The following is a 71,885-nucleotide window of genomic DNA, read 5'->3' on the forward strand; positions in this document are numbered from 1 at the left end:
CTCATAGCCAATCCCAGTGTGGCTACACAAGGCATGGATGATGCGCCTTGACTTCTATTGTGATGCACCTCTTGTTCCGTGGCAGTTAAGGCTTCAGCAGGGAAAGGCAGTTAGCAGCCAAGCAAGAAGGACCAGGAATGGGGCAGCTAATGCTGGAACATTTCATGACTTTGTATTGGATTGGTTTTTTTCCAAGTTTCCTTCTAGGAAAGAAGAGAGGGTGGTTGTGGGATTTTGTGGAATTTTCTGCCTTGGGTGCCCAAATGCTTCAATAGTTTGGGTGCCTTCAGTTCAAGGAGTGGCATTTGATGTTTCGCTTCAGGCAGCAACATCTCTTGGGTCAGCCCTGGCAAGGTCTCTGGTACTAGGGTCCTGGACTTACTCTTTCCCATTCGGCAAAACCAAGCTGCATGAATACGCTCAGGTATGTATGCTGCTGAGATGCCCCACTGTAACAGCGAGAGAAGAATATCTTTGCTGCCACACAGGTGAGAATCCTTAATATTCAAAGGCTTTTGGCTCTCAAAGGAATCATCTGCCAGGTGAGTATTCTTCTGGCCCACTGTTTTAAACGCCTTTCTCCAATTTCTTTACCATCTTGTGAATGATGCTCTACCATCTTTGCCAAAGGTGAGTGATGTCAATAGGCTTTGTCAGTCCAATTTCAAAGCAATCTGGGAACATCTGAACAAGCCGCTTCCAACCCAAGCATTTTCTCTTTGTGGATTGTAAGTATTGTGCACAAAGGTTTTTTTTCTAATGAATTTATTATTGAGAAGAAGGAGAAAGACATGGGTTAAACTGATCCAGAAGCCCATCCAAGGGACTGTCCTCAGGTAAGAGATTTGCAGGAATGAGCTTCCAGAACATTTAAAAATCCTTTGCACTTATACCTGGAGGAGTATGAGTAACCGCTTGCATTGCATTTTTAGCAGAGAGGAGACATCAAGAAGGCAACCAGGAGAAGACTCAACTGGATGAAAGTCTTTGAGGTATTCTGACCTGTCTCTCTTTCTACTTCACTCCCCTTCTAATTCTGATTTTTTATATTGCAAGGTTGAGGTGAACTTTCATTTCTTTCTTTTGCAGGAATTTTTTTTAGGTGTTTGATCTTCAGAATGGTAGGAAATGTAAAGGTACTGCTCAGCCAATTTCCAACTGTAGCCTTCTGGGAACATGGACCACGTCTGTGATGAACTTAGGGCCAGTACAGACGGGTGCTTTGCGCCGGCCTGGGCCCAAAATTAGGGCTAGGTAGGGCTAGGCATCCACATGTGCCCAGCCCTACTATTGGCACCCATGTGCCATCACGGTGCACCCCCTTTTACACAGGGAACGCCATGTTGACGCACGCACGTCAGAGCGCCCAAACGGTGCTTACCAGAAGAGGTGTCATCATGGCACAAGAGCGCCATAATGACACTCTTAAAAAGAAGCTGCCTAGAGTGGCTTCTTTTTAGGGAGTGCATCAGTTCTGCGCCATGCGGCTGCTGTGGAACCAACCAGAGTCAAAGATGGGTGGCTTTTTGCCATCTGTCTGTATAGCCCCATCGATTGCCAATGGAGAAACAAGAGGAGGCTAAGTACTTCTGTCAGGTCTGAGGCCCCATTCACACTACGAAAATAATCCAGGATGAATCCTCGTTGAATCCTTCTTGTGCGCAGACATCCTGAATGCACTCGATGCACTTTTGGGAGCATGGCGTTGGCAAACCCTCCACTTAACCTGGGATATTTGATACTCCCCCCCCCCCGAAAACATAAGATCTGCAGCGTCGGCAGTGTGAACAAGCTTTCGAATCAATTCGGATCAGTCTGTATCGTTTCTTCCCAAAAAGAAAGGGAGAGGTTTTGTAAGCAGGGGCAGCACATTCGAAATGGCGGCTCCATTTTTAACCTGAAAGAACAGCATGCGTGAAGAACACAGGGTTAAACTGAGTCAAAGAGATTCGCAAAACCAAAATGAAAAGGAAACGCTGAAAGCCAATATGCATTGCCATGGCGATGCGGATCTCGTAGAGCAGAAAACCAAGCATTTGAATGGCTCCTGAGTCTCCTCTGAGTATCATGGAAGGAGAGATGTTGGACTTCGTTGCTGGTCTCCACAATGAAGAGAGTGGCTCTTGTTGGCTGCTGGACTCCTTCACCTGGTTCTAGTCCTAAAAAGAAGGTGGACTTTGCTCAGGTAGATAGGATGACTCCCTTAAAGCCACTCTGCAAGGAATTCCCTTCATAAGAGGTAAATGGGAAGAGGGAAGTGATCAGTGGTGTCCGACTTCATCAGATTGTTGTGGTTTCACAGCTGCGTCATTCTTTTTTCAATTATCAAATAATTGATTTATCTTTGTAAAATTTCAGATTCTTCCAGGTGAGTCATTTCATAAGTCCTTATAAATAACACTGCGATGCCTTCAGTTTTCACTGAGAAAATGCATCAGCAAGATGTCTAGGAGAAGACAGGACCAGCCGAGCCTGAAAGACGTTAAAGAGCCTTTCAAAAACCCACGGAGGTATTCTTACATCTCCTCCACCTCTTCCTTAACTTTATCTCCTTCTCTTTCTCTTGTGGTCCCTTTTGCTTGTAAGCCTGAGCTAAATGCCATTGCCCTTCTTTGCTTTGCAGCATCCAGTCAGATCTTCAGAAGAATTCAAAGGATGAAGACATCCCTAAGCACCGCTGCAGCCGAGGAAGGAAGACTTGAAGGAAACAGCCAGCCAGAGAAAGCAGCCCCATCATCCCAACCCAGGCCTCTTACGTTTCCATCTGGAGCAAGGAACACGGCTGTAGCCCACGTCTTTTGCTGCTGGAGAAAAAGAAAAGAAAAGAAAAGAAAAGGAAGGAAGGAAGGAAGGAAGGAAGGAAGGAAGGAAGGAAGGAAGGAAGGAGCGAGCTCTGGCCAAGTCTCTGAGCCCCAGGGCCAGGAAAGGAAGCCTCTTCCTCTCAGCTCTTCTCCAAGCAATGGCCCAACAACAATCAATTTTCAAGAAGTCTGCTCCAACCGATGAGACTTGGAGAAAGTCCATTAAAACCCAGGTGAGTATTCCTCCCACCTAAAGCCCCCTTCGTTGGATCAATCCCATGCGATAGCTGTGCCTGATTTCTCATTCACAAGGTCATCGTGAAAACGCAGTGAATTCATGGAAACACCTGGACAGACGCCGCCTTCAAAGGACACTATCACAACATGATAGAAATGAACCCTGCGGATGCAAAACATTAAAGAATGAATGACAACATCTCAGAGGAAAGGTAAAACCTATGGGCCAACACATGGAGGAATATGGCAACAGCCTGTTTCCATAGATGAAATGCATCCGCAAGATGTCTAGAGGAAGAAAGAAGCAGTCAGGCCTCAAAAGGCATTGAAGAGCCTTTTAAAAACCCATTTGAGGTATCCTTACCCCTCCTCCTTCCTGACGGTTTCTCCATCTCTTTCCCTTGGAGTCACTTTTACTTGTAAGACTGAAGAAACTTCATCGTCTCTCCTTTCTTTGCTTTGCAGCATCCATTGCGATCTTCAAAAGGATGCAGAGGATAAAGGCATTCCTAAGTAAAGTTGCAGCTGAAGAAGGAAGATTTGAAGCCAGCCAGGAAAAGAAATCCTCCTCAACTCAGGCCTCCGATGTTTCCATCTGGCCTGAGGTCCACATCCAGAGCCCACTTATTGAAGAAAGGAAAGAAAGAGTTCTGGTCAATTCTGCATCATCTCTGAGCACCAAGGCTAGGAAGGGAAGCCTTTGGAGCATCTCTTCCTCTAGCTCTTTCCCATGCAATCGCCTCCCAACAGGTAAGGTTCAAGGGCTATGTTTCGTTCAAAGAAACAAGGCAGTGGAAGGAAAATCCCCTTAAGACACAAGTGAGTATTCCTTCCCCAAACCTAAAGCCTCCTTCGTTGGATCGATCCCATGCGACAGCCACATGTCATTTGTCAACATTGCACATCTGGCAAACAAGGGAGATGGCACGAAGATGGCAAATTCAAGCGGACAACCATGACACATTTTCCCAAATGCTGCAACATGCGAATTCACACGAGCTCAAGCTCATTTCAGAGGAAACTATCACAAGGTAAGTGATGTCCAAGGATGAAACTGGTAAATGCAGAACGTTTAAGGATGATGGAGAACATCTCAAGGAAACTGTCACAAGGTAAGTGAAGTCCAGAAATGAACCCCATGGATGCGGAAAAGGGCTTACTCTGTGAGCCTTAAGGTAAGAAGAAACTGGGTTTGGCCTGAGCGCTATTTGGCAGGTTGGTGGTTGGTGGTCCTTACCAACATGCCCAGGGTAGCACTGGCTGCCACTTTTGGGGCCGGGAAGGAATTTTCCTCCAGGGCAGATTGGCCGGAGGTTTTTTGCCTTCCTCTGGGCATCTGGCAGCATCCACCTGTTAGGAAATATTTGGAAAATTCATGTATTTTGTTACTGTTGTTGTTAACTGCCTTTGAATCAACTTTGACTCAGGAGAAACCTATAGATGGAACAACTCTCTTCACTATCCATCTCCCACATTTCTACAGGACAATGGGAAATGCAATGGTATGGAAGATTCTTACTTTAGTGTTCAGTGTTATAGCTTTGCATTTGATGCTTTGTCTAGTTCTTTCATAGCTGCCCTTCCCAGTCCTAGGCTTCTTCGGATTCCTTGATGGATCCAGGCGATGAGAAGTCTTTGCCTTTTCCAATGTCATCGATTTCAAGACTGAATTTATGCAAGACCTCCGAGAGATCATTATTGTTGTAAAAATCTGCCAAGCTGAACTGGGCAGAGAAGGCAAGCTTCTGAAAGAAAATTAATAAAAAATATTCGTAGGGAATTTTTCAAACGTGAAGCCCATTTGCAAAAGAAGAAATGCTACAAGGTCTTCAGAGATCCACACAAGAAAACTCTTAGGAAGATGTCAAGTATTGCTCACTGCAAAATGATGCTCCAGTAAGAATTTGCTGGTCCATTTTTTAAAAAATCCTGCTTGCTAAAACATCATTGGCAGCGCTGTTCACTAAATTTAAAATAAAATTCAGAAGAAAGATCTCACTGTCCAGACAGAATGGGTTTCCCTGGATGATGAAGATGGACCTTGGAGGATGCCAGCATGTTTTCTAGTTGGAGAGATGGAAGGAGGGAGCCCCATCGTTTTCTTGCAAAAGGAAGGCCTTTGCCGACATGCCCAGGGTAGCACTGGCTGCCACTTTTGGGGCCGGGAAGGAATTTTCCTCCAGGGCAGATTGGCCGGAGACCCTGGAGGTTTTTCACCTTCCTCTGGGCATCTGGCAGCGTCCGCCTATTAGGAAATATTTGGAAAAGTCATGTATTTTGTTACTGTTGTTAGCTGCACACAAGTTGACTTTGACTCGCCCCATGGATGAAACACTCTCCAAGCCCCTCCATCCTCAACCACTCTCCATACTGCCAAGCTGAAGTTGGCAGAGAATGACAAGCCTCTGGAAGAATATTAATAAAAGATATTCATAGGGAATTTTTGAAATATGAGGCCAATTTTGAAGGGAGAAATGCTCCAAGGTCTTCAGAGATCCACATAAGAAAACTCTTACCATACGGAAATGGAAGACAGCAAGACGTCCAACATTGCTCCCTTCAAAATGATGCTCCAGTATGAATTTGCTGGTCCATTTTTTTAAAAAAATCCTGTTTGCTAAAATATGGTTAGCAGCACTGTTTACTAAATTTAAATAAAATTCAGAAGAAAGATCTCACTGTCCAGACAGGATGGCTTTTCTTGGATGGTGAAGACGGACCCTGAAAGATGCCAGCATGTCTTCAGTATAGAGAGATGCAAGGAGGGAGCCCCACCATTTTCTTGCGAAAGGAAGGCCCTTGCCAACATGCCCAGGGTAGCACTGGCCGCCACTTTTGGGGCCGGGAAGGAATTTTCCTCCAGGGCAGATTGGCCAGAGGTCCTGGAGGTTTTTCGCCTTCCTCTGGGCATCCGGCAGTGGCCACCTCTTAGGCTTTGGGAAGATTCATAGGCATCAAATTAAAATTAGAATTTTAAAATTTGCCAAACCAAACTTGGCAAATAGACATAACAACCTATGCAAAATTAATAAAAATCAGAACCTTAGAAATATTTCTGTTTCTTTCTCTTTTGTGTCTTCATTTTTGTGTTTAAAAAATACAGTACTCTCCTTGAGTTCAGTTCAGTCAGAACCACATTTGCCCTCCATTTAGGTGAAATTTTGTGTCACTTTGGAAAACATAGGGCTCTCAGACCAATGTCCCTCTCACTTGCTCTCTCCTGGAAAACAAAAGTATTCAGGAAGAGAGGAGTTTGGAAAGGCTTCAATTCTACCAAACAAACTAGATTTGACACTACTTTAACTGCCATGGCTCCATCCTACGAAATCCTGGGATTTGTTGCAGCACCAGTGCTTTCTGCCAGAGAAGCCTAAACAGTGCACAAAACTACAAATCCCCAAATCCCATAGCATTGAGCCATGGTAGTTAAAGCAGTGTCAAACTGCATTAATTCTGCAGTGTAGGTGTAGCTCAGGGGGAAGTTTGGGATTCCACATACATTCTAATCTAGAACTCTCTGGCAAGGAATTTTAAGTCCTTCACCAAACTACAAATTCCAGGATTTCATAGGTTGTAGCCACAACAGTGACACTGATATCAGACTGCTATTGGTGTGCAATATGCATTTGCCCACATTCAAAATAGCAGACTGCATAAAGCAGGACACATGCTTGAGAAATATCCCGGTATGGTTCACCTTTTTCCTATAACATAGAAGTTTATCATGCAGAGCTTTTTGGAGCTTTTTGCAGCTCAGATCCAGGGTGACTGTGGGTCCAACGATGTGGATTCACTCATAATGTGAATGTGTTATCAGATGAGATTCTTTTCTATGGTTGCTCCTTCTGTGGCACTTCTGCAGTGATTCCAAAGTGACCCCTCATTTTGGAGAAATCGTAAAAAAATTGAAGTCACAGAATATGCTTTCAAGCTCACTTCGATTTCACTTTGAATTGGTCTGGTGTGGAAGATCATTCCAATGTCACCTCCCTTGGCCCCTTGCGTCCTGCTCCTTCATCCCACTCCTCCTCCTTCATGCCATATTGTCCTCTCTTCCACACTGCTACCTATCCCATCATCCCGACTGTTCCTTCATCCCAATCCTGTCCCCAGTGACTCCCTGTCACCCATCCCATCATCCCCTGTCAGCTCCTGCATCCTGATTCTGGCCCCAGTGGCCCCCTGCTACCTATCCCATCATCCCCTGACTGCTACTTCATCCCTATCCTGGCCCCAGTGACCCCCTGCGACCTATCCTATCACCCCATGACTGCTCCTTCATCTCGATCCTGGCCCCAGTGACCCCCTGCCACCCATCTCATCATCTCCTGACTGATCTTTCAGCTTGATCCTGGTCCCAGTGCCCCCCTGTGACCTATCCCATCATCCCCTGACTGCTCCTTCAGCCCGATGAAGGATGACAGCTAAGGAGGGAGCAGGGAAGAAGGACAGCATCCAAAGCCCCACTGAGCATGCACAAGGGTCCCAACTTGAGTAGTTGAATCCCACTGGTGTGGTAATACAATTTGCACTCGCTCCGCTTTGCATGAATCTGCATCGCATGACTTGCCTTGGATTCAATTTCCCCTCGATTTGGAAGGGCAACAGAAGGGCAACCAGGTGTGATAAAACATTCATGTTACAACGTGACTTTGCATAGCTGAACCAGGAGTCATCCCGGATCTGAGCTGCAAAAAACTCCGTGTGATAAACACCACAGTCTCCTTCTTGTTGTGGGTGAAAGGAATGAGTGGATTTATTTTGGGGGGGGGTTAATTTTTTTTGGCATTAGTACTCTCTAAATAAATAATTAAAAATACATTTGCACTGTAGATATAATGCAGTTTGACCCCCCCTTAATGTGCTGTAGCTCCATCCTGTGGAATCCTGGGATTTGTAGCCTTACAATGTCTCTAGCCTTCACTGGCCAAGAGTGCTGCTGCCTCAGAAAACTACAAATCTCAGGATTCTGTAGGATGGAGCCATGGCAGTTAAAGTGGTGCCATCTACAGTGTCGATGCACCCTATAGGTACATGACTTGAACTTGCTATTTCCAGTCTTCATGCTACAGCTGCAAAGGTTCTTCAGGAAAAGCTGATGAGACCTAGGAGAAAAACTATTTTGGTGGACAGTTTGCAGAAGAGATTATTCAGGAGAAGAACACCTTGCCATAGCCGTTTATACAGGGTGAGCAGATGTCCTCCTTCCCAGGACATGTCCTACATTTCAACTTTCTATCCAGGAGGAATTCCAAAATGCCCTCCATTTTGAGCATGACTAGAAAGCACATTGAGCAGCACCACGTTTCCATGATTGTTCTGTTTCCTTTCGAGACATTTGTTTACTTGGCCGCCTCTCGTCACTGCAAATAGGGGATAGGATGGATCCTTCTAAAGTTCTTTTTTCCTAGGAGGAGCAGCAGACAAGACCTGCCCCCAGAGCTCAGGGCATGTTTGTTTCTTGGAAGGGAAAGGACAGCAAATGTGTTAGGCAACAGTCTGTTTGAAGACATAATGCAATTATTGAAAGGGGTTTTTCCTTAATTTCAGCACAGTGGACAAATAAAAGGAATAATTTATAATGTAGATTCAGTCAAAGGTTTGTTGCTAATAATGTACAATTTTAAGCATTTGTCTTGCTCAGAGTCCTGTAAGCACATTGCAAGCCAGCAAGGTGTTTTAACGAAACTCTGGCGCGTTACAGACGCACACAAAGTACGCGCTCCGCACGTCCTAGGGTTAGAAAGGGGCGTGCTAGGGTTAGGAAGGGTCTCACCTTCCTAACCGGCCCCGTTCCTAGGACGCGTGGAGCGCGTAGTAAATGGCGGCCCCCGTCCACATGGGGGCTGCCATTTTGACGTCTCGGACGCACAGCGCTGGACGTGGCGCGGTGAAAGTGACGCTGCGAGTGTGCGCCTTGCGCCTCATGGCGCCACTTCCAGGGGCCAAAAAGCCTCATGGTCTGGCCGCTGGGGCTTCTCGGCGCAGCTAATGACGGCGGTGGCAGACTGCCTGCTTTAGGGCGGTCTGTAACGCGCCTTTGTTCATCAGAAAAGCATGGGTGAGTACATAATAGAATACAGTATACATAATATAGCTGTAAATAAACCATATGAAATGAATTTATATTTATATTAGTGTTTTTAGCTTTTTTCTCATAATGGCCTATGTTTTCCTGAATGTCCAGCATTTTGTGCTGCCTTGTCCTCCTTTGTGGTTATGACATCTGGCTGCCCGGCATTTATAACTAAAAAACAGATGCTCTCTCAGAAGTCTTCTCCAGGGTTTTCTCACAGCCTGATTCAGCTACTGTCATGTAACCTCCCACCTCGAAAATTCTTGCTCTCTAAGATCAAAGATGCTGGCAGATGATTTACTGAGGGGTGTTATACACATCTGACCACCCATAATCTGGCACCCAAACAACAAAGCTTCACTGGCCTTCAGATGAGCAAGAAGCTCTGAGATCAAAGATAAAACAAAGGCAACTGTTTTTAAAAAGAACCTTTCAGATGCTCATTCATCAAGGTTACTTCCCCATAGGATTTTAAAAGTTGCAGCTGGTATTGTGGCACACACAACCTCTTGACATGTTTTTGGGGTCTTTTTGGAGGATTGCAGTGCTTTTTCTGCAAGATCATCTACACTTTATGTGCTGGCCTTGGAGTCCAGGGAGTGAACACATAATGTGATACTGCTCAGAGATCAAAGGTAAAATGAAGACAATTTTTAAAAAGGAAAAACCTTTCACTGAAACAGGCATGTTTTTAATCTGTTTTAGCTGAAGAGTGAAGTTTTTTGACTTACAGTATGCTTGACGTTTTTTTAAAACCTATGTTTGTCAATCTGTATTCTAGCTAGAGTTTTGTAGAGTTGATCATTCTGGTCATCGGTGTTCTCAGGGTTGTATTGAAAGGGGTAGTGTTTAGTAGGTAGATTAGCAGTAGTGTTTAGTAGGTAGATCAATGCCAGCATTTTAAAAAAGATGATCTTAAGCTTTGGACTTCAAGGAAATTTGCATTATAGGAAAATAAACATGTGACTGTATAGTTATTTAAATATATTTATTATGTAAAACAATCAGCTTATATAGTTATGAATTTTTGTGGGAGGACACAATATCACATAGACATTTTTAGTCCAGGGCTTTTTGAAAATAAACAGTAGTAGAATAAACATTTATCTTTTTATAAGGAATATTGTTTTATAGGGTTCATGACACTTGCAATATATTTACAGCAGTAGAGAATTATCTTCTTATACAACCTCTTTGTATATTTATTTTATGAGACATTATATATCTCACATTTTATTTGTTAAATTATTATGTATCTCATGCAAAATGTTTACATATTTTTAAAAACTTGGTAGGGTCGCTATTGACTCAAGGGCAGTTAAATACAACAACAAAGTATTGTGGCATTTTCAACATATTGTATTAATTTAGAATAGGAAAAATCGTTATGTTAGAGAGCATTTTCCATTGTGTCTGTGAACTGTCATTTTAATTTGATTATGGTGAATTTAAAGTGTGATTGCAATGCATTTTATACAAAATAGTCTATGCTGCATGTGCTGGCTGTGGCATAATGCAAGCCAGCACATAATCTGACATGGCTGTTGGCAAGTAAGACATAGGAAGATGGAAAAACTTTGCATCCCGGCCTACAGAATAGCGTGTATGAGGGTAGCGAGATGTCAAGGCATGTTCTATGGCGTTGGTAACCAGGCAGTTGTTGTTGTTGGCTCTCTTTGTGCGATCCTGGAGTAATTTGCAGCCTGTATGTGAAAAAGAGGAAGGAAAGTAATAGTTTAAGATTAGGTTTGACGTGGATTAGGTCCAGATTGGATCAGTCTGAAGTAATTTTGAGTAACGTGATGCAGCAACAAAAATTAGTTTGAAAAAAAAAAGAGCCAGATGATGTGTCTCCTAAACATTTAAAAATAGTACCATGCAAGGAAGATGACAGAGAGGGAGGAGGTGAAAGAGGAGAAGGCGATATGTGTGTGTTGTGTGCCTTTAGGTTGTTCCCGACTTATGGTGACCCTAAGGCAAATCTATCATGGGGGTTTCTTGGGCCGAGAGTGTGTAACTTGCCCAAGATCACCCAGTGGGTTTCCATGGCTGAGCAGGGAATCAAACTCTGATCTCCAGAGTTGTAGTTCAATGCCTAAACATCTATATAGCATGGAGAGGTAGTTTTTCCTTATTCCCTAGCCTAGGTTCCAACCCGGACAATAATTTCACCAGTACTTTCTAGTCAGTGCTTCAGGGAAAGAGAAGACGGAGAAGAGATATATCAGATATGTGTAATCAGATAGTTTCTTCCTGCCTGGGTTCTTTTGCTAGTTATTTGTTAGCAGCAAGAATGTTTTAAAGGGAAGGAACTGATGAAACCACCTCTGAGACTTCCTTGTCTAAGAAACCTCTATAAAATTCATGGGGTCACCATAAGTCAACATGCGATTTGAAGGCAAATACATGCAACATACTTTGGATATGTCGAAACAAAGATTAAAGATCACTCAGACAGACTCTGCAAGGCTAAATGTCAGCAGTTAATTCCCATTCAAAGGGTACTATGTCTTCACATGTATTACAATGGTGTGAAAAAAAGAGAAAAATCTCAAGGTAGTTTGGGTTTTCCAATACCAGTCAGTGGCAGGTGCAAATATATGGATAACCAAATTTTGAGCCAAGTCTGCATCAGATTAAGTGTAGTCCAAATGAGTTTGAACTGAAATGTGGCCCAATCCAACCCATCAAGAAGGGCTCTAAGCAGCCAGATGACATTTGCATAGCTCATAAAATATCCATGATGCATCAAGAATGAAATTTTAGTGGGAGTTGCTCCTGATCTGTTTGTGTCTGGAGGAGCATGAACCCCCCCCCCACCCCCCAGAAATGACAGTTCTTGGCTCTGTTGCTTTGGGGCAGTGAACCCGTGCTGAGTTTTATCGCAGGCATTGCTAGTTTTATGGGAGCTATCCAAGGGGCTGAACTGTAACTCAAAGAGGTTCATCAACTTGGAAAGCTCACATTAAATGGAGAGTAGTTCCTGTAAAACCTAGCAGAGATTAATCTCCCCAAAGCAATGGAGCAACTGGCCACCTTTAGCATTTCTCCTTTACTCACAGGTCTCCATGTATTGCTGTCCATAGGATTCTTTGGTGTCAGAAGGCACCTGGTTCCATGCTTTCCGGTAGGCCTCTACAATATTGTTCTGAATGGGTGTAGCAAAGCCACCAGGCTCTATAATACTGACTTGAACCCCAAAGGGACGGAGCTCTCTCCTGAAAATAGAAAAAGATCGCTTCCTCCTATTTATCTGTAACAATAACAATCTATAACTATAACAATCTGGGAAGCACTTTGTATATTTACTGTGATAAAGTCCCATCACAACCCCTCAGTGGTGCTTGAGCCCTAAGAATGAATGTGTATAGGATTGAGGCCATCGCAGTCCATCACAAAGTCTCTCAAACTGCAGCCAGCACCAGGGCACAATGAGAGAGAGAGAGAGAGAGAAGGAGATCAGCATGGGGAACCATTAAGCTGACTCATTATTCATATAGGAATTTCTGAATAGGGTAATTAAAGATTTCTGCTTTGTGGCTTTTCTTATCTTACTTTTACTTTTCTTAGTACTTATGTCATCCTCCTTAGTCTACTCTAAATGGTTGTAGCCACAGTATTGTATTTTTCTTTCTCTGAGGTGTTTGTGTCATTGTTTGCAAATCATAGTATAGAATAGAATCACAGAACTGGAAGAGATACCATCAGGTCCAATTCTCTGCCATGCAGGAAAACACAATCAAAGCACCCCTAACAGATGGCCATCCAGCCTCTGTTTAAAACTCTCCAAAGAAGGAGGTTCTGCCACATTCTGAGGGAGTGTGTTCCACAGCTCTGAGTGTCAGGAAATTCTTCCAGATGTTGAGCTTGAATCTCTTTTCCTGTAGCTTGCATCCATTGTTCAGTGTCCTGTTCTATGGAGAATCAGAAAACAAGCTTGTTCCATGCTCAGCATGACATCCCTTCAAATATTTCAACAGGGCTATCATACCATCTCTTAACCTTCTCTTCTCCAGGCTAAACATACCCAGCTCCCTAAGTCTCTCCTATTAGCACATGGTTTCCAGACCTTTCACCATTTTGGTTGCCCTCTTCTGGACATGCTGTAGCTTGTCAACATCCTTTTTGAATTGTGGTGCCCAGAACTGGATGCAGTATTCCAGGTGAGGCCTGACCAAAGCAGAATAGAGTGGTAGTATGTATGACACAAAAATATTTCATCTTCAATTTTGCTTACGTACTTGTGTCCTTCCTTTTTTAATTTTACAGATCCCCCCCCACCTTATCTCTCACTCTCTTTCTCCTCCCTTTGCTAGTAGCTTCTGGTTAAATGTCTTCTTTCTCCCCTCATTTTCCATATGCTTATCTTGTCTCTTCATTCCTAGTTTGTTTCCTACCTTCCTTCCTTCCTTCCTTCCTTCCTTCCTTCCTTCCTTCCACTGTGGCTCATACTTAAACATCATCTCACACAATGATGCAGCCCCTCCCCCCCGACTTGTGTCTTCTCTCTGTTTCACCTGTCAGTCCTTTTATGCCTTGAATAGCTCAAGCCTAAAATCTCTATGGAAGCCAAGATGATCATGAGAAGGCATCACTCATTACAAAAGACAATAATGCAAGGAAAGGTTGAGGGAAATCAAAATAGAGGAAGACCACAAGCTAGATGGAGAGTTAAGGAGATTAAGGAGATCACAAGTATGACTTTGTAGGACATAAGCAAAACAGTGGAGGACACGGAGGCTTGGAGATGTCTCATCCACAGAGTCACCATGAGTTGGAGCTGACTTAGGGGTAGTTAACAACAACAGCAACAAATAAAACTTATCACTGTTAATGCATGCTCTTCTTCTTAATACAAATAAAAGGACATGGTGAGAAGAGTGAGTGTATAACAAGCTGGCCTATGTAACATAGTGGCCTAAGATTCCATGTTGGCTCCAGTCCCAACAAATATTTCAATCTCAGGAGGAGCAGTAAATGTAGTAAACAACACATGAGACCATTTACAACTTGCTGCCCTTTGAAGTCACCCATAATATGTTGCCTGAGATAGCCACCTTATTCTGACTAATGGTATGGCCAGCTCTGACCTACCTGCAAAAAGAAAAAGACTGAGGTTGAACAGCCAGGGGGCTCTTGTTTGAATTTCTGAAGGACTTCTTTCAACCACATTATATCCTGAGCTAAAAAGACTAATGTTATGAATCAGTATAATGCACCTTCCCACGTTCCTAGTATATTTTATCATTCAGTGAGCATTTTGTTACTTGAAATTTAGGGGCCATTCACATTACAATTTACCCCGGTTCTGAAATTGATTCCTGCACGTGAAGTTCATATTCACCCCGAATCCCCCACAAGCGAATCAGAGGCTTGCACACCCGTTCTGTGGCAAATGCCCCTTAGAGCAGGTTAAAAGAAATCGGCGCAAATAGCGTTTCTTTTGAGAAACCCCGGGTTCTGTGGAATATGAACTTGCGCCCAATCATGAACGGGGCAAATTGAGGAAGGGATTTAGGTCAGAGGGTGGGCAAAGGGCAGGGCATTCCCTCCCATCATCAGAAGGGAGGGAGGAGGAGGAGGAAGAGGAGGAAAGAGCCGAAAAAAGGGGAATCTGGATGCAAAGGGGTGACTTTTGGGCTGCAGAGGACTGTCAGAGAGAGATGGGGGTGGAAAAAGTGATGAAGGAGGAGGAGGAAGAGGAGGAGGAGGATGAAGGAGCTGGGAGAAAGAGTCAATGGGCATCCCCGAGGAAGGAGAGGGTCTGAAGGAAGGAGGAGGAGGAGGAGGAGGAGGATTTCCAGGGGGAATTGGGTTGTGGGGCTACGCTGGGGCATGTAGGGAAATCCAGCTGCAGCCTCTTCTATTTCTGATAATTTCCCTTTGATGTGTATTTTTTTTAATTATTTTTGGCAAAAAATGTGCATGTTCTTGGCAATATATATATATATATATATATATATATATATATATATAGATACTGAGCAGGAGCAAGGGTCATTTCAGGGCAGGTGGGGGGGGTGGGGTGACTTTTGGGCTGCAGAAGGCTGTCAAAGAGAGGTGGGGGTGGAGAAAGTGATGAAGGAGGAGGAGGAAGAGGAGGAGGAGGAGGAGAAAGGGGCTGTGGGAGGAAAGGAGCCATGGAGGGGATCCTAAAACGGAGCAGGAGGAGGAGGAGGGCATCCCCGAGGAAGGAGAGGGTCTGAAGGAAGGAGGAGGAGGACTTCCAGGGGGAATTGGGTTGCGGGGCTACGCTGGGGCATGTAGGGAAATCCAGCTGCAGCAGAAGCAGCCTCTTCTATTTCTGATAATTTCCCTTTGATGTGTATTTTTTTTTAATTATTTTTGGCAAAAAATGTGCATGTTCTTGGCAATATACTATATATATATATGATATATAGATAGATACTGAGCAGGAGCAAGGGTCATTTCAGGGCAGGTGGGGGGGGGGGGGCAGAGCATGACAAGCCTCTCCTATCCATCAGGGACCTTTTCCCTTTGATGTGTATTTTTTAAAAATTATTTTTGGCAAAAATGTGCATGTTCTTGGCAATAGATAGATAGATAGATAGATAGATAGATATAGATAGATGGTGAGCAGGAGCAAGGGTCATTTCAGGGCAGGTGGGGGGGGCAGAGCAAGACAAGCCTCTCCTATCCATCAGGGACCTTTCCCCTTTGATGTGTATTCTTTTAAAATTATTTTTCTCTGTCTATTCTATGTGCATAGTCTTTCCTTTGGAATGACAGATGGATTGCGAATGAATGTTACAAACCGAATGTAATGTTGCAATTTGGCAAATTGATACAGCTTTTGCTAGGGCAGGCTATTATTTCCTTTGGAATGACTGCTGGATGAATGTTACCAACTGAATGTAATGCTTCTCTTTCCAATTATGTAAATTGACAAATTGATATAGCTTTTGCTAGGAATTCAGGGGTAGCCTAGAGAGAGCAAAAAAATGCATCCTTTTCTGGCATTCTGAGGTGAGGAATTAATATTATTGATATTATTATTATGATTACCTGTGTATGAGGCATTCTGGGGTGGCAAGGAATGGGGGATACTGGATGCATTAACTTGCATTTGGGGGTTGAAAATGGGGCCAGGGGGAGATCATAACCTGCACCCCCCCCCCCCCCACACACAAAGAGGTTTATTTGACAAAAGGTGTACACTTTGGGGCATTGTGAATGGCTCTTTAAAAAAAAGGAGGGGGGAGGACACTTCCGATGTCCCTGCAAACATCACCTATGACGATTGCTTGATTGACAGCATGCACCCTCAAGTTAAACCCGATAAGGCTTTCGGGTTAAAATGCCCCTCAGTCGTAGTGGGCACTCGCTCATGGAGAGATTTGGGGGAGGGGCATCCAGATCTACCCAGTTCCACCCACGTTAACTGGGCCAGTGGGAATGGGGCCTTAGATGGAGAAAAACCAATCCACATAAAAAGTTACCACTCTAGTGTTTTTACCTTAGGCAGTCAGAGAAGGCTTCCACACCATACTTGGAAAGACAGTAACCTCCTCCAAAGTATGACAGTCTTCCTGCCACACTGGACATGTTGACAATCCTCCCCTTGGCTTTTCTCACCAGGGGCAGCATGTGCACTGTCACATCAATCACCCCAAACAGGTTAATATTGATCACCTTCGTGAAGTCATCCTTGGTCAGCCATTCATTAGGAGCTTGGGGTACTGCTATGCCTGCATTGTTTACTAAGCCCCAGAGTCCTGTATAAAAAGAAAATTTGCAAATTTAAGATTGTCTTTTCATTGTACCCCCTCCTATTTTTGGTAGTCTTTTCAACTCTGTCTCAGAGTTTGGCATCTTCTCAAAAAGCCTTGTGAACTTTGTGAATGGATCTTGCACTTCTAACAGCCTGCTTAATCTTTAACTTAAACTATTTTAATTGATAATGCTCTCTGAGTTAATTGTTGCCTACATTTGCCCATATTAAGAATGAGAAATTGTGAGTTAATGTCTCTTTCATGCTACACATTTATAGCAGTTTGAGACCATGGCCCTACCCTGTGGAATCCTTTTAGCTTCTTGAGGTATTTAGAATGATCTACCAGAGAGCCCTAGTGTTTCCCCAAACTATAAATCCCAGGATTCTGCATGATGCAGCCACAGCATTTAAAGTGGCATCAAATTGCTATAATTATATAGTATGGAAGAGACTTGATTGTAATTTCAAACTGAATTTAATCTTGTGATTTGTGTAATTTAATCTCTCATCTTTTGTCCTGTCCTTTTCAGCTAGCTGTTTTTGGACCACCTTGTGGCATGAAAACTATTAGTAGTCCCAACTGGAGTTGACAAATAGAATCACTTTTTGAATGGTGAATCAATACATAGATAAATCTCATTGATTCATTGGCTCTATTCAAGTTGGGACTAATAATGGATCCAGGAGACATAATACCGAGCATACCATAGATCTCTGTGCATGTGCAGCTTGTTGGTGTGAGCAGCTGGTTTTCTTCAGCTTCACTCTTCCTTTTCTAAAAGCAAGTGAAACAATCCAGGAATGTTTGAACCAGGAATTTCTGAAGCAATCTTGTGATATCTACGATTTTACTTTGTTGTTTCTGAACAAGTCAGGTTGATCAGCCAGCAACCCACCACAACAAAGTGTTGGCAAATTAGTGATATTTGAGGATTAGAGTCCTTATGAATCCTAATGAATATTTTTGCTTGTCGTCCCAAAACTCAGAACTGTATTTGTATGTTCTGTACTCTGATACATCAGATTCTATGCCCTGTAAATATTCTGTTTGATTTTGAAAGGAGAAAATATATTTTTCATAAAGGCCTTCAGTTAATTAAATTTTAATCACACAAGTCATCAATCAGTAATAAATTAGGACTAACTATGACCAAGTTAGTGACAGTCAAGATCAGACTTTGCTTACCTGGCAGCATCTCATTATTTTTAGAGAACTTAAATGATGGCTTAAAAAAAAAAAATTAACACTCAATAGAGGTCTGAAACACACTGCAGAAATAGTCTGGTTTGAGACTGCCCTAGCCCAGTGCTAGGGAATCCTGGGAATTGTAGCACCAGAGCTCCCTGACAGAGAAGGCTAAATGTTTCACAGAACTACAGTTCCCTAGCATTGAGCTAGGGCCGTTAAAGCAGTCTCAAACTGGATTATTTCTGTAGAGTGTTTTGGACCAAAAAAATAGTAAATGGTTAATGCAAATACATTACAATGATTGATTATATGATTACAATAAATAAAGACAATTGATTAAGACAGCAGGTTAGGAATAAACAATATAATATATCATCCCATAAATGAGCATGATTTTTGGATAACATGTTCATCAGTGGGTTCATTTATGTATGGAGTAAAAGGAGCCCAAACGTCATAGAATTTGTTAAGTGTCTGCATGCACTTAGTGTTTCCAGTTTGACTTATAATTTGGAAGTCAGTTTCTCTATTAGAGCCAGATGCCATACCTTGCATTTCTAGCATTTTAATGAAGGATAATGACACCTCTTCCACTTTTTGCTATTACTAATGTTCCCATCAAATGTAGAAAAATGATTAATTCTAAATATGCTATTCTATGCTTGTCCCTGGAAAGAAAGATAAGCCACTATTTTCTGGGATGGACATTATATTTCTACTTGTCACTTTCCGTAATATACAAGAAATCTCTATAGGTAGACAAAATCACCCACATATGCATAAATGATTCTTTAACAAGACACTGCCAGACACTGTTTATTATGGTAATATAGATAAGCTTTAATGGCTTCAGGTACAAATAATATATAATCTTTGGGCTGTGTTCATGTATATGTGATGAATGATTCCAGAGGAGCTTTGCTTCATGGAGATGGTCAGCAGTTTTCACCGATATGAATACCTAAATCATTTTCCCATGGCTGCTTTATTCCAACTCCAGACTGCCAAGATATATTGATTAAAAAAGAATATATTCTAGATACTAAATACTTAACAGTGGATGAGGAGTTAGAAATAAGTTCTTCAAAGCTTTTCAGTGTCTGGAGGCCTGAACTCTAATGACTACATGAGAGATTAAATGAACTGCCTGATATATTTCTCAAATATTAACAATGGCTTTGATCAGGAAAGAGTTCAATGGAGAATGGTAGTTGATAAAAACTTCTCTTTCTGTATATGATGCTAAAATGAAAGAAGGTGAGAGGGAATATATTGAAACTATATTCCCTATGTTCTTTTGGTGCCTGTTTATCGAACCATTTCCTGTATTGCTATGTACTGTATATGTATTATCCTACTTGAGAGTATGTATTTTCCCTGGAAGAAGATTAACCATCCATTATGAAGCCAAGCCCTCCCTCCAGTCCATCTACCTTGGTCCAGGCCTTGGAGGTAGAGAGGAACTGCTGGACCTCTTACCCTTTCTCTCCACCACTCCCTTCTCTTTCTGTGTCATGTCTTTTTAGATTGTAAGCCCGAGGGCAGGGAACCGTCTAACTAAAAAGATTGTATGTACAGCGCTGTGTAAATTTACAGCGCTTCATAAATAAAGGTTAATAATAATAATAATAACTAAACAGAGTTCAGAGTAACTAGTAATAAAACCAGCCTACATGTGTGAGGGTCAAAGGAAAGCAACTCTCATGTGATGGAACCTTAAAAGTGACCCATCAAAGAAGATAAATACAGCTGGCCCTCCACATTCATGGATTCAACCATCCATGGCTTTAAAATATTAAAAAATATATCAGTTCCCCAAATCAAACCTTCATTTTGCCATTTTATATAAGGGACACCATTTTACTGTGCCATTATATTTAATGGGACATGATTTTGGTATCCATGGCTTGCTGGGGTGGTGGTGGTCCTGAACCAAACCCCAGTGGATACTAAGGGTCCACTGTAAGTTGATGTTCAAGGATTCAGAGAATCATATAGAATCATAGAATTATCATAGAAACAGGCTGTCGTAGAGTTGGAAGGGGTCCTAAGGCCATTGAGTCCAATCCCCTATGCAGAAAATCTAGCTAGACCATCCCTAATAGGTAGCTGTACAGCCTCTTTTTGAAAACACCTCAGAAGGGGACACCACCACTTCTCTAGACAATTTAAAACTACTGTGAAACTGCTCCTACTATCAAGACGTTTCTTCTAATGTTCAATCAAAATCTATGTTCCTGCAACATAAAACTAGTAAGCCTGATCCTGCCCTTTAGGGTAGCAGAGAAGAGCCCTGTCCCCTTCTCTATGTGGCAGCCCTTGAAGTATTTAAAGAATGCATTCTTCTCATCCCCAAACAAACAAAAACAGCTTCATTTATATACCACTTCATACTGAACTAACAGTGTCTAAGCAGTTTACTGTAAGCTAATTGCCCCCAACAATCTGGTACTCATTTTGGTGACCTCCTTGGAAGGCTGCAAGCCTGAGTCGAGCTTTGAGCTCCTTAGGCAGCCTTTGCTGGGTCACAGCCTGGGAGCCCTGTGGTTGGTGTCCACCATAGCTCTGGCTTGCATAATCTTCTTTTCAGAAGTAAAATAAGTTTTTCAAAGGGCTTCCATTTCTAAAAACAAACAGACAAACAAACAAACACATCAAACAAAAAACCAGGAGGAAGTCCTCTACTGTACCTTTGTTCCCAACACATTCTTTCACCCACTTAGTTGCTGCTGTCACACTTTCTGTGATGGTGACATCCAAAATGGTGGTTTTCAGCCTCTTCGATGTGGACTTTTCCAGTTCATCTGCTCCTTTCTGGGTGAGACAGGCTGCCAGCACCTGGAAGCCCCGGGCATCCAACTGCCTGGCGAGTTGGTTCCCAAATCCAGAGTCACAACCAGTGATGAAGACGTATTTCTCTGTTAGTTTTTCCACAGTCTGTCTCCCCCTGTACCACCGACGGAGGAAATAAACCCCCAGCAAGGCAGCCAGATAGAGCCACATGTTTGAAACCTACAGGGAAGAAGGAATAAGAGTGGAAGCACCAGGCTGGAGTTTCTAGCAAGTGATCAGTGCAGAATCCAGTGACCCAGAGCTGAGTGCTCTAATTTACTTTAAAGAGAATTGTCCATATTTCTTAATGAAATAACATATTTTCATGTTAGATTTACTATTCTAGTCTTGCAGATAACATCATTGGTGACGTTTCCCTCCCAAGTCAGACACTGATATTATTAACATGTCAAAGCAATGGATAATAGTACATACAATACAAATGGAATCATAAAATACTAATAACACTTAAAAACAATAACTTACAAATTATAAAGGGACAATCATAATAAAAGGATATAATTAAAGTATATCATCTGTACACCAGTAATCCACCAGTGATAAAATTGGATCAGTGAAAAGCATTTGGGTAAAAAGAGAAACATAGAATCGTAGAGCTGGAAAAGGCCACAAGGGCTATCTAATCCAATCCAGTAACATTCTCACACTGGGTGCCACCCGGTGCATGCGGGGGGAACTTCTGAGACAGATCCATATGATAGAGATTTTCATGTTCCATAAGAAAAATATATAACAGATCTTTAACTTGATTTGAAATGACATCTTAAAGCAGCAACAAACTAAATACCAAAATTCAGAAATCATAGGCTACAGCCACCACTAGTGAAGTAAATTGCTCTCATAATTCTTCTTGTCCATGAAAAGAGTGAGAAAAGTTTATTACTGTTCTCCTTGCATATGAAGTGTGAGATATTTAAAATGTCTCATCCCTTACACAGGGTACAACCCAAAGCAACCAGGATGTTCCTAGCTTCCCCTAACTTGCTGTTTATCTGATCTTGAAGTTTTCTCAACAAAGTATTCAAAAAATCAAAAAGATTCAGTCCCATAGTTGAATTCAAATCCCCTTTGGAGTTATTTTTGGATATATTCATAATAATTTAATATTTTAAGGTTTTTTAGGGAGTTTTAACTGAACCAGAGATTTATAAATAGTAGTCATAGGATTTGTTTAAAACATAATTCCTTCCATCCTAAAAATCCAAACTGAATTTCCTATATTAGCAAAAATTTGTCATGCTATTGTATCATGAAACATTTGGTATCATTTGATCTGCTCATTAAAAAGATTTAATTTGATACAACATAAGTAGAATGGTGAGAGAGCCAGCACAGTACAGTGTTTTGATCTTTGGATTACAACTCTGTAGACCAGGGTTGGGATCCCTGTTCAGTCACAAAATCTTACTGGGTGACCTTGTGCAAGTCACACTCTCTCAGTAGAAGGCAAAGGCAAAACCACTCTGTTTGTGTCATCAGCAGATATAATTTTGCAATAAATTCTAGAATAGGCTTCACTATTGACTTCAGTTGAATGGAACACTCCAGTCTTTCTCCAGTACCCTTTCTAGTTTCTCGCCCAAGAATTCCTAGTGAGATTGTAATATTCTTGACAGAACCAGCAAGATTAGGAATGAAAAAGGCATGAAAAAAGATAACTTTCACCACTATGCAGCTCCAAGGACTCTGAACTCTATTGTCCCCTGATGCATTGCCACTAAATAATGACCTTGTAGTTATATTCCCACTCCTATCAAATCTGAGCAATAAAGATTCATGGAGTATGATATAGCCCATGCATGCAGCAATAAACATGGAACAAGATAAGCCTTCAAAGACTAAGGAAAAATAAATAAATAAATAGATAGAATTGGAGGACATTCTAAAAAACAATCTATCACTCTGTTAAGTGAATTTAAAGCTGGCTTTAGGGCACAGAGAAGCATGTCTGTTTTTGGGGACAGCATGAACAAAGGGTTTGGCTTCTGTCATGTTGCAAACTTCTTATAGGAAACTGTTTGGCATCTATGTGAACAGAATTTGGACTATAGGGGACTTGGTCTGATTTAGCATGGCTATTCTAAAATCAGCTGAAAGGCTGAAAAATCACATTTCTGTAAGATTCTGGAAGAACTCTCAAAACTTAACAGAAACTGGGAGAAAATAAAAAATATACAAAAATACAGAATTCAAACACATAGCTGTGTTAGTTTGAAAAATTAGTATGCAAAGGGATCTTGTAGCAACTTTGAGACTAATTGAGCCAAAGAAGTTATAGCATAAGCATAACTCAGATGCATGGAATAAACTGTTGCTCATAGTTTACTCCATGCATTTGAGGAATTAAATTCAATTCTACAAAAGCTCATGCTACCAGCTTTTTTCTTTCAGTTAGAGGTGAACCAGACTGGCATAACTTAACTCCTTAACTGTCATCTTGGCCTCAGAGGGAGCGATCAGGCAGACCCAGTAACATCAGGGACTGCCTGAAGGAAGAGGCTTCTCCCTCTTTAACTGTCATCTTGGCCTCAGAGGGAGCGATCAGGCAGACCCAGCAACATCGGGGACTGCCTGAAGGAAGGGGCCCCTCCCTCTTTTAACTGTCATCTTGGCCTCAGAGGGAGCGATCAGGCAGACCCAGTAACATCAAGGACTGCCTGAAGGAAGAGGCTCCTCCCTCTTTAACTGTCATCTTGGCCTCAGAGGGAGCGATCAGGCAGACTCAGAAACATCAAGGACTGCCTGAAGGAAGAGGCTCCTCCCTCTTTAACTGTCATCTTGGCCTCAGAGGGAGCGATCAGGCAGACCCAGCAACATCAGGGACTGCCTGAAGGAAGAGGCTCCTCCCTCTTTAACTGTCATCTTGGCCTCAGAGGGAGCGATCAGGCAGACGCAGCAACATCAGGGACTGCCTGAAGGAAGAGGCTCCTCCCTCTTTAACTGTCATCTTGGCCTCAGAGGGAGCGATCAGGCAGACCCAGTAACATCAGGGACTGCCTGAAGGAAGAGGCTCCTCCCTCTTTAACTGTCATCTTGGCCTCAGAGGGAGCGATCAGGCAGACCCAGCAACATCAGGGACTGCCTGAAGGAAGAGGCTCCTCCCTCTTTAACTGTCATCTTGGCCTCAGAGGGAGCGATCAGGCAGACCCAGCAACATCAGGGACTGCCTGAAGGAAGGGGCCCCTCCCTCTTTTAACTGTCATCTTGGCCTCAGAGGGAGCGATCAGGCAGACCCAGCAACATCAGGGACTGCCTGAAAGAAGAGGCCCCTCCCTCTTTTAACTGTCATCTTGGCCTCAGAGGGAGCGATCAGGCAGACCCAGCAACATCGGGGACTGCCTGAAAGAAGAGGCCCCTCCCTCTTTCAACTGTCATCTTGGCCTCAGAGGGAGCGATCAGGCAGACCCAGCAACATTGGGGACTGCCTGAAGGAAGAGGCCCCTCCCTCCTTAACTGTCATCTTGGCCTCAGAGGGAGCGATCAGGCAGACCCAGCAACATCAGGGACTGCCTGAAGGACGAGACTTCTCCCCCTTTAACTGTCACCTTGTATTTTGTATTGTATTACAATTTTTACTGTACACCGCTATGATCATTGTGGAATAGCGGTCTATAAATAAAACATTATTATTATTATAAAATGCTAGCATTGGAATGGAATGGGGGCCTGGTGACTGCACACTGCACGTCCAGATTCCACCCTGATTCTGGTGCCATGCTGTTCCCTCACCAGCCCAGCAGGTGGCATCACACTGTTTCTTTGGTGCAGTGTTTGGTGCAGTGGTGGGGGCAAGGGCAGCTTTTTGCCACTCTAAAAAGGAATGGCATTTTGCTGTTTCTTTTTAGAGTGGCAAAGTACCAGATCAGGCCTGCAGTGTGCAGTTGCTGATGCCCCGATCCAGGACTGAAAGAGGCGGCACGATGCCGCTCCTTTGGAGTGCTACAAGATCTCTCTACATACTGATTCTACAGACTAACAGGGTTATAGCTTTGAATTTTACCACTGTACTTCATTGTGAGCTATCACCCCAACCCTTAAAATATTGAAAGAAACAAGTTCTAAAATATATGGAGAGTGCATACAAAAATTACACAAATGACTATTTACAAAGTGATGCTACTGGTTGTAGTAAATCTTTCCTCTTCAGATGTTTCGCTGCAGATAGAGTAAAAATGGTTGCTGCAAGCTACCCCCTTATTATTTTACTCCAGGATCAGGGAAACATCTCCTAAGGTGGGGAGATGTTTCTAAAGGTCATTAAGGACAAGACAAGACAGACTACCTTTCAATGTGGTCTGGAATCCCCAATCTTGCCGTCAGAACAATTATTATAGTGCCCAAGGGCACAGTCAGTGAGAGACCAAATTCTCTTTTCCATTCAACCAGCTTTGACTATGAACACTGTTATAACTACAATGTCTATTTAAGTAGTCTTTTCTCTCTATTGATGGTACAGTTGACCCTCCATGTCCATGGATTCAACCATCCACAGCTTGAAAATATGTGGATGATATAAATTCCAAAAAGCAAACCTTGATTTTGCCATTTTATATAAGGGACATAATTTTGTTACACCACTATACTTAATAGGAATTGAGCATCCATGTATTTTGTTATCCACAGGGGGTTCTGGAACCAAACCCCAGCAGATACCAAGACCCACTCTACCATTATTCACCCAATCTTTTTTTATACTTTATCACTTGAGATACTTCTGATTGCTCATTAGAGAGCTTAGCTACACAGGGGTCTTGATGATTCAGTGCTCCGGGGGAAATGATCAGTAATATCATCATTTGAGGGGGATCAGCTCCCACTCACTGTGTCTTAGAGTGGGATTGAGCCTCCCCTTTGCCAAGAGCCCACCGTTTCTTACCTTAGTTCTGAAGGGTTAGGTGTTCTCACAATTAGTTCAGTGCTGGGAAAAAAGCATATGACTTCTTCCACCTCTGACAGCAACTTTTATCCTCCCTTAGACTCTCCACTCCTTAATGAAGGACTTTGGTCATGGAGTATTCAGAACTTTACCATCCCTTTTAATTTCATAAGGGGGCTGTACCAGTGGAGCTATTTTTGTCTGTTGGGGCATTGATAACACAAGCTCTGACAATATGCAAAGTGCCTCCTTTTTATTGCTCTTTGGGCAGCTCTTCACTTCAATAACATGGTAAAATGGCTACAAGATTCCCACTGAGGACTGGCATACATCTGCCTACTTAAAAACATTTCTTGTCTTTACATATTTCTCCATGCAGCATAGTGTTGTATATTTGCATAGGTATTGTATTTTGATTTTAAAATCTGGGTTGAGGTATCCATGAGCCAATTTAAGTCCTGTAGTTCAACTCTTATTTTTTTAAAAAAGGGAATGGCCCTCTTCTCTGGGTAGAGTGGCAAAAAGTGAAGGCTTAGTCCTTTCCAGGAATACCTAAAAGAAGCACCAACTCTTCTCCATTCTCTCTGCTATGGTGTTCTTCTGGACATTTTAAATACCTGGACAGGAAAATGGCAGTGGAAGCACCTCTTTGGCACTTCCCTTCAAAGGAGCTTCAATGGACATACACACCATAAGTGGCAAGCAGTGGTTTGGTTGCTTTGGGACAGTGATTCCATGATGGCTTTTTGTAGAAATCCTGTTGGTTTTACAGAAGCTGTCCAAGGTGATGAACCCTAATTGAAAAAGAAGTTCACCCCCTTCTCCTGCCCAGACAGCTTCCATTAAATGGAGAGTGACTCTTGTAAAACTAAACATGGATTATTTGTTGAGGCAATGAGATGATCTGAAGGAAAAAAAAGGCTGTTCCCTGTTCAGATGCAAATGCTGCTTTGAAGGCAATTCCATCAAAGAGGGATGAGAAGTTTAATGCAAATCCTACATCTTACTCAAATACATGTTTTTTTTGTGGGAAAATGGGTCATGTGAAAGTCCACTGTCCTGAAAATAGAGGCTACAGACAAAGAGGCAGAGGAATGTCTGGAATGGGAGGCAGGCAGCTAAGGGCATGCCAGAGCCACTCTGAGGCAGATTGATGAATTACATGACTGTGATTTTTATGAAAGTTTTGAACAATTAGTCCTGCAAGCCACAAGTTCAGATGGCTGTAATGATATTTTCAATGTGGATTTCAGTTTGGATTCAAAAGCCCATATGGCTGAATGTTAATCATTCTTCATAGATTTGAATGGGAATGTGAAAGAAAATGTTTATGGAATTGGTAGAAAAAGGCTTCAGAAGGCACTGGAACCATTGTTTTATTATGCAGAGCTACATCAGGCATGACAAAAATAACAGTCAGTGATATTCTGTATGTGTCAGATTTGGGATCCAATCTGATATCAGTTAAAGCACTGACGAGAAAAGGCTGTGAAGTTATTTTTTTAAAAATTAAAATTTTGAAATTTGAAATTTAAATTTTAAAAAATTCTGGGGGCCTGCCTTTTTTCTCCCACGGAGGTTCACCTCACTCCCACCATCTCTTAAAGCATTTAAAGAGATACAGGCAAATGCTACAATGTTTCTGCCAAAATACAGGTATTTGAGCAGAAGTGGTGTCACGCCTGCTTAGGATGTCATCTGGTGCAGTTTGCACCATGGCACCCCTAGTGATGCCACTGCCTCAGATGTATCCCCAACCCTGAAAGGCCATATAGGGGTTCAGTGACTGATGGTATAGATACCTATAGGCCTCATTCTCACATACAAATAAATTGGTTTGCAATCCGAATCGACGGATCGCTTCAACAGCGGAGCATGGTGCACACTACATTTGCCCTGATCACATTTTTCCCCCTGGAAAATAACCCACTTGTGGTTCACATTCATGAATGAATAGATTCGAAATGGACCCACTCCAGCCGGCCGAAGGTATTCAGGAAGACATAATTTGAATACTAAAATTATATAAAATAATTTACAACAATTATTTTCAAAGAAATCTGTTTGTTTTCATAGTGTTAATATACCCAGAGGTATATATTTTCATATGGTTTAGTAATGTAAACAGTTTGCTATGAAATTTCTCAGTGATCATAATAATCACAATATAAACAACAGTTAAGCAAATGTCACTTTTTGTCCTGGTTTGATAGTTGCTCCACTGGGCCCTTTCCTCTTTCTGTTTCAAAAATTTTCATAGAGTTTAGCAAAATGTTTTCCAGCCAACTTGACTAACAGATGGTTTTGTATTTGCAAGTGCAGTCATTAGATGAATCTGAGTAATGCTCTGGTTTCTCTTTAGATCATATAAATCTTTAGCATTTTACCAAAGAGTAATTCTCTTTGGTACCATCAGAACATGCATTATAAAACTTTGGTCAATTAGGAATCAAGTCATAGAACACACATAGCTAAGCAACATCTGGTCAAGGTGGCATAAGTTGTTAATGAAGAAGAACACAAAAGCTAGGTGAGGTTGCAGCGTTTGCTTTTGCCCGCGTCTACTGGGAAGGACAAGATTCTGCCCTCTCTTCTTATCTGCTCCCTATTGACTTTACTGAGGATAAACAACTTTAGTAGTTTGAAGCAATTTTCCAGTTTTCAACAACTGAAGTAAGCTAAGGACAAAGGAAGAAAGTGGAAGAGAGAGAAACTTTCAAAAAAGCAGCTGAACATTTTAAAAGCAGCTAAAAAGTGGGACAACAGAGGATTAATTTGACTGTCCCTGTCAAATGGGAATAGTTGGAGGGTATAGCACTACAATCCTAGAACCTTCCAATTACAGCAATATAGAGTACTAGCACAAATTACACTATTATGGCCTCCTGGAGGCTTCCGGGAGTACTATTGGCCTCTGGGTTTAAGAAAGACTAGAAAGCACTAACAGAGGCCAGTTTTTTTGGGGGGATGATGAAGCTGTGCTCCCTTCAATGAATAACACAAGGAGTCCTTGTGATCATTGCAATAGGAGTGGAGATAGATGGGCCCTCATTGCATAGATTAGTAGGAGTAATGATGTTTGACGATCCTTGTGTGTATGTGCCTTCAAGGCGCCTGTTGACTTATGATAACCCCATGGATTTCATAGGGTTTTCTTTGGCAAGGAATCCTCACAAGGTGGTTTTGTCAATTCTTTCCTCTGAAATATAACAACAACACCAACACAATTCATTTATATTCTGACTTTTTCTTGCGGAATCAAGGCGGATTACAAAGCAAAGGAATCAATATACAAAACACCCCCCATCAAATATATCACAGCAATGTAATAACAATAAAGTAATATTGTAATATAGCCTATAACACCTGGTATTTGTGGGTGGTCTTCCATTCAAGTATTAACCAGGGCTGGCCCTGATTAGCTTCCAAGATCAGAGGACATCTGGTGCCTTTTGGGTATTTAGGCAAGTCATATCCCTAGGTTAAACAATTACAGGTAATGTCTTTCACTGTAAGGTGCTATATCCATTCTCTGTGTTATAGCTGTAGAGTCTTTGGGAAAAGCTGGTGTGTTCTAGAAGAAAAATAGTGTTGCTGGAGAGGAGCAGAGCATATTATTCAGGCAAATTAAACCCTGGCATAGCCATTTCTTCTCCAAGTTTTCCTTGGACTTCTACTCTAAGTATTTCAGGTAGCCTGATTCAATTGCTGTAATGCAACCTATTTCCTTGAGTATTCTTGAGTCTCCAAAATCAAACATGTTCTCACTCCTTGGCCTGTTGGAAGGTGGATTCACTGAAGGATGTTCATGGTGTATGAGAGATTTAAGTTGACCTCACCTCAGCCAAATGACCTCAGTGGCTCTAATCTGAGCCAGTAGCTCAGAGATCAAAGGTAAGATAAGACAGTTATTAAAAATACCAAAACACCACTTTGAGACATTTTGCTGCTGAGGTTCCTCTATTCACACCACTTGTAGACTTGACTGAATGCCTGTAATGGTCTTTCTGCAAAATTATCTACACTGCCTGTGCAGGCCTTGGCTTCAAGTGAGCAAAAAGATAGTCTGACACAACTGTTGGCATGTAAGACAGAGGAATGAAGAAGAGTTTTGCATCCCAGCCTGCAGAGTAGCGAGTTCGAGGGTAGAGGGACATCAGGGCATGTTCTATGCAGTCAGTGACTAGACAGAGATTGGTGTTGGCTCCCTTTGAGAGATTTTGGTGTAACTTGCAGCCTGTATGAGAAAAATATAAAGGAAAGGTGTAGTCCAAGATTATATCTGGGTTGAGTCTAGATTACGTCAGTCTGAACCAATTTGGAGCATTGTGGTGATGCAGCAACAAAATGCAGCTGAACAAAAGCCAGATGGTATGTCTCCTAAATATTGCAAAGTAGCATCATCATAAGGAAGATGCCAGGACAGGGAGATGGGGAAAGGGAGGAATGTAAAACTGTCCCTATTGGCTGATCTTGCTTCAATCCTGGACAAGAATCTCACCAGCACTCTCCAATCATAATGCCTGGGAGAAGGTGCAGACTGTATAATCAGACATTTCCCTCTTTCTTGTGCTCTTTTGCTTGTGCTCTTTTGCGATCTTACTTAGCAGCAGGATTATTTTCAAATGTTTTGTTGGAGTTTGGGGAGAATTCCCTGTTTATTGTGCTTCCCTTGATTGTGCCAGGACCCAGTGGTACCACTGCATGGTGCAGGGGGTGCAGGCTGCAGCAAGTGACACCCCAGAGGAGGAGTGACACCCTGTGGAGTCTTCCACCCACTATGGTGGAGAGGCAAGTGCACCCTTTGTGGCCTCGTCACTGGCGTGGCTCTGTGTATGGGAAGGGAGGCAAGGCAATGGCGAAGGGTTGAATGTGCCCACCATGGCCTCATCACTGGCCTGGGAGGGAACTGATGCAGCAGTGAGGGCAGCAGTAGGGTGAGTATGTCCCTTGTGGCTTTGTTGCTGGCTCAGCTCTCCCCCTTGGGAGAGAACTGAGGCAGTGACAAGGATGGAAGGTGATCAAGGTAGCAGGAGGGGAGGGTTGGGCAGGTTGCCACTGTCTCCCCCCCCCCCCCCCCCCAGCAGCTCCAACCCTGCATTGGGTGTCACCAAGCCAGGTTACTCCACTGCCAGGACCCTGCTTTTGGACCTCTCCTTTCCTAGTCAGGTTGCCCTTATATTTGAGGTTTATTTACACGAGCCTATACAGTGGAGGTCCTAATAAAGTTCTGTTTTAGTAGGAATGTTCTTAGATAGTGGACTTCCCCACATCTCCATTTAGACGGTTCAGTTTGATTTTGATTTCAGTCAGTTTTAATTGGCCATTGTGTTTGTTATACCTTTATTTCTGGCCTGTCTGCCTGGCCTGTATATGATCAGTATGTGAGAACTACACACAAACACAAGCATTATTGAGGAAGTAGCATACACATTGCTTAAGCACTACCATTGTCTAGAATAGTAGCACACATATGAGGACAGCAAAAATAATGAAACAAAATTAGAGTCTGAACATTTAGAAGGGAATGCCACAAAAAGTCAACATAAGGTTCTGAGAAACAAGTCATGCCAGAATAATCTGATCTCTCTCTCTCTCTCTCTTTTTGATAAAATTACCAGCTTTCAAAATTACCAGAATTCAAAAAAGATGTTGACAAGCTGGAGTGTGTCCAGAGGAAGGTGACCAAAATGGTGGAGGCCTGGAAACCATGCTGTATGAGGAGAGACTTAGGGAGCTGGGGATGTTGGGGATGGACAAGAGAAAGTTAAGAGGTGATATGATAGCCCTGTTTAAGCATTTGAAGGGGTGTCTTATTTAGGATGGAGCATGCTTGTTTTCTGCTTCTCCAGAGAATAGGACCCAGATCAATGGATGCAGGCTACAGGAAAAGAGATTCCACCGAAACATTAGGAGGAACTTCCTGACAGTAAGAACTGTTCAACAGTGGAATACACTTCCTCGGAGTGTGGTGGAGTCTCCTTCTTTGGAGATTTTTAAACAGAGAATGGATGACCATCTGTCGGGGGTGCTTTGATTGTGAGTTCCTGCATGGCAGGGGGGTTGGTCTGGATGGTCCTTGTGGTTTCTTCCAACTCTCTGAGTTCTATTCTATGATTCTCCATTGCTTTATATTTCTTGAGGAATATTCATACATGTAATGTCCACAAAACAAATTCCAGAAAAATGTGTTCAAATTACTCACAGCTCTCTACATATTGCTGCCCATAGATTTCTTTGATGTCAGAAGGCACCTGGCTCCATGTTTTCCGGAAGTTCTCCTCCATGGTGTTCAAAATAGTTGTAGTGAAAGCACCGGGTTCAATAATGCTGACTTTGACCTGAAAGGGATGGAGCTCTCTCCTGAATGGAAAGAAAAAGATCACTTCATCTGTAATGATACCGTACCATTCCATGTGGCATTTTGCATACAGTATTTACTGGGATGAAAGCCTGACGCCATTAAATGGAAATCAGGAATATGTGTGTAGCACTGCAACCATCATACTGGTTCTAGCCATACTTCTTATACTTTCTGTTTCTTCCTTGAATGGGCAAGATAATTTTTTAAATATTCAATGACACTGTGTGGCTTGACACTTCTGATAGATTTGGTGAAATTCTCTCACTCTCTCTTTCTCTTTACATACATATTACTTATCCAAATTCCTAAAGTTACTCTAGAAATATTTTAAGAGGAAATGGACATACCTTGTAGCACCTGTGATCTCTGTACATTCATGCAGATCTCTCTCTCTATCGATCCGACAGACTAACATGGCTGTATCTTTGAATTCGACTACTTAATAGGAAACAGTGCAACACAAGCTAGACAGCAGTTTCATGGGTAAGAAGGGTGATGCTACCACATCTCAGAATGGTAGATAAAAACTAATTAATAAATTAATTAATCAGTTAATTAGCTGTTAATTAATTTGTAGTTCATTAATTACTTCTAAGCCTCATTTGTTGCTCTACAGCTCATTTTTTTCAAGACAACACACACAGGCAAACACCAGCTCCACAAAATCCCAAATCTTTCATGGTGGAAATCTGTCATAGAAATAATCACTGAGAGATGTCAGAAATGGTGGCATTTTTATTTGGTGGGGTGAAGGGGAGGAGTGCTGCTTCTTGTCTGTGTTGTGATTAAAGAGAAGAGAGAATACAGCCCTTGCTGTGCAAATACTACTGAGATAATGTGCTAGGAAGTAGCTATCACAGAACCTCCAGGGTGTTTTATAACCTTAAAAAGACCATGTAAATTCTTGGAACCTCTGTTTGCAGACTTACATGGAAATAAGTCCAGCTGAACCCAAGATCATTTACTTTCAAGTTTGTCTGTATAGGACTACAGCCTCTTGAGAATCTTCTTTGTGAAGAACAAGGATGTTTTAGGATGAAACACATATTTAAGAGAAGGCTGCAATTCTACAACGGGAGTATGGCTATTCTGTGCAGACATACACAGGTCTGAATGGAGTTAAGAATGTGCAAGTTATAAAAGATAAATTATAATTTTTTTAAATTATAAAAGAAAATTGAGTTCTTTGTATGATAATCCCAGATAGTTAGTTACCATAGATAGTTAGCCAGTAAAGGAAAAATTAATCCTATAATGCATTCTTGCTTCTAACACTAGATATAATACCTGTGCCTGATAGTTGCTGTGGCTGCAAAAAAAGTGCATCAGAAATACTTGGCTGAAACAGCGAGGTTTGCACCAAAGTGTTGGAAATTTTGAAGCACTGGTGCCAATCCGATTATATTGTGTGCTTTAAACAATATAATTCAGTACAAGGCGGCTTCCCATTTTCCTGTCTTTTATTATTCCTATCAACTGAGGAGCCTGATTGTCTTATTACTTTATAGTTAGTGTGAAAGAAGACCCATGCCACTTTAAGTAAGGAAAAAAAAAGTTAATAAGCTAGTATCTTACCTCAGGCTATCAGAGAAGGCTTCCACACCATACTTGGATATGGAATAGGCTCCAGAGCCCACCAGTCTTCCATTCACACTGGACACATTGACCACTCTCCCTTTGGCTTTTCTCACCAAGGGTAGCATGTGCAACGTCACATCAATCATACCAAGCAGGTTAACATTTATTAGTTTTGCAAAATCATCCTTCTTCAGCCATTCATTGGGAGCTTGAGGAACAGCTATACCTGCATTGTTTACTAAGCCCCAGAGCCCTGTATGAAGAGAGAATTGTCTGGTTCAGGACAGTTTCCATTTTCCATTTTTGTAGCCTTTTCAGTTCTGACTGAATGAACCCTGATTCTGGCATCTTGTCAACTATTTTGTGAATTTTCTGAAATATTCTTGTATTCTGAACACTGTTTAAACTTCAATTTATAACTGAGAACTAGGATGGGAATCAAGTGGCCCTTTGGATGGTGAAGTGCAACTGCATCACACACTGTATTAAGATGGAGAAAATATGAGTTTGGTTTACTCTCATTTTAAGTTACATTATATCATATAATCGTTCATCTCTGTTTTCTTATTGTATTCTTTTTAGTTATCTTTCCCCCCACTTCTAAGGGGCTGCACTATCAAATGACAACATAGTAGGATTTATGGGATATCTCCCTGTGAATGTGTGGCATGCTGATGTGTGTACTCTGTTCACACTTCCTTTTGTAAAAGCAAGTAAGGCAAATCATGAATTTCTGAATGACAAACTGTTGAACACAACTAAGAGGTTGCTATTGTCATGTTTAAACCTGGGTCCTTATTTCTTGCTTCCAAACAAGCCTGGCTGATTAGTCATTAAGAAAATAGTGTTTGTAAATTAGTGACAAGGAGGAGTAGAGTCTGCCCATCTTGTCCTATCTTATTGTTTGGAAATGTTGACCAAAGAAGGGAAATATCCTGAAGCTTAAAAGCTGGTATTTAAAGTTCCCTTTCAAGTTACCTGATATGTTTGAGATTTTGAATTGAAACAGATGCTCCCACTTAGCATGCTTTCAAAACATATTTTCATTTGTCATCACCAAAATTGTCAGATCTTATAGATCATGGCCTGTATATGTTCAGTGCGATTTTGAAAGGAATTAGGCATAGTACTACAAAGTTTTGCCATCTTTTACAATTTTGAGCTGAACATTTTTCTGCCACTGCAACATTCCTAAACTCTCAGAAACGGGCCAGCCTTCCTTGCAAGAACTCTCATATTGTAGAATTAGCTGGGCAACCTGGTGTTGTCAAAAGAGTGGGCCAAATCAGTTACTTCTTGTTGAAGGATGAATGTTTGGAATAAGGAAATTGCTGGCCTCACCTATGCACAGTGTATATATATGATAATAAAAGTAGAGAATCATTTACCTTTGTTCTCAACACATCCTTTCACCCATTTAGTTGCTGCTTCCACACTTTCTGTACTGGTGACATCCAAAAAGGTGGTTTGCAGCCTCTCAGATGTGGACTTTTCCAGTTGCTCTGTCCCTTTCTGGGTGAGACAGGCTGCCAACACCTGGAAGCCTCGGGCATCCAGCTGTCTGGCGAGTTGGTACCCAAATCCAGAGTCACAGCCAGTGATAAAGATGTATTTCTCTGTTAGTTTCTCCACAGTCTGTCTCTCCCTGTACCATCGGTGAAGGAAGTAAAGTCCTAGCAGAGCAGCCAAGTAAATCCACATGTCTAAAACCTGCAGAGAAAAACATAGGGTAGAAGTGCTAGGGCCCTGTTAATTTATGCAGCTGTTTCAGTACTAAACCAGTATCTCTTATCAGTAATGGATTGGATGGGAGCAAACATCCTGGTGCTCCTGGTAAGTCAGGTCAGGGAATAGGGATTGAGCCTGTACTGGATGGATTACTCTCTCCCTGAAGTTACAGATGTGTAGCTTGGGCGTACTCCTGGCCTTATGTCTGAGCCTGGATGCCGAGGTTTTGGTGGTAGCAAGGAGTGTATTTGCATAATTAAAACTAGTGTGCCACCTATGACCACTTCTTCTTATTTAAACAGACCATAAGGCCGTAACTGGTTGACTTTAAAGGATATACAGCAAATGTGCTGCTTCTTATATTTTAAATGTGTGTTTTAACTGTTTTAAATGTATGTTTTAATTGCATTGTTCTTTGTAAAATATATATATTAAAATACTGCAGATTGTTCAGCTATTTTGTTTTAACCTACAGTGGAAGCTGCTTTGGGTCTCTTAGTGGGATATAAAAATAAATAAATAAATAAAAATCCATCAAGTTGACATTTCTAGCAAACTGATAAAATGTTTGGCCTAGGGTCACTAAACATTGGAAACAACCTGAAGGCACACAACTGCAGAAACAACAATTCATTGGGTTGTGATTAGGTCATGTACATCCAACACTATTGCATTCTTCCAGCCCTTCAGATCAATGAGAGTATACTTTGAATGTTAACTTTATTAATTGGTCAAAGAAGTAACTTTATTAATTGGTCAAAGAAGTAAAAAGGAAAGCAAAAGCACTGATTGTATGGAGTATATTGCCTTGCAGATCATTGTTATGAACTGAACTTTGTTGAAAGTCTCTACTAGCATGGAAGTTATTTCATGTGGGCTGTGTATGGAGGCTCATTAGGAATTTTGGAATGGTCTCAAAGCCACATTTCCACAGTAGATGAGGTCAGAGTCTGTGTGGAAAATGGGTAGCAGAGTTAATGCTGTGTGAGTGGGACCAGATAGGATTTCAGTACACACTGCCCAAAAAGGGCGGTCTCCCGGCGCCTGTTTTTCCTCCGCAGGGAAGCCGCAACTGCCAAACTGTGCAGTTTCCCTGAGGAGGAAAAAGAACCCGAGAAAAGTGGGTTCCTTTTATGCTGCAGCGTTAATTGTAACAAGTGCGCCGCTGGCACACTGTGGCACACTGGTTACACAAGCGGCATGTGGCGGCGTGCATATGCCACGCGGTGCTTGCATAACAATGGCGGCACCCATGTATATAGGATGCCGCCATTGTGATGCCCTCGTCATGTGCTAGGGTTGAGGGGTGTGTGGACACTCTGTCCTGAGGCAACGCTAGCATGTGACGAGGGCGTCACAAAGGGCCGGTCTGTACCAGCCCAGAAATTTGTAGCACTACAGAAGTTGAAAGTAGTCCCAAGAGTTCTTTAGGGCCATAAAGACCATCCCTTAACAGTGCAGGAATCCACAACTAAAATCTCTCTAGTCATGTAAAATTTATTCAGCTACCCCTAGACTGTGGAATGACCTGCTGGAAGAGATTTGTCAGCTGAATACATGGTCTGAATTTAAAAGAACATTGAAGACCAGTTACTTCTGGCAGGTTTATCCAGATGCTTTTTAAATTATGCATTTATTTATTTCATTTATATGCTGCCTTTCACCACAGAGGGACCAAAGGCGGCTCACAGACAAAACATTTAAAATTTTAATAAACTTCAAAACAATTAAAAGCATCTACACCCAATATAAAATCACATAAAATACACAAAAGTTACAAGCAAATTAAAAACCTACCTACTCCATAAAAACTACCCATAATTTTAAGTTATGAATTTTAAATGTGGATTGTTTTGATATGTACACATCTTATTTGTCGTTTTAATTGATATGTTTTAACTGTTGTTTGTTTGTTAATTGTTGTCCCCCACCTCAATCCATAGGGAGAGGTTGGTAAAAATATATATATATTGTTGTTGTTGTTGTTATTGTTATTCTTATTTAAAACGTTCCACTTTCTGAAGCAGTCTGTTCCACTACTGAACAGTTCTTCCTCCTTATGTTTATTAACTGGTCCATTAAATAAAAAGCAAAAAGGATTTTCCCACCAGCCCATGAGCCTGAAATTCTGAAACTTGACACATACCCACACAGGGTATATATTTTAGCCTGAACATGTGACACCTCCAGCCAGATAGGTGACTCACATATGTCTTTGTCTTTAAGGTCAATAAAGACTTCAGTTTCATTCAGTAAAATGAAGAACAATTAATAAAAGCAAGGGATATTAAGCTGAAGAAAAGAACAAAATGTCAAAGGTGAACTGGGATACAGGAATAGTAGGATAAGGTAAAAAAGACAATGAGAAGGCCAGGCCTTCTAGAAATACCATCAGGATTTCACAAAGTGAGTGATCTGTCAAGGCCAAACAATCAAATGTGAGAAGAAACAGCCAGGGTTGTTGCTAATATGTATATCTAATTGGAAAGGTGAGAAGATTACAATTACAAACACATAACAGAATGCTTATTAGGGACAGGTTACCTCCCAAATGTGACTGTCAAGAGGGCTATTGGGGATGTTGGGAAGGGCTGGGCTCACCTGATACATCTCTACTTTCCCCGCAACATAGTAGTAATTGGGTGTTGAACTCTCACATCCAAATTGGGGGTGAAGGCCTTCCTTTGGAAAACTGGTTTCCACCTGCTGAGAGATTTCAAATCCCATGGCAAATAACAGTAAACCTGCCAGCATCTACAACAGAAACACCACTCTATGTTTATAAGACAAAAAAAAGTGTCAGAAGTAGAACTATGAATCCCTCAATGAGAAGGCCAAAGAGAAAGGGTGAAAAGAAGAAGTGAAACACTGGTGAGGAGATTAGGAAAGAAGACAAAAATATGAAATGCCCCCTCACCTTCTTTCTTGGAGGAACGGTTGGGAAGATCAGTTATAGTCTGCCCCACAAGTCATCACTTGAACTTTTACTGTGGTGTGCTCTGGCATTCAGATTAGGATTGCCAACACCCTCTTCTATGTTTATCCCCAAACTCTCCACACCCACTTCTTTATAGCCTTTTTATGGCCCTTAGGTTCTCTCTTCCCCACTTTCTCAAATACACACATTAACACAATCCACATGCCTTAAAAAAGAGACTGCAGAGCATGATGCAATTGTAAAAAAACCCAAAATAAAATAAAATAAACCCTCCAGAATGAGTCTAAAACAAATTCTCTTGCACTTCACATTAGGGCAAATCTGCCTAAGCACAGCTAGAATGCTGTTTTTCCTGTTGGTCTACAATTTAATGTCCTGCCAATCCAAGCCCTGAGGACAACACTAGTAATGACTCCTGCAATATAGGATCCACCAGCACAAATCATTATATGGAATTACCCGTCTGCCTTCCTAACCAACTGAGAAGGTGCTGCAGCAGACAGAAAGCTTATCTGTATTCTCTGGACATTGGTGAGGAAGTCCCGGATTATTGTGAGGCTTCTGCTTCTTTTCCTTTCACATATATTTTCATTGCACTTCATTGTGGTTAACTGGACCAACCAAAACTGGCTGGAGTAAAAATGCCCAACAGATTTACCAATTTTGGCTATTGGGGTATTTTAATTTTTGTCTCAGCCTGGTTTGAGTGTTGTGTAACAGAAATTTCAGGAAACTTAAAAATCTAGGATTGGCAGAGCAAGGAATTCGCAAGAGGACCTAGTAGTTGAAAATACATAAGTTTATTTCCAATTGTCGACAAAGGAAAACAATGAACTCAGTGGAATTCAAGTTCCAAAAAGCTGAGACCCCGAACAAGACAAAATGGCTCTTTTTATATTATTCAAGACAAAGAAGTTTCTTCAATACACCTGATTGGCTAATTACAATTTAAACATACAGAATTCTTACAATCAGAACAGAAATACATGCATACATTAAAACTGCATCATCACTCCTTACCCCCTCCTGTAGCCTTCCTTCTAACCTTGCTTCTGAATGTCAACTATGGCGGGATACAAACGGGCAGGGGAAGACGTCTTGGAGGTGTATTCTGCTGAATATGGAGCCTCCAGACCGCCCGCCCCGGGGGCGTGCTTCAGGTGTTGGGGCTTCCACACGGGGGGCAGTGAAGACGCCTCACCTGGGTCCGTTTCGGACCCGTAGCTTCTATACCGCCGCCTCGGAGGACGCCGCAAAGAAAGGGGCAGCTTCCGCATGGGCGGCCGAAACCGCGGCTTTTTTTTTCTTTTGCCGCATGAGAAGTGTGCAGCTGCGGCAGTCTAGCACCAGCCGGCAATTTCCCTTTTGCCGGCTGCGGAATGCGCATGTGCACATTTAAAGCGCCCAGGCCCCTTTAAACTTTTTTCTCCGCCCTACCCAAGAACAAAGGTGGCCTCCTGCCAGCTGGTGATCAGCTGGTGTTGGCATCCTTGCCCGCTTGCGCATTGCGAGTGCCATCACTGGCATCATGGATGCCTCCTCTCCTTTGTTCCCTGTGGTCTTCCTGAAGCTGCAATCCACAGCCACAGCTGTCGCCGCTGCCACCGCCGTCTTCTCCGCCTCCTCCGCCCCCTCTGCCCCCTCCGCCCCCTCCGGCCCCTCCGGCCCCTCCGCCTCCATTGCCGCTGCAATGGAGGTCCCATCATCCACCACCATAACAGCTGTAGACTTGGATGACAGCAGCAGTGATGATGATGATGACACAGAACAGCGAACGGCAGTGGCTGCCATAGCGCTTCATCAGGCTACTGTTGGCGATGCCATGGCCCTGGCCAGAGTGGCACGCCTCCGCCGATGCTGGAAGGTCCCTGCATCCCAAGACTTGTGGGACAACTTTGTGTCAACCATATGGTCTCATGAGCAATGGAGGCATTTCTTCCGAATGCCCCGTGCCCTTTTCCACAGGCTAGTGGGCATCCTGCACCCAGAACTGGAGAAGGCAGACACAGTGATGAGGAAAGCCATCCCGGTGGAGAAGAGAGTGGCCATTGGTATCTTTTCACTGGCACACAAGTCCAGCTACATTGTGACGGGGGCGCTGTTTGGGACTGGCGTTGCCACCGTGGGGGAGATCGTGGTGGAGTTTGCTCTGGCCATGGAGAAGCTGCTGCTGTCACGGACCGTGTACCTGGGGAACGCACGTGAGGTAGGGACAGCCAGACCACCTTCCCTTTCATCTTTGGCAGCTCTGTGATATTCTGTGTCAAGTGTCACCCCCTCACTGTACATTTGCTGTTCTTGCTATGGTGCAGTTGCGCATGTGTAAAAGAGTTGTCATCTCAATTCCTCTGTTTCTCTCCCTTCCTTTCCCCCACAGATTATGGATGCCTTTGGTCACCGCGGCTTCCCACAAGTGGTTGGCCTCATGGACGGGTGCCACTGCCTGATTATACCACCCTTGGGGTTGAGGAATGCCTATGTCAACAGAAGGGGCTCCTATTCTGTCATCCTGCAAGGGACATGTGACCACACAGGAAGATTTGTGGACGTGGAGCTCGGATGGCATGGGTCAGCCCACGATGCCAGGGTGGCACGGAATTCTCTCATCTACGAGGCCATGGAGGCTGGCATCTATGTGCAAGGGAACCCCAGCATCAACATCAGAGGCCAGCAGATCGGGCCCCTGATACTGGCTGACTGTGCCTACCCCATTCGGAAGTGGCTCATGACACCGTTTAAGACCCCCCGCACTCCCAAACAGAAGCTCTTCAACAAGAAGTTGAATTGCGTGAGGGGGGCCGTGGAGAGATAGTTTGGCAGATTGAAGGCGAGATGGCGCTGTCTCACTGCCCCACTGCTGGTGGCAGAGGAGAACGTGGTGCCCATCCTGGTATCATGCGTCATTCTGCACAACATCTGTGAGACCAAGGGCAGGGTCCTGGATGAGGGCATGCGATATAGGCGCTGTTTTGTGCTGCCCACCCTGGCACCAATCACGGAGGCTCAAGAGAATGAGAAGAAGAAAGCAGGGGAGACTGTGAGGAATGCCCTGGCAGATTTTTTTCTGACAAGGAGAATCTGAAGGATGGCTCCTGTGCCATCATCTGTGATGTCAGAGTGCAATGTTCTGTAATAGCATAAGCACATGAATAAATGTATCCCATTATCCACAGTTTGAGTCTGCCTATCATTCCTGATCTGTGCTGTGGGCATGTTTTGCCACGTGCCTGAGGGGGACACACACAAACACACACACACAAAAGGTCTCCTGGCGCCTGTTTTCCTGGGTGAAAAAGATACATCAGCTCCAACTGCCAATTGCCCCTTTGACAATGTATCAATCCCCCTCAAATTCAAGGTTTCCTAATGGCCCATTTGAATGTATCAATAGGGCACCCAGAGGGCATCTATTGGGGGAGAGATTCAAACTGCTCCTCTGAAAGCTTTCATTGGCCTAGGACCACCTTGGCCTAACGGCCCTGAGCCACAGGTGCTCATATATACCCGTGCGCAACTGTGCAAGACCCCAGGACGGCGATCAACATGGCAGCGCCACGCAGGAGGGTCCCGGTCCGCATCGCCTACTGGTCCGATGAGGAGGTCGGGATCCTCCTGGACTCCCTGATGCCGCAGGCAGCCGCTCGAAGGGCGATGGCCAGCACGAACAAGCCCAACCGGGGGCATTTTCTGCAGGCGTCCCGTGCCCTCGAAGAGCGAGGGTTTCGAAGAAAGATGCATCAGTGCAGAGTGAAGTTTAAAACTCTGAAGGCATCTTTCTTCGAAACCCTCGAAGACTTCGGGGAGCACCCCCCGGTTGACAGGCGGCCACCATTCTTTGAGCGGCTGAAGGACCTGTGGATCAGGGGAGATCGGCACAGACCAGAAGATCGCCGTCCTCCAGGTAAGCCAGAGCTCTTGCCATGCCCTGTCCTCCCCTCCTTGACCCTTCCTTTGCCCTCCTCTCCTTCCTGCATGGTGCCAATGCCATCCCTCCTCTTCCCTTCTGCAGGCGTGCAGCCGAGGCGGAGGCGGAGGGAGGGAGGGCACCGTGCCAGGTCGCCCTCTCCACCATCCTCGGGGGACGAGGATGTCCCCGAGGGTGGGCCACAGCCAGGACCAGCTGCTGTGGCCCCTCCGCAGCCAGAGCAGGCTCCTCTGGCGGCAGGTAGGTCCCTAGGGTGAGGGGTGGGGGTTGCCTGACTGCAGCCCCCACGACACTTGTGCCCTTGTCTGCCATGCCAGCATGGTAACTTGGGCCTTTTCTTCCTCTTTTGCAGGGCTTGAAGTCCTTGCTGCTGTCGCCGCCACAGAGGAGCCTGGCCCGAGCCGCCGCCTGCCAGCAGAGCCAGGGGACTTGGCCCTTGATGCCAGGACCCTGGATCGAGTCCTCCAAGCCCGGCAGCAAGGTAAGTGCGGAGGTGAACCCAGGGAAGGGAGCGGGGGCACCCAGAAACCCTGCCTGTGGGAGTGGGTGATGGGCTCCACAGGCTGACACTAACCATCCTCTTTCTTTTCCCCCCACAGAGAACCGGACGGAGAGGAGGTTCGCTGCCCTGGAGGAGAAGGTGGACAAGCTGGCGGAGAGAGTCTCCTCCATGGAGGAGACTCTGCAAGAGATCCTCCACCGGCTGCCCGCCCCACCGCCTCCTCCCCCTCCCTGAAGCAGCTTCCCTCCCCTGCCCCCTCTGCCATCCCCCCTTCACCACCACCCCCGTCACCCTCCCCCTTCCCTTTGTATATATTGTATATATGTAAATAAAAAATGTTTTGTTATTGTTAATAAAAAACTTTATTTTTTAAAAAAAATTTGTGTGGTTCATTATGCGCAACTGCGGCAGTGTGGCTGTGAGTGTGAATGTGACAGCTTAGGCGCAACTGTGCAGTCTAAAGCTAGGCAGGAGTGCTGGGAGGTAGCAATGTCCAAACTCTGTCCTTCCAGGCGTTTGGACTTCATCTCCCAGAATCCCAGACCACAGGGCAAGGTGGCTGGGGAATCTGGGAGATGAAGTCCAAACACCTGGAAGGACAGAGTTTGGACATTGCTGGTTTGGGGACCAGTGAGCCAGGCATGGTGGGAGGAGAGAACAGGAAGGGTAGAATAGATTAGATAGGGCTGGGAGGGAACACATGCCCTGGGAGGCGAAATGATGTCTTTATGGGACATCATGGGACCTAGTGCCTTGTCAGTGCTCCCTGCCCCTTGATCCCAGGCCCCCTCTAGTTGCCCTTTGCCTTTGGGGGCGGGGTGTGGGCGGTGGGACTGCCACAGAGTCACTGAAGAGGCTGGAGGATGGCCCAGCAAGAGGCTGCTGAGACAACTCCACCTCCATGGCAACTCCCTGCTCCTCAGCTGGAAGGATTGCTCTTGCTGGGGGCTCCTGCTGCCCTACTCCTTCCTCCACGACCCTGGGGACAGCCCTGGCTCTTCCAGCTCTTGCTGGGGGCTCCTGCTGCTCAACCCCTTCGTCCACGACCCTGGGGACAGCCCTGCCTCTTCCACCCTGTTCCCTACGTACCCTTCTGCGTCTCGGGCCACCCTGCCCTCCCCTCATGATCTCCAGCATTTGCCCCATCAGAACAGTCTGCGCTTCCAAGGTGGTGTTGAGTCGCCTCTGCTCCTGGTCTGACCTGTCTATTGATCTCTCCTGGTTCTGAACGGCCCTCTCTTGAACTTCTAGGTTCCTCTCTTGAAATCCCAGTGCCCTCACATGAACTTCTAGGTTCCTCTCATGAACTCCCAGTGTCCTCTCTTGAAATCCTAGTGCCGTCTCTTGAAATCCCAGTGCCCTTTCCATGAGCTCCCTGTGGGACTGTCTGCCCCTCTCCCTGTCCTCAAAGGCTCGCTGCCCCTGCTGCATCAGTGCTGCCATGTGCTCTTCTGAGCAAGCCTTGAGCTGATCCACAGCCGCCACAGTTTTAGTAGCTGCTGACGGACGCACCCTTTTCTTCTTGGTGGCAAGTCTCTCCTCTGCTGACATGGCAGCTATGGGATTAGCTGGAGGTGGTTCTCCTTCTCCTTCTCCTTCTTCTTCTGCTTCAGTTCGTCCTCCTACTATGGGACATACAAGCAGAGAGTCACAGAAGCCTACAGTTAGCAGAGACCCTGAGGGCCATCTAGTCCAACCCCATTCTGCCATGCAGGAACTCTCACTCAAAGCTGTGGCAAAGGGCAGAGCTTCAAACTAAGGGCATGGGGAAAGGAGAGATTTACATGCAAGGGAGGGGTGCCTTAGGAATGTGGGACACATGCAGCACATGACCATGCCAGGGACACTCACAATCCTACTTCCACAGCAACCTTGCAAACATACCAGCACAGTAAGCAGTGAAAGAAACATGCCACAATTGCGCAGTTGAGCCATGCAGTTATAAACATAAATATAGGGTTTACCTTGCATACTCTCTTCGGCCTCACTGCCATCGCTGATGGGTGCACTGGCCCGGGAGACAGGTGAGCGGTCACGGTAGCTGCTGGTCGTGGAAGAGGACCCAGCACGAGATGGTGGTCTCCTTCTGGAGCTCCCGGCCCCAGCAGACACTTGTCTGAGCAGGGCGCGGGGATCCAGAGGTCTCTGGCTGCTGGAGGAATCGCCCGAGTCGGGGTGTTCCTCCTCCTCCTGCTCCTCATCTGTATGACAAGGGACAAGGGTCATCTCTGCCCTGTGCCCACCCCGGGGCCACATCTTCCCCTTCCCCCATTTCCCCCTCCCTTCCCCCCAGGGGCCCTGGCGCATCTTACCCTGAGGGGGCATCAAAAGGTCTTGGGCACATTCAAGGTCCGGGGTCTTATCCTCGTCCTCCTCCTCCACCGCCACAGGCTCGGCTCTGGCTGGCTGGCCTGCCGGGACCCTCACACGCTCCCCACTGGTGACTAGTCTGTTGGGTCTGATGCTTCCATCACTTTTAATGAAAGCATGCAACTCCTTGTAAAAAGGCGGGGGGGTGCCCTTCGTAGTACCTCTGGCCAGGGCATCTCTGTATTGTTTGTATTGAGATTTCAGCGACTTGCATTTTCGGCGACACTCCTCCAAAGTTCTGTTGTGGCCCTTGGCTCTCATGGCCTCTTCCACTTCTCGATATGTGTCAGCATTCAGGTAGGACTGCTCCAATTTTTGCAGAATGTTTGGCTGTGACCATATAGCTATAAGGTCAGCCGTCTCCGCATGAGACCAAGACATCCCCCTGCCTTTTTTCGGGGTGCTGGCGGATGGCTGTGCCATCCTGTCTGGTGCCAAAGGGGAGCCGCCGCACAGCTGTGCCAGGAGCAGCCGAACTGTGCCCGTTCCCAGGTGAAAATGGCTCAGGAATGTGTGTAGGGGGTCACTTTAAATTCCAGACTTTCCCTTATCACTTTCTACAACCAAAACATCCGCCGGCAAAACTTACAACTTCCCGCGATTCCAGCAACGCATGCGCACATGGAGCTCTAGGGTTAGGGTTACGAGACTTAAAATGCGCCGCAGCTGTGCCGCAGCTTCCACAGCTGCATGGCAGCGGACGCTGCAATTAAAGCCTGACTGCAAACCACGCATGTCCCGGACCCCGACCCAATATGCGACGCAGCTGACACGGAGCTTTTAAACGGGCAACTTATATTTGCGGCGTGGCAATTCTGGCGTACCGGTGCAGCAGCTTATATACGGAGATGTGCACGTACGCCGCATATCAAAAAGAAGCGGAAAAAAGCAGCACCTTTTTAATGCCGCTTCTTCCCGCTTGGGGCATGCGGGCGGCGCGTTCATGACGGCATTCAGGTAAGGGCCGTCTGAAGGCTCTACCTTCATGATGTCATGAATACACCCCTTTTTGCCCGTCTGTATCCCGCCCAAGTGTCCTTATCTCAGTAGTTTATGTTATGTCTTTTTACTGGTGTCAGCTTCCATCCAGGTCAAGATGCACTAATTATTCCTTTGCTCTAGTTTTTCTAAACTCCAAGCCTTTATTTCAAAAACCATCTCTCTGGCTGACAAAGGTGACTCCATCTTTCTATAGCTTTTTATTTCTTTCTTTTTTTTTTTTTTTGTTTTATAATAAATTTTATTGAACATTTAAAAAAAAGTTACAACTTCCCTTTATCCCCCCGCCCCACCTACCCCATTTGGACTTCTTTCAGACTACAAAATTCTACCGTACAGTTATTTCCACATAGTTGCTTAAAACTAACTCTTAATAATCTACTCCCTTTCTATATATTCATCCCTAGGATGCTTTTACCTTTAATTTATATTTGGAATGGATATAAGTTCAGATCCCCTGGCCGAATCTTTCCTTTTTGTAATAATTTAGCCAGTTCTGATCTTGCTCTTCTTCATATGCCCACTCTCTTATATTCTCCAATCATGCCCTTCGCTCTGTAGATAATTTAACCAGGGGAACCAATCTTTATGAAACTCATCTAAGGTGTTTTTCCCCAACAGGGTTGTTAATTTGTCCATTTCATAGAGGTCCATAACTTTTAATTTCCAGTCTTCCAAGTTAGGGATATCTTCTACTTTCCATGATCTTGCAATCACTGATCTTGCTGCCACCGTCATATAAAAAATCACCTTTTCCTTCCCTTTTTCTTCTTTAGGATCCACCGTCATATTTAGAAGGTACATTAAGGGGTCTGGTTTCCCCTTGATATTTACCATTTTCTTAATTTCATTATGTATTTGCTTCCAAAATTTATTTATTTTGGGGCAATTCCACCAACAGTGGAGGTATGTTCCCACTTGATCTTTACATTTCCAACAGGTGTTATTTTGTTTACCCATTTTGGACAGCTTATAAGGTGTTAAGTACCACCTCGTCAAAGACTTATATACCATTTCCTTAACTTCTACACTAGGTGTTATTTTCATTTTCCTTGTCCAAACATTCTCCCAACTCTCTAGGTTAATTGTTCTCTTCAAATCTCTTGCCCACTTAATCATATAATCCTTAATAATTTCCGTCTCTAATTCTGCACTCCTAATCAAATTATATAATCTCGAGATTCGTTTTCTTGGATCTATTATAATCTTCTCAAATTGTAACTCCGCTGCTCTTAATCCCTCCATTTTAGTATCCAGTAAAAACCTTTCCTTTAATTGCCTATAGGAGAACCAGTCGCATCTGTAACCCTCCATCTCTAACTCATTTTGTGTTTTCATAATTCTCTTACCCCCCTTAGTTTTCGTTAACTCACCATATGTGATCCACCCGTTCGTTTTGACTTCCAATCTATCATGAAATGCCTCATTAGGAGAAGTCCACATTGGCAGTGCAGGACACCATCTTTTTTTAAATTTAGCCCAAATTCTGTTCAGTGATTTCCTAATAATATGATCATTGAAATTCCTATCTATTTTAATTTTATCATATAATACATAACCATGTAACCCGAATTTTAAGTCAATTTTCTCCAAATTAAGGACTCTTTTATCTTCTAATTTTACCCAATCTATAACCCAATTCAACACACTCGCATAATAATACCATTTAAAGTTCGGGAGTGCTAGTCCCCCTTTTTCTTGTGAGTCCTGTAATACTTTTGCCTTTATTCTAGTCTTTTTATTATTCCAGATAAAACTATTCAGATCTTTTTCCCACTTCAAAAAAGGTTTATCATTCATTATTATTGGAAGAGACTGGAATAAATATACCATTTTGGGTAGTACCTTCATCTTGATAGTTGCGATTCTACCCATCCAGGATAAATTTAGCTTCCCCCATCCTTGTAAATCTTTTTTAATCAAAGCCCATGTTGCCTCATAATTATTTCTAAAGAGGTCCGAATTCTTAGTAGATAGTATACATCCCAAATATTTAATTCTTTTTTCTATTTTAAACCCAGTCTTTTGTTCTATTTCATTCTTTTCTCCTTTGGATAGATTCATAGCCAATATTTTTGTTTTTTCTATATTTATTCGATATCCCGCTACCTTCCCAAATTTCTTTAAGGTTTTTAAAATTTGTTCACTACTTTCTATTGGATTGGCGATTGTTAACACCACATCATCCGCGAAGGCTCGTAATTTGTATTCTTCCCCTTTGATTTTGAACCCTTCAATTGACTTGTTCATTCGAATGTTTACCAGTAAGGGTTCTAACACCAATAAAAATAGGAGTGGTGACAGGGGACAACCCTGCCTAACCCCGTTATAAATTGGACATGCTTTTGTTTTGACCTCATTTATTATAATCCTTGTTTCTTGTTTGTTATATATTGTGCCAATCATGTTCGTAAATTCTTTCCCTATATTTATAGTGTCTAGTACCCCAAACATGAACTTCCAGTATACTTTATCAAAAGCTTTCTCCGCATCAATAAAAAACATAGCCAATTTTTTTGCAATTTTTTTTTCATGGATCTCAACCAAATTAATTATATTTCTAATATTATCTTTAATCTTTCTATTTGGGAGAAAACCGTTTTGATCAGAATGTATCCAGTCCGATAATACTGTCTTTAATCTATTTGCCAAAATTGATACAAACAATTTGTAATCCGAATTTAATAAGGAAATGGGTCTATAATTTTTTGGATCAAATACATCTTTCCCTTCTTTCGGTAACAAAATCATGTTTGATTGGGTCCATGTTTGGGGTATACGACCCAATCTTATCTCATTCATCACCTTTAACATGGGTTCTTTCAAATGCTCTTCACAAATTTTATAAAATTCACCTATAAATCCATCCGGCCCTGGAGATTTACCTTTCTTACTATTTTGAATGGCCTGTGTAAGTTCCTGTGCGGAGATTTCTTTATTTAATCTCTCTCTATGTTCCTCTGTAATTTCCTTCAAATTTAACCTATCCAGATATTTTCCGATTTTAAATTCTTCCACATTTGGTTTCTTATACAGATCTTTATAATATTCAAAAAAAATATCTCTGATCTTTTTCTCATTTGTAATTAACCTACCCTCTATTTTCAAACCCGTTATTGTACGTTTAGCTTTTTCTTTCCTCAATTGTGCGGCTAAAATTTTTCCTGATTTATTAGCTGATTCAAAATATTTCTGTTTCACATATCTCATTTTTTTCTCCATCTCCTCTATCAGGAGAATTCTAACTTGTTTTTGTAGAGATTTTATCTTATATTGTAATTTCCCATTTTTTGGTTCTTTTCTTATCAGTATCTCCAATTCTTTTATTTCCTCATTAATTTTTGCCATTTTTTCCTCTTTTATTTTTTTCTTTTCCGATGCTTTTTTTATTAACCATCCTCTAATCACCGCTTTCATGGCGTCCCATACTATTTGAAGTGATATTTCATTATTTAAATTTTCTTTAAAATAATTTTCAACGATCTGTTTCAGTTCCTCCACCAATTTTTCATCCTTTAATAGAGTTGGGTTTAATCTCCAATTAAAGTCTCTCTTTCCCAGTTTTAACTCCATTTGGACCGGACTATGGTCTGACCATATTTTTGGAATTATTGTCACCTTGCCAATACTTTTAACCAAATGCAAAGAGGTCAAAATTGTGTCTATCCTAGACCAAGTCTTGTGTGGGTTAGAGTAGAATGTAAAGTCCTTATTCTCTCCATTTTTGATTCTCCATGCATCACCCAGGGAGTGAACTGTCATCAATTCAAAAAATTCCCTTGGTAGTTTACCTTGACTAATTTTAACCTTTTTTTCAGAAAATCTGTCTAATACTGGATTAATTACTCCATTAAAATCCCCCAAAATAATTATGTTTTCCGATTCTAAACTCATTACTTTTTCCTTAACTTTTTTGTAAAATTTATTTTTATTCTCTAATGGGCCATATATTCCAACGAGAAGGTATGTATTCTCTTTGTACTTTATTTCTACTATAATAAAATGTCCTTCTTTATCACTATATATTTCTTTGGCTATAAATTTATCCTTGATGTATATAACCACTCCTTTTTTTTTTGACTTTGCTGCCGCTATATATTCTTCTCCTAATTTCACACATCTTAAATGTCTTTTATCTCTTTCTTTAATCCTGGTTTCCTGAAGACAAATTATATCAAGTTTTAATTTTTGCAAATAGTGAAAGATTTTTTTTCTCTTCTGAGGGGTGTTCATCCCCTGTACATTCCATGTCAGAAATCTCAAAGTCTCCGCCATACCCCCAATGTACCTTCCCAATATATCGGAGTCCTGAATATCAATGCAAACTGTATTTATTTTATTATTATTAAAAACTTAAGAATTAGGATAGTAATAAAGATTTTAATTCCAGAGCAACTAGATTTTTTCTTTACTCTTGGTCCGGATCTTTCTCTCCCTCTTCCTCTTCCTCTCTTCTCAATCTCTCTTCTTCTTCTAACAATTCCTGGAGGTCAGGGTTCAATGGAGCGGAGACTTCTTCGTCACCTCTATTTTGAAGCTCAACTTCGTCTCTTCCTGTTTGATTTAATGAATCTTCTTCCTTTTTTCTCTCCTTCTTCTGATCCACCACTCGTCTCAGAAAATTCCTGCCTTGCTCCGGGGAACTTACTTTTATTCTTTTTTTATTCCACCAAAATGTAACACCTTCTGGGGCTTCCCACCGATACGACAGACCTTCCTTTCTTAAAAATGTTGTAAGACCATTGTACTCCCTCCTCTTCCTTAGGATACGACCAGGAATATCTTTTAGAATTTTCAATTCCAAATTTTTAAACAGAAACGGCGTCTCGTTATGTTTACTCAAGACTAAATCTCTGGTACGTTTCCTCACGAAAGAAATAGCCACGTCACGAGGAAGACCTTTTTGCTTGGCCACCTGGGAGTTAACTCTGTATATATTATCAACTTCGTCATCAAAGAAAATTGGGTCCTTCTCTAAAAATTTTGCAATTTCTGGGATCAACACTTCCTCTAATTTCTCATCCTTCTCTTCAGGTAGGCCCCTAATTTTCACGTATTTCTCTCTGAGCTTCTGTTCCCAGACCGCTCTTTCATCTAGCTCTTCCTCTCTTTTATTTAGGAGTCTTCCATAATCAAATTCTAATTTTTCGGCTCTCACCTCAAGTAAATCCACTCTTTGTTTAGTTTTTTGTATCTCTAATGTAAGACTGTCGACCGTTTGTTTGATTTCCTTCAAATCAGACCTTATCTCCTGTTTTATCTCCTTTTTAAAATTATTCATTTCTTTTGCCAGATTGGCAGAGAGATTTGAGGATAGGTTTAGTGATAAGTTTTCTATTTTCTCTAAAATTAGTTGATTCATATCCACCAAATTTAATTTCTCCGTCGAATTTCTTCTTTGATTTTGGGCTAAGGCTTGGGCTTTTTGGGTTTGATTTCTTGTATTCATTCTTTCCAAGTCGTTGTTTTTATTGTTCACTCTCTATTAATTAATCAAAAAGTTCCCAAAGTCAAATTATTTTCTTTCTCTTATTATTCCCCACAATATCAACGTGAATAATTTCCCCTAAATCAGTCCGTCAAACCCTCCCCTTATAGTAATACAATATCTCCACAGCCCTTTAAGAACCCCCTTTAATCCAATTTTCTACTCAAATCAATTACTGGCACCCCTTAAACCCCCTCAATATATTCTAAATATTATTCTATTTTCTTAAAGGAAAGAAACTGAGTCTTATTTCTACCCACTCATTTGCATTTCTATCTTTAAAAGTCGCCGCCCCAGAAGCATGTGGTTTTTCTCTTCCTATTACTCCTTATCTCAATATATCTCAGACTCCCCCAAAAAGGCTTCCCAAAGTCCACTTCACTCACTTCAGTCAAATCCACTCCCACACCCTTATAACGCCCCTTCCAATCTATTCCCAGTAACTCTTTCCTTTGTAATCTCTTCAAAGCTTCCTATAACCCTTACCCACCTCCTAGCTTTCTTTTCTTCTCCTTCCCCCCCTCCTCTTACTCCATTGTCTAAAATGTCCTTTATATCACTCTTCTTCTATCAGTCCGTCTTCCAGCCTCCCTTCAACTTCCACTCCGTCCTCCCAATACCTCTCTGTAGTCAGTCCGTCTTTCCACTCTGTCTTTTCAGTCCCCTTTCTGCAGCCGCTCCGTTTTTCAATTTCCCCTCTAAAGGCGGACCGTCTTTCTCCCTTACTGTTCCTTCCGCGCACCGGCTTGCACTGATTTTCTCTTCCTTATTCTCTATCTCCGCCGGTCTCTATGGTGGATGTCTCCTTCCTTCCTCTCTCTCCTCTCCTCTCTCTGGTCCTTCCGGGTTCCGCTCTCTACCCCTTCGTCACTTCCTCTCCCACTTGAGGGCCTCTCTATCCGCCTTCTGCGCCCTTCCTTCTTCTCCACTCGTTGGTTTCTCCAAACTCCCAGCTCCAGACTCCTGCGTCCTCTCTCTCCCCGCCTCTCCCAGCGCTCCCGTCTCTTTTACTCTCACCCGCTGGAGTTTCAAACCAGGTGTACTCCAAGGTCAGTGATTTATCTTCTTCTTGTTTTGATATCTCTTATCTCTAGCAGTTCCTTCTGCTTTTCTCTCCTCTCGCTTAACCCCTTTGTTACCGTTAAGATTTAGTCCGTTCTGGGGTTTAAAACCTCTGTCCAAACCTCTTACTCTTTGAAAACCTCTCAAACAGAAAAAAAATTATTTTTTAATAACTGCCAGTGCAAAGCAAATCTTGGTCCCCTCTCAGTAAACTTTATTCTTGAGTTATCTTCAGAAAGAGCGCCCTTCTAAACCCAGCATAAATTCTCACCATGCCAGGATTACAGCTCTCTTCCAAGCCTTCTCTTCAGACCATTCCAGTTGTTAATCCACTCCACTCCTAGGAGTATAACAATAGTAGTTAAGTAACGGAGAATATTATAATCCTTGTCTTGTCTTCTTTAATCTATATTCCTTTAAAAACGCTGGTAGGCATCCCTGAGCGATATTCGCCTCTTACTAGAGCGGGCGTGGATTGCTCTCCGGATTCCCCTTCTCAAATGGCTTCCTTCTGTCTCACGTAGCGAGCCAGAATTACTGCTGATTGCTCAGCTCCTGAGAGGTATGGAATCCTCCGCCGAGCCCCCTCTGATTCCTCTTTCCTTAAGAAGAATTTTCCTGGGTTTTGGAGCCCCTTAACCCAGGATCTCCCACTCTTCCGAGCCGCCTCTGCCAAGCAATTTGCAGAGTGCGTCTCAGCGGGACGCCATTTCCAGCCGAAGTCCATAGCTTTTTATTTCAACAAGGAATTTCCACCACAGTTGGACTAGGACTCTGGAGACCAGTGTTTGAATCCTCACTTGGCCTTGGAAGCCCACTGGGTGACCTTGGGCAGGTTACACACTCTCAACCTCAGAGGAAGGCAAGAGCCTCTGAAAAATAAATTTTGCCAAGAAAACACCCATAAACCAGACATAACTTGAAGGCATACAGCAACAACATAATATATAATGGAACCCCCCCCCCCCCCAATCCAATCCATTTTTGGGGAAAGCAGAAGTCAGGTTGTCAGGTTGTATATAGGATAGGACTACTGCAGTTTTAATCCTGAACAGATCATAGAGTGGGATGAGGTACTGAAAATCTCCATAAAAGGAAATGAAGATATTTGTCTTCCCTCATTTTGATAACCCTAACTTTCAGTTGCAGTAGTCCTTGCCCAACATGGCTACTGACTCTCTAGTAGACAGTGGGAGGAGAGGACAGTGGTAGATAGTGGGAGGAGGAACACCCACCTCTGTTTTTGTTGTCAGACACACTGGATACTCCTTTGTGTTCCTTCCTTTTCTCTGTGCTTACATTCAGACAACACAAAACAGTTTGTTTATCCACTCACACTGCAAGCAGGAGCCATGGCTCCTTGGGCTTGTCATGTTGTCCAAACCCAACCTGTAGAATTAACTCTAGGGAAAAGGTGCAATGTCTCTGACTGTGTGGGAAGTCAACTTTAATTTCATCTAGAACAGAAGAGCAACAACCGGATAGTACAAAAAGCCATTGGTCTGGAAACACTCTTGGTCATGACTGAAGTCATGGAGTTGAGAACACCATGGTTGCTTTGGCTGATGGCCTCCAGTCCTAGATAGGGTCACACTCTCATCTAAGGACTTTGTTTGCAGTCTGGGGGTGCTCCTTGACTCGTCCCTTCAGATGACAAATCAGGTAAATGTGATGGTCAGGAGTGCTTGTTATCAGCTTCAGCTGATACTCCAGCTGCGTCCTTTCCTGGATCCAGGGGACCTGGCAACTGTGGTACATGCTTTGGTAACCTCACGACTTGACTTCTGGAATGCACTCTACATGGGGCTACCCTTGTGCCTAGCCTGGAAACTTCAGCTAGTGCAGAATATGGCAGCCAGGTTGGTCATGGGAAAATTGAGACATGACCACATTACACTTGTTTTAAAATCACTCCACTGGCTGCCTATTGGTTTCCGGGGTAGTACAAGGTGCGGCCTCAGAGGGAGTCATCAGGCAGACCAGCAACATCTTGGACTGCCTGAAGGAAGAGGCCCCTCCCTCCTCAACTGTCATCTCGGCTTCAGAGGGAGCCATCAGGCAGACCAGCAACATCTTGGACTGCCTGAAGGAAGAGGCCCCTCCCTCCTCAACTGTAATCTCGGCCTCAGAGGGAGCCATCAGGCAGACCAGCAACATCTTGGACTGCCTGAAGGAAGAGGCCCCTCCCTCCTCAACTGTCATCTCGGCCTCAGAGGGAGCCATCAGGCAGACCAGCAACATCTTGGACTGCCTGAAGGAAGAGGCCCCTCCCTCCTCAACTGTCATCTCGGCCTCAGAGGGAGCCATCAGGCAGACCAGCAACATCAGGGACTGCCTGAAGGAAGAGACCCCTCCCTCCTCAACTGTCATCTCGGCCTCAGAGGGAGCCATCAGGCAGACCAGCAACATCAGGGACTGCCTGAAGGAAGAGGCCCCTCCCTCCTCAACTGTCATCTCGGCCTCAGAGGGAGCCATCAGGCAGACCCAGCAACATCTTGGACTGCCTGAAGGACGAGACTTCTCCCTCCTCAACTGTCATCTCGGCCTCAGAGGGAGCCATCAGGCAGACCAGCAACATCTTGGACTGCCTGAAGGAAGAGGCCCCTCCCTCCTCAACTGTCATCTCGGCCTCAGAGGGAGTCATCAGGCAGACCAGCAACATCAGGGACTGCCTGAAGGAAGAGGCCCCTCCCTCCTCAACTGTCATCTCGGCCTCAGAGGGAGCCATGAGGCAGACCAGCAACATCTTGGACTGCCTGAAGGAAGAGGCCCCTCCCTCCTCAACTGTCATCTCGGCCTCAGAGGGAGCCATCAGGCAGACCCAGCAACATCTTGGACTGCCTGAAGGAAGAGGCCCCTCCCTCCTCAACTGTCATCTCGGCCTCAGAGGGAGCCATCAGGCAGACCAGCAACATCTTGGACTGCCTGAAGGAAGAGGCCCCTCCCTCCTCAACTGTCATCTCGGCCTCAGAGGGAGCCATCAGGCAGACCAGCAACATCTTGGACTGCCTGAAGGAAGAGGCCCCTCCCTCCTCAACTGTCATCTTGGCCTCAGAGGGAGCCATCAGGCAGACCCAGCAACATCTTGGACTGCCTGAAGGAAGAGGCCCCTCCCTCCTCAACTGTCATCTTGGCCTCAGAGGGAGCCATCAGGCAGACCCAGCAACATCAGGGACAGCCTGAAGGAAGAGGCCCCTCCCTCCTCAACTGTCATCTCGGCCTCAGAGGGAGCCATCAGGCAGACCCAGCAACATCAGGGACAGCCTGAAGGAAGAGGCCCCTCCCTCCTCAACTGTCATCTCGGCCTCAGAGGGAGCCATCAGGCAGACCCAGCAACATCTTGGACTGCCTGAAGGAAGAGGCCCCTCCCTCCTCAACTGTCATCTCGGCCTCAGAGGGAGCCATCAGGCAGACCCAGCAACATCAGGGACTGCCTGAAGGAAGAGGCCCCTCCCTCCTCAACTGTCATCTTGGCCTCAGAGGGAGCCATCAGGCAGACCCAGCAACATCTTGGACTGCCTGAAGGAAGAGGCCCCTCCCTCCTCAACTGTCATCTCGGCCTCAGAGGGAGCCATCAGGCAGACCCAGCAACATCAGGGACAGCCTGAAGGAAGAGGCCCCTCCCTCCTCAACTGTCATCTCGGCCTCAGAGGGAGCCATCAGGCAGACCCAGCAACATCTTGGACTGCCTGAAGGAAGAGGCCCCTCCCTCCTCAACTGTCATCTCGGCCTCAGAGGGAGCCATCAGGCAGACCCAGCAACATCTTGGACTGCCTGAAGGAAGAGGCCCCTCCCTCCTCAACTGTCATCTCGGCCTCAGAGGGAGCCATCAGGCAGACCCAGCAACATCTTGGACTGCCTGAAGGAAGAGGCCCCTCCCTCCTCAACTGTCATCTCGGCCTCAGAGGGAGCCATCAAGCAGACCAGCAACATCTTGGACTGCCTGAAGGAAGAGGCCCCTCCCTCCTCAAGTGTCATCTCGGCCTCAGAGGGAGCCATCAGGCAGACCCAGCAACATCTTGGACTGCCTGAAGGAAGAGGCCCCTCCCTCCTCAACTGTCATCTCGGCCTCAGAGGGAGCCATCAGGCAGACCAGCAACATCTTGGACTGCCTGAAGGAAGAGGCCCCTCCCTCCTCAACTGTCATCTCGGCCTCAGGGGGAGCCATCAGGCAGACCCAGCAACATCTTGGACTGCCTGAAGGAAGAGGCCCCTCCCTCCTCAACTGTCATCTCGGCCTCAGAGGGAGCGATCAGGCAGACCCAGCAACATCAGGGACTGCCTGAAGGACGAGACTTCTCCCTCCTTTAACTGTATTTTGTATTGTATTACGATTTTACTGTACACCGCTATGATCATCGCGGAATAGCGGTCTATAAATAAAACATATTATTATTATTATTATTATTATTATTATTATGACCTTTAAAGCCTTACATGGCTTGGGTCAAACTTTTTTACAGGACTGCCTCCTTCCATACAATCCTCCCATACACTCTAGGCGGCTCCTTTTTTGCTGCGCAGCATTCCTGCACCGCTTGGTTGCACAACAAAAAGGGATGGTGTTTCCCTGCCTGTATGTACAACCCCTTAGACAGCTTTAAAAAGGCTATCAAGACAGATCTCTTCTGGCGGGCCTTCCCCAAATAGCAATCCCGGCCACACACCTAATATGTTTATCCCATTGACAGTTCTATGCCTAATCCCTCGTTGTTTTATCTTAATTGGATTATTTTACTTTAGATATTTTAATATTTTACTGTTTAATTCTGTTTTAGGGAAGGGAGGGAAAGGGGATATTGGGATTTTGCATGGACTTTTAATATGTAAGCCATCTTGATTCTCTAATAGAGAGGTGGGATGCAAATATAAAAAATAGTTTTATTATTTTTATTAAGTAAGCCAATTGTGTTTCTTGTGTCTGTGTCCAGCATAGTCAAAACACAACAGAAGTAGAGGGAGTCTTCTCCCTGTGCATCCTTTTTTCCCACTGAGTTGCTGTCATTATGTTGTATTCCTTGACATTCAAAATGGTGGGTTTTAAAGTGTCTGATGTAATGCTCTCCAGTTCTGCCCCATTCTAGATGAAACAAGCTGTCTGCCTGGAGAGCTGATTGCCAAAGTCAGAGTCACAGCCAGCAGTTACTGTAATCTTTTGTCTCTGTTGTACATTTTCAAAATTTAACAATGTGGTGGAGGTGTAAGGAAGTGAAAAAAAAATACTGGAAGACAATTCATGGGTTGGTTTTGGAAATTTTGAAATGTAAACTTGGTCATGTTACAGACCGCCGGATTGCAGTGGTGTGCTGCCGCCGCCACCGCTTGCACTGTCCAGGAGCCGCAGCCTTTAAACGGCACAGCTCCCGGACGCTGCCAAGAAGGAGCGTGGAAATCGTGCTCCTTCTCAGGCCTGGAAGAGGCGCCGCAAAGCGCAAGGGGCGCATTTGCAGCGTCATTTCCGGGGCGACACATGCGGACGCAACGCGTCCAGCATGTAAAGATGGCAGCACCCGTGTGTATAGGGCGCCGCCATCTTTACACCCCCATCACGTGCTAGGGGTGAGGCCCGTGTGGACGCTAGGTCCTCGGCCAACCCCTAGCACGTGACGGGGGCGTATTAAAGGCCTGTTTATAACGCGCCTCAGTTTCGATCCTCTGCTCTGTTTACAAAGTATGATTATAAATGATGGATTAGAAAAGAGATATAGAAAACTTTTATATTACATATATGAGCACAGCAGCCCATATTCTGCTTGCCAGTAGACGGAAAAAAAGAGAGCTTCCAGATATTAAGGAATGGCTAGATAAATTAATAGACTACATAGAGATTGACAAATTTACCTGTTTATTGAGAAGAAATCCCTGGGAAGAAGGTAAGAGAGACTGGGAGCCACTAATAAACTTCTTACAAAAAGAAAGGGAAGAAGTTAAATATATAAGTTTATGGTAACACTCACAGTAACACAATAAGAAGTAAATTAATGCTGTAGCAATGACTGAGAGTTCCTGCATGGCAGGAGGTTGGACTGGATGGCCCTTGTGGTCTCTTCCAACTCTAGCATTCTATGATTCTGGTTATGGTTAAGACGGCTGTGAAGATCAAATTAAAATTAGCAGTTTGAAAGAAGGTTAGAAGCAGGGCCGGCTTGTCCATATTATAGGTGAACTAGGCGGCTGCCTGGGGCGCTAACCTCTAGGAGACACCAGAGAGAGAGAGAGAGAGAGAGAGAGAAAGAGAGAGTGTGTGGCTGGAGCCAGAGGATGAGTCCAGCAGAACAGCCAACAAGCGCCGAGAGCCTCCGAGGAGCAGCAAGAGAGTGCTGCAGTGTTGCCAATTGCAGGAGGTTTCCTGGGAAATGGGGATTTTTAAGTGCTTTCCGTTTGATTTATTCCGGGAAGATTCAGGGACATTTCAGCTCCATCCCTGAGAGGGAGAGGCCACCAGAGCAACCAATCCTGTTTGGAGTTACACTAACAGTTTTCAGCCAATCAGAGAGGAGAGTGGTGGCCCCCGCCCTCAGGAAAAGCTCAGCCAGGGCGGACAAGGCGGGAGGCAGGAGGCACATGCTGCTGCTGCTGCTGCCTGGCTTGCTTCCAGTGTTGCGGCTCTGAGGCTACAGTGGGTAGCAGCCTGTTGCTGCCAGGACAGAGGAGTGAGGGAGGCTTGGCTTGGCTTGCTGTGCCTGTGGCTGGCTTGCCAATTGCCTGCCTGTCTTGCCCTCTTTCTTGTCCAATATTCTTGGCTCTTCTTCAGACTTCAAGGTGGTTGGATCGCCTGGAGGTATCTCATATTGTTCTGTCTTCTTCTAGGCACACAGGCTAATTGGGTTAATTGACCATGGCGGGTTCCACACCGCCAAAAAGTACGTGCTCAGCACGTACTAGGGTTAGGAAGGGGCATCCTTTCCGGACGCCCCTAATCCTAGTATGTGCTGAGCATGTACAAAATGGCGGCGCCCATTCTACATGGGCGGCGCCATTTTGACATAGCAGACGCTTAGCGTCTGCATGTCACGGCGCAGAAATTATGCTGCAAGTGCACCATTGGCGCCTTGTGGCATCATAACCGTGCTGCAAAAAGAACCTGCTTTCTGTAAAGCGCCTATATATATATATATATATATATACGTGTGTGTGCGCACACACACAGAGACACATATACACACATACACACTGAGACACAGACACATATACACACATAATACACACACACACATATATACACACTGAGACACAGACACATATACACACATAATATATACCCCCACACACACATATATATATATATATACACATATACACACAGATACACACACACATATATATATATACACACACCCACAAATACAGTCAAACAAACACACACAAACACATATATATTTCACAACAAACTACAATTCCCAGGATTCCCTGGTTTGACAAGGGAGTTGCCTCCACGCTTCCAGATCACAGCCCCAGAGAAAGAGTCTACAGTATATCAGTGTTGCCAACTTAAGTCCACTTCTTCAGCTGCATTTGGATTCAATAATGATAATAATAATAATGGTGATGATTATAGAGAGATCTTGTAGCACCTTTGAGACTCACTGAAAGAAAAGTTGGCAGCATGAGCTTTCCTAGACTTACGCATACTTCCTCAGATGCATGGGAATTGTAGTTTATTGTGGCACCAGAGCTCTTTCTCACAAAACTACAATTCCCACGATTCCCTAGCACTGAGCCAGGGCAGTTAAAGCAGTCTTAAACTGGATTATTTCTGCAATATGGATTGGACCTTTAGCATTTTTAATAACTAAGGTCCAAAATACACTGCAGAAATAATCCAGTTTGAGACCGCTTTAATTGTCCTGGCTCAGTGCTAGGGAATCCTGGGAATTGTAGTTTGTTGTAGCACCAGAGCTCTTTCTGATAGAGAAGGCTCAATGTCTCACAAAACTACAGTTTCCAGGGTTCCCTAACACTGCGACAGGGCAGCTAAAGCGATCTTGAACTGGATTATTTCTGCAGTGTGTCTTGGACCCAACTCAGGCTGCATCTTCACTCCAGAGACAATCCAGTTTCATACCGTTTTAACCGCCATGGCCCAGTGCTATGAAATTCTGGGAACTGTAGTTTGTTGTCACACCAGAGTTTGCTGACAGAGGAGGTTAAATGTCTTGCAAAACTAGAATTCCCAGGATTCCATAGTACAGAGCCAGGGCAGTTAAAGGGGTGTCAAACTGGATTATTTCTGCAGTGTGGTTGCAGCCTAACGTGTTTCTATTTGGCACAAAGCTTCCTGGACCCTCTTCATGTCAAAATAAATATCGTAAAAGTATTAGAAGGACTGAAAGATTCTTTTTTTGATTCAATGGTAATTTTGAGAGTTGAAATAAGTTACAATTATTTTTTATTTAATTAGGGTTACGTTTATTTGCAAAAGATCCACCAAACTTGTGACAAAACAGGCGGGTGTGCAGCCATCCTCTTTCAGTTCCCCCAGATTTGTTTCCAGATTGTTGCACGAAAAGTCTCCTCCTTGCGCTTTCCGAACACTTCCTTCCTCAGCTGGGCTCCTTTTGTTCCCTGAAATTATCAGAAACACACACATACACACTACGCTGTCATTACGTTCTTGGTGCACAAAGCCTGTCTATTCATTAGAATGGAAGTATATGAAACAGGAAAAGACAGACAGAGGAAATGAAATACCCCCCCCCCCCCCCCCAAGAACATCTTCCTAGAGAGGTATTCATTCAGGTGTGCTTTTCTTTGCAGTTTTCCCACTATCTCAGGGCTCCTGTGTCCCAAATCCCAGGGAATGTGGAGGGACCACTGTCTGTGAAATAGGAAAAGGCAGAAAGAGGAGAGGAGAGCTGCATTGGGAGGAAAGCTAGGGCTCCGTAGGGACTTGAACCCCATCCTGGGAACCAGGAGTGCCAACCACCAGCGCCTTTTGCTTTTTTCTGGCAATGCAACAAGGGGAAAAGCAAAACCTGAGAGAACACAGGAATGTTCTCTCAGGAAAAGAAAACCTGACAGAGTTAAAAGAAGAACATTTGTGCCGCAAAACTTCAAATGTTTCAGGTATTCACTTTTTGCAACCTAAAAACAGTCATTGGCCCGGTGCAGATTAGAAGAAAGGGGTGGGCAGAGGCCACCCGTTTCTCCTCTGGACCGTTCCACAGCAATTGTATGGCCGTGACAAGGATCCACCCCCAAAAGGAGCTCCAAAATGGAGCTCCTCCCTGCAATGCCACCAAGGCGCCATTTGCCTATACGTATAAGGGTTTGGGAGCGTGGAGTTGCTGCATGCTCCCAAACCCTAAAATTTCCGCCGTTTTGCCACAAAAAGGCTGGACTATTTGTTTGTACTGGACTATTAAGACGTTGCAGAAGCCTCCTTAGCATCGTCACTGCCTTTAAGAGGCATCCTTGAGATTGGTTTTGTTAGGCATCTCTTCCTAACACACTGTTGTTGGTATTTGTTGAGACTTGCTCTTGAAATACCAAAAAGATAGCTTACCTGATTGTCCAACCGCAATGGGAACAGGTCTGGGATGATTTCGGACAAACGGTTTTGTGGATTCTTCATAGGGACTGCTACATTCTTCATTGGGGCTTTGCCTGTGCTGGAGGGGGTCACACTTCCCTTGAGCTCTCAGTCTCACAGATTGGGAGTTTCCCCCCCTGGACTCCACTCTAAGCCTTGATGCCCAGGTCTCAGCATTGGCCAGGAGTGCATATGCACAGCTTAAACTTGTGTGCCAGCTGCGGCCATTCCTTGAGATGTCAGATCAGAGAAGCTGCTCCACTAACTTGCATGAAAGCAGAAAGAGGCTGGCCAATAGCAAAAGTCTAGTGGTCAGAGCATGGCTAAGTATCCCCAGGGACCATGTTGGCTTTTGCAAGAGCATTTCTCTTGAAATTGGCTCTTCCCTCTGTCTGAAATACAAGCAGAGCTTCATGTTAGTACACTCATCCCACAGAGAAAAAGAGAAAGTGGAGGGGGAGAAGTTGGTCCACTTATTTGCATGGAAGGAGAAAGATGCTGGCTGGTAGGAAAAGCCTAGTGGTCACAGCATGGCGCAGTATCCCTAGGACCATGTTGGCTTTTGCAAGAGCATTTCCCTTGAAATTGGTCCTTCCCTCTGTCTGAAATATAAGCAGAGCTTCATGTTAGAACACTCATTCCCCAGAGAAAGAGAGAAAAAATGGAGGAGGAGAAGTTGGTCCACTTACTTGCATGGAAGGAGAAAGATGCCGGCCAGTAGCAAAAGCCTAGTGGTCACAGCATGGCACAGTATCCCTAGGGACCAAGAGCATTTCACTTGAAATTGGTCCTTCCCTCTGTCTGAAATATAAGCAGAGTTTCATGTTAGTACAGTCATCCCCCAGAGAAAGAGAGAGAAAATGGAGGGAGAGAAGTTGGTCCACTTACTTGCATGGAAGCAGAAAGATGCTGTCTGGTAGCAAAAGCCTAGTGGTCACAGCATGGCACAGCATCCCCAGGGACAATGTTGGCTTTTGCAAGAGCATTTCACATCCAACTGGATCTTCCTTTTTTCTGAAATATAGTCAGTCTTAATCGTTCAACTGCTTCAAATAAAATCTTGGAGGCCAGAATGTAGAAGGCCCTTGACCACTCAGAGCAGCTCTACTGGATGACACTGAATGACACTGTAAGGCGATGCAGTGATGCCAGAGAAGTATCATTTCTCTTCTGCCTCCATCGCCTTGGCATAGGCCTTCCAATGGGCCCTAGCCCATTTTTGTTCGGATTTTCTGTCATCGTTGCTCTAGTCTCCTTCCCACTGGTTTTCTCACCGCCAGCTCTCTAGTTAACCAGGGGGCATATTTGGCTGCACTTTGTGGGAAGGTATGCTTAGGAGCAATTGTGTCCACTGCCCTGGCTACTTCCCTATTCCAGAGATGTGCTGGGGCATCGACAAGATCACCTGCCAAAGAAACAGGAATCCATCTTCTCTGAAGGAGGCCATTGCTTAAAAAGATCAATGTGGATCCCATTGTTTTGGATAACTATCGGCCAGTCTCTACTATTTCATTCTTGGGAAAGGTTCTGGAGCGAGTGGTGGCCTTCCAGCTTCAGGGGTTTCTGGACGAAACAGATTATCTAGAATGCATTTCATTCTGGCTTCAGACCTGGCTATGGGACAGAGACAGCTTTGGTTGCCTTGGTGAATGACCTCTGCAGGGAACTGGACAGGAGGAATGTGTCCCTGTTGGTCCTGCTGGATCTCTCTGTGGCTTTAGTATCATTGACCATGGTATCCTTTTGGCTGCCTCTCTGGGATGGGGCTTTGGGGCACTGTTATGCAGTGGTTCTGGTCCATTTTGGAGGGTCAGATGCAGAAAGTGATCTTGGGGGATCCGTTTTTGACTCCATGGCTGCTGGCTTGTGGAGTCCCACAGGGTTCTGTGTTGTCCCCGATGTTGTTCAACGTCTGGATGAAACTGCTGGGAGAGGTCATCCAGAGCTTTGTAGTGAGGTGTCACCAGTATGCGGATGATACTCAATTCTATTACTCCTTTGCATCGGATTCCAAGGAAGCTGTCTCTGTACTGAACCAGTGACTGCTGTCAGTAATGGATCAGATGAGGGCAAACAAATTGAAGCTTAATCCGGACAAGAGAGACAGATCAGGGAATTGGAGGTTTGCCTTTGCTGGATGGGGTCACACTCCCCCTAAAATCTCGGGCTCCCAGCTTGACTATGCTCCTGGACTCTGCTCTCAGCTTGGATGCTCAGATCTCAGCAGTGGCCAGGAGCACCTTTGTACACCTTAAACTTGTGTGCCATCTGTGTCCATTCCTTCTGACGACAGATCGGAAGCAACACATCTTAAACTTATGTGTCATCTACGTCCGTTCCTCGAGATCTTAGATCTACTTGGACTCCTCTCTGAGCCTGGATGACTCAGCAGTTGCCAGGACTGCATTTACACATCTTAAACTTATGTGCGATCTGTGTCTGTTCCTTGAGATCTTAGATCTGCCTGGACTCTGCTCTGAGCCTGGATGCCCAGGTCTCATCACTGGCTAGGAGTGCATTTACACATCTTAAACTTACCTGCGATCTGCATTCGTTCCTTGAGACGACAGATCTGCCTTGACTTTGATCTGAGCCTGGATGCTCAGGTCTCAGCAGTGGCCAGGAGCACCTTTGTACACCTTAAACTTGTGTGTCATCTGTGTCCATTCCTTCTGACGTCAGATCGGAAGCAACACATCTTAAACTTATGTGTGATCTACGTCCGTTCCTCGAGATCTTACATCTGCTTGGACTCCTCTCTGAGCCTGGATGCCCATGACTCAGCAGTTGCCAGGACTGCATTTACACATCTTAAACTTATGTGCAATCTGCATCTGTTCCTTGAGATCTTAGATCTGCCTGGACTCTGCTCTCAGCCTGGATGCCCAGGTCTCAGCAGTGGCCAGGAGTGCATTTACACATCTTAAACTTATGTGCGATCTGCGTTCGTTCCTTGAGATGTCAGATCTGCCTGGACTCCGCTCTGAGCCTGGATGCCCTTAACTCAGCAGTGGCCAGGAGTGCATTTGCACATCTTAAACATATGTGCCATTTTCGTCTGTTCCTTGAGACGTCAGATCTGCCTGGACTCCTCGCTGAGCCTGGATGCCCAGGTCTCAGCAGTTGCCAGTAGTGCATTTACACATCTTAAACTTACGTGCGATCTGAGTCTGTTCCTTGAGATGTCAGATCTGCCTGGACTCTGCTCTGAGCCTGGATGCCCAGATCTCAGCAGCTGCCAATAGTGCATTTTCATATCTTAAACATATGTGCCATCTGCATCCATTCCTTGAGATGTCAGATCTGGCTACAGTGACACATGCCTTGATTATATCCCATTTGGGCTACTACAATTAACCGTAACTGGGGCTGCCTTTGGAAACTGTCCGAAGACTTCACTGGGTTCAAAACGCTGCAGCCAGAATGCTTACTGGTGCCAGTTACAGGGAAATATAAATACAAATATTGATAAAGTCTTAAGCCTAACTTAGCTCATCCTAACTGTAGTAGATAATATGAACCACAGCAGAAAGCAACAGACACTTAAGGTAAACCAAACCACAACAGAAATAAAAATTTCCTTTGAAAAACCCCAAAGTATTGTCTGTCATCCATTTACCTTCCTTCCTTCCTTCCTTCCTTCCTTCCTTCCTTCCTTCCTTCCTTCCATAATTAAAGCCTTAAAGCACTTGTTAATCCAAACTGTAGTAGATAATACTAACTATACCAGAAATCAACAGACGCTTGGTAAAGCAAAGCACTGATACAGATCCTACGGATTCATTCTGGGAGGGACTTGCTGTTGAATTGAACCCAAATTGGTGGATACTGGCTTCACAGAAATACAGACAAACCACATTGGGGAAAAATCTCAGTGGTTTTTGTGTGTTCTCTCTAGAAAAGGAAACCTGAGAGAATGAGAACATTTGCTCTTTAAAAACTCAACTGTTTCCGCATATTCACTTTTTGCAACCTGAAAAGAGTTGTGAGACATTGCAAAGACATCCTTTCTAGCATCCTTACTGCCTTTAAGAGACATCATGGAGCTTTGTCTTGTGAGAGATCTCTCCCTAAAACATTGTTGTTGGTATTTATGCTATTATGTGGATTCTTCATAGGAGCTGCTAGAATGTCAAAAAAGGAGAGAAGTCCCCCATTCACAAACACATACAACATACAAAAGCATTCCCTTGTTATTCTTGGTCTGGAAGGAGAGAATCGAGGATTCACCTGTTCTTGGGTCCCTTGAAGCCTGAAGCTCTTGCGTCTGAGACAGTCTCTGCTCCTCCGGATCTGGGAAAAGCAGCCACCAGACCAGTGCTCTCCAGTCCCTCCCAGTAACCCCAAAGACCTTCTCTGGCTGATCCTGGAGAGAAGGCTTTGCTTTGAGGGTCAACTCTTCCAAACCCCCGCGACACACAACAACACAAAAGCAATGCAGTGAAGAAGGTTACTCAGGGATCAAATGCAAAGTGAATGAGGGATCAAATGCAAAGGGAACTTGCTGGCATGTGGACCAAGACATTAAAGGCTTCAGCGCCCCCCTCCCATCATTGCCAAAGAGCATTTTACCAAAACACAGCATTTCAAGTCACACATTTCCTGCACAATTGTTGATGTGAAATCCCTGCAAAGGAAGACATTAGAACAAGGTCCCCAAATGCACCGAAGTCCAATCGCGGCAACGTCTCAGAGGGTCACTCACTGTCCAGTTGTCTTCACCCGCAAACATCCAGAGACTGGCACCCAGAGACTGGCACAGGGATTGGCATCCATCCCAAAGAGGCAGAATTTGCTCTGCAGCAGAAAGGACCCTGCAAGGCCAGCAAAGGATGCCCAATATCACTCTTTTGCTGCCAGGGAATCCCAGACCAAGAGGGAGCTCAAACTCTGGCCATTACTATAGGGCTTAATGCTGAGTGGCCAAAATGGAAATGGACTCCAGCTGAATCCATTTTCTTCCTCACCTGCTGAGCATTTATAAGGCTACCTGTCTTTTGGGACTCACACTCTCTATTAGCCTATTTTCTTTCATATTATGTTTTGTCTTTTGTTGTTGTTTTTGTGTGCCTCTAAGCCATTTATGAGTTACAGCGACGCTTAAGCAATTCTATCCTAAGGTTTTCTTGGCAAGTTCCTCCAGAGGAGACTGGCAGTTGGGTAGAGACAGCCTAGATCCTTCCGCCTTCGTTGTGCGCATCACAATGGTGCAGAAAAGTAGTCCCTGGAAGCCTTGGGCCAATGGAGGGAAAAGGGTTGCTGACCATTGAAAGATACTTGCTGGAGAAGTGACTATTTCTCTGGGCCTCAACAGACAGGCCAAAATAAAGCTGCTTTAGGTCACTTTGGAGGTATGCTGTTTAAATGATGCATGTGTCCTAAGAGGCCAGAAGCTGTGCTGAAGCTACACTGAAGTCCTTTTGCCTCCCTTCCCACTCACTCACCTAGACCCCCTTGTTGTTGTTGTTGTGTGTCCTCTAGTCCTTTCTACCTCCTGGCTACCGTCTCATGAGGTTTCCTTGGCAAGGTTTGTTCAGAGGAGGCTTGCCATGGCTTTCCTTTGAGGCTGAGAGAGTGTGATGCCCCCGCCCTGTGGGTTTCCATGGCCAAGCTGGGATTTGAAACCAGATTCATAGTCCAACACTCAAACAACTAGTCCGCACTGGCTCCAACAATCCACTTTAAAAGCTTGGTCTTCTTCCTAGATGTCTTCACTGCAAAGGAAGCACTACAAAATGGAAGACATTCAAGAAAAAGGAAGGGCAGGACTCAAGAAAAGCTCAAAACACTCCTAGAAATTTAAATGCACGCTTTTTAGTCATGCTCAAGATGGAGGATGTTTTAGAATAACTCCTGGACAGAAGGTTGGAATGGAGGACATGTCCTGGAAGAGGAGGAGGTCTGCCCTGCCCTGAAGCGAATCTACCATAGGGTTTTCTTGGCAATATGAGTTCAGAGAAGCTTTGCCATGGGCTTTCTCTGAGGTTGAGAGAGCGTGGCTTGCCCACTCTTGGTGGTTGTGCCTACTATGTGTCTTTTCTTTCTCACTCTGGAGCCATTCCCATCCTTTTTTCATAGGCTGCATCTACACTGCAGAAGTAATGCAATTTGACACCGCTTTAACTGCTCTGGCTCCATGCTATGGAATCCTGGGATTTTTATTTTTGGAGGAGAATTCGCCTTCTCAGTCAGAGAGCAGTGGAGCCACAACAAACTACAAATCCCAGGGCTCCATAGCATGGAATGTTGGCGCAACTGCTGGGGTCCAACAACCACTGTCAGCAACTCAAACGAGCCCTGTGGTTAAATCAGGCCTTTTGAGCAGAGCTAGCAATTTTAGAAGCTGAAGCGTGGCTCCAAAAGCAGTTGAGATAACAGCAACTGGATGTCTTCCAGGAACTGAAGCAATGCAGGAACCTCCGGGGACACTCAGCAAAGTGATGCAAGACTTCTACTGATAAACCACCAGAGAAGCAAAGTCTTCTGAAGTGCTCTTTATTCACAAATACAGATCTCCAAACCATACCAAACCAACTCCTATTACAAACCCACAAGCTATCACTTGCAACCCCTGGGTTTATATAGACTCCAGATCATGTAGTCTCCCAAACCCAGTGAGTTCCTGTGTGTAACCATGACAAGTGTCTCCTGTGCAATCCAGCCAGGTAGTTTCATCATCCATGGCTACCTGCACCTAGACACTAAAGTGTCCTTGAGCCAATGAGCATCAGCTGTGCTGATCAACCTTGTCCTTCTGCTGAAATGCTCATGGCCAAACACACACACATCAAGCATTTCCCTGTGTGCTGTGTTTTAACCCTTCAAATCCCTGACATGGAACCAGCAAGATGACCAGATGTCCTCTTTTTCTGGGGCCTATCTTACATTTCAGTCTTCTGTCCAGGAGGAATTCCAAAAATGTCTTCCCTTTTGAGCATCACTAAGAATCATTAATTTATATTTATATGAGGGGTTTCAGCTTTTACTTGGTCATGTCCTCTATTTTACTTGAAAGTCCTACATTTTGCAGTGCCTTGTCCTCCTTTGCAGTTAGGACATCTGGTCACTGTGGGAGCCAAGGGCAGCTAAAGTGGTATCAAACTGCATTAATTCTCCAGTGTGGCAGCAGCCCTGGTCCTTTCACCTGGTGACCCTACTAGTTTTCTTCTCTTTCTTGTGACACCCTTTTCTGCCCCTTGGGTGAAGATGTTCAGTTTTTAGGGGTCATAGAAGGACCACTACTACCCCATACATTCATGGGGATAGGATCTAGATTTTTCCACATCATTAGAATGAATAATGCTTCCAGCTTGCAAAAGAAATATGTGTGCATTAGTCTCCATTCCAAATATCACAGCAATAAATTAGTCTTTAAACTGTAAAAATCTAATTGGTTTTTTTGACTAATTCTCAATACTTTGACTAAAGATTGGAACCTAAGCTTTATGTCATGTTTAGTTTTCACAAACTAAACAGCGGAAATCAAGGAGTGAAAATAATTATGAGGGGTGACAGGGGTGCCAAAATATTTCTCGCCTAGGGTGGCAAAATAACCTGAGCCGGCCCTGGTTAGAAGTAGGATGTAGGGTACAGTACTGCAGTGTATTGTACAGTATTAAGCAACTAACGGGAGGGTTGCATACAGTAAATGAATGTAAGGCAGCAAGGAAAGGTGAGACATTGTGACTATCAACTTTTCACAAAAGTAATACTGCATAAAGTCTTTCTCAAGTACAACAATTACATCGTTAAATGTTGTCCTCATGTGCAATAATTCAATTCTCCACCTGATTGTGCTTGTTCTCTACAGAATGATTGGATTCTCAACATGACACTCCTGTCCCTGTTTCCAAAAGTATGTTGCCTAAAACACGTGAGTGTTATGTGCAGCCCCTGTATCTGCTGTTTCAGTATCTGCTGTTTCATGCAGGCCCTGCAGGGACATCTTTGTGGTCCTTGGCCACTGTGACGTGATTGCAGTTACTTCTGTTTCTTCTTCTACTACTAATGTTTTACTTCATGATGGCTTAGTAAAAAGAGTGGATTGGCCTGGAGAGGAAGCAGAGAGGCTGATGAGATTGGTGGAGGTGCTTGCACCCACACATCCAGCCACCCAAAGACAAAGATAGGGTGAGCGGAGATGGGGTGGTATTTCCTCCTCACCACTGCCAAGCCAGTACAAGGGATGAGGGGTGCCAGGCTGAGGCAACAGAACGAAAGCAGCAGTAGTAGAAGAAACAGGAGTAACTGCAGCCACATGGTGGCAGCTGAGTGAAGGGAATGGATTGGCTAGATGGTAGGGTCGGGGATGAGAGGCACACAGGCTGATGCGACTGGTAGAAGCTCATGCACATACACCAACAGACAGACACAAAAATAGGGTGAACCTAACTGGGAGAGTATTCCTCCTTGCCCCCCACCCACCCACCCACCCAGCCATGGAGAGAACTGGGTTGAGATAAAGGCAGGAAAAGAACAGAAGAAGCAGCAGTAACTGCAGCTCCCTCTGGGAAAACGTGGGGAAAAATATTAATTTGACACATGGTCAAAAGAGTGGACTGTATATCGAATACACAGGTTCTGGATATAATTTAGAATGGGTGAAAGAGCAAGTCATTGAAAAGTGAGGAGCTAAACAGACGGTCAGAAAAAGGCGGCATGAAGCTGCCTTTTCCAAAAAGAAGTGGAAAAAAGCAGCTTCTTTTTGATGCCGCTTTTTCCTGGCTATGGCACAAACGTGGCGCGTTCCTGCCGGCCTTTAAGTGGGCGTCATCTAAATGCCACCCTTTCATGCCAGTATGAACGCACCTCTTTTTGCCTGTCTGTACAGCCTCTGAGTCGTTGAAAAGTGGGGGAAGGCTGTATTAGCCCAGTCACTCGATCTCCCTGTGTCAGTCATTTGAGACTGGGAAAAGAAAAAGAAGGAAATCAAATCTTTCACATGTTTGGGTAAGTTGTTGATTGCTCTGCATTCTGAACGTCTCTTCCTGGCATTTTTGCATAGATGTGATATGGAGAGAGAACAGCACCCAACAATAAGTGCCCACACCTTATAAACCCAGGACATAGTATTTCATCAGCAGAGCCAATGCACAGCATGAGTACTTCTAGCCACCTTGACTCCCATTTTGGAGGAAAGGTGGGATATTAATCCCTTAAATAAAAAATAAATAAAATTCTACATCTTCTGGAATAACAACAATAGATTTGTGTCTACCTTTCCTGCATGCTCTGCATGAGGATTGCCTTGTCACCTTCTTTTTATAGATCTCAATACATAGGCTTCTTCCCAGAGATCTATAGTGATCTTGAAACAAGCCTCAGTTGCTATATAATGTGTTCTGCTTTCCAAATTGTGCATAGAGTTAAGCAACTCCCTATGGGCATATGATATTTTCTTGGATGTAGTAGAAAGGAAGTTCCATTTAGTGGCCAGGGAAGGGCCAGAGGCACCTGGACAGTGTCCACTAGCAGTTCAACAGCTGGGAGAAGAAAACAGCTCTTGCCCTTCTGGAACCCTAGTGCATAAATGGCCATGGGAGTGCATTCAAGGACAACAAGGATAACAAGAGCTATGGAGAACAAAACATACGAGGAGAAGTTAAGGGGGCAGGCATGTTCAACTTGGTGAT

At 44.1% G+C, this 71,885-nt stretch overlaps 2 protein-coding genes across 2 annotated transcripts; both read right to left on the bottom strand.

The window, feature by feature from the left end:
* Window positions 1-10,190: 10,190 nt before the first annotated feature.
* LOC149322585 (retinol dehydrogenase 7-like) lies at window positions 10,191-21,074 on the bottom strand. Its single transcript, XM_089508421.1, has 4 exons — window positions 20,729-21,074; window positions 16,592-16,850; window positions 12,175-12,332; window positions 10,191-10,817 (listed from the first exon to the last, which is right to left on the bottom strand). Exons 1-4 carry the CDS (start codon window positions 21,039-21,041, stop codon window positions 10,600-10,602), a joined length of 948 nt encoding a protein of 315 aa, XP_089364547.1. The 5' UTR covers window positions 21,042-21,074; the 3' UTR covers window positions 10,191-10,599.
* A 7,963-nt stretch (window positions 21,075-29,037) lies between these two features.
* Window positions 29,038-38,140, bottom strand: LOC149322586 (retinol dehydrogenase 7-like). The gene is made up of 5 exons (XM_089508423.1): window positions 38,039-38,140; window positions 35,098-35,419; window positions 33,707-33,962; window positions 31,973-32,130; window positions 29,038-30,004 (listed from the first exon to the last, which is right to left on the bottom strand). The coding sequence occupies exons 1-5, from the start codon at window positions 38,045-38,047 to the stop codon at window positions 29,787-29,789; spliced, it is 963 nt and encodes a 320-aa protein (XP_089364549.1). The 5' UTR covers window positions 38,048-38,140; the 3' UTR covers window positions 29,038-29,786.
* Window positions 38,141-71,885: the final 33,745 nt, after the last annotated feature.

Source organism: Sceloporus occidentalis, unplaced genomic scaffold (assembly GCF_023333645.1).
Source record: "Sceloporus occidentalis isolate IW3139 unplaced genomic scaffold, rSceOcc1.0.p SCAF_1, whole genome shotgun sequence".
Classification (NCBI taxonomy): domain Eukaryota; kingdom Metazoa; phylum Chordata; class Lepidosauria; order Squamata; family Phrynosomatidae; genus Sceloporus; species Sceloporus occidentalis.

Coding starts and splice junctions, on each gene's coding strand:
- LOC149322586 (XM_089508423.1), bottom strand. Junction 33,963..35,097: donor AGGATGTGTTGAGAACAAAG/GTAAATGATTCT, acceptor CTCTTCATACAG/GGCTCTGGGGCTTAGTAAAC. Junction 30,005..31,972: donor GCAGCAATATGTAGAGAGCT/GTGAGTAATTTG, acceptor TTTCTCATACAG/GCTGCAAGTTACACCAAAAT.
- LOC149322585 (XM_089508421.1), bottom strand. CDS start 21,041: ATGTGGCTCTATCTGGCTGCCTTGCTGGGGGTTTATTTCCTCCGTCGG. Junction 16,851..20,728: donor AGAATGTGTTGGGAACAAAG/GTACAGTAGAGG, acceptor CTTTTTATACAG/GACTCTGGGGCTTAGTAAAC. Junction 12,333..16,591: donor GCCTTCTCTGACTGCCTAAG/GTAAAAACACTA, acceptor TTCTATTTTCAG/GAGAGAGCTCCGTCCCTTTG.